The sequence below is a fragment of the Phyllobates terribilis genome, unplaced genomic scaffold (assembly GCF_046119375.1).
Source record: "Phyllobates terribilis strain yellow unplaced genomic scaffold, ASM4611937v1 Scaffold_3__8_contigs__length_932513732, whole genome shotgun sequence".
Lineage (NCBI taxonomy): Eukaryota > Metazoa > Chordata > Amphibia > Anura > Dendrobatidae > Phyllobates > Phyllobates terribilis.
Window position 1 is genome coordinate 91,443,107 of NW_027362763.1, and position 72,089 is coordinate 91,515,195.

General features: G+C 40.4%; 1 protein-coding gene across 2 annotated transcripts; it reads right to left on the bottom strand.

Moving 5' to 3' along the window:
- Window positions 1-11,705: 11,705 nt before the first annotated feature.
- On the bottom strand, window positions 11,706-52,629 carry APOB (apolipoprotein B). Of its 2 annotated transcripts, XM_073674048.1 has the most exons (29): window positions 52,467-52,629; window positions 49,819-49,857; window positions 47,547-47,662; window positions 47,293-47,438; window positions 46,621-46,765; window positions 45,637-45,783; window positions 45,422-45,546; window positions 43,490-43,572; window positions 43,066-43,282; window positions 41,498-41,725; window positions 40,524-40,641; window positions 40,284-40,430; window positions 38,915-39,126; window positions 33,076-33,316; window positions 32,116-32,292; window positions 31,847-32,038; window positions 30,725-30,892; window positions 30,015-30,223; window positions 27,696-27,878; window positions 27,400-27,521; window positions 26,966-27,176; window positions 26,222-26,397; window positions 25,884-26,083; window positions 25,102-25,241; window positions 24,305-24,675; window positions 15,631-23,049; window positions 15,320-15,434; window positions 14,753-14,936; window positions 11,706-13,764 (listed from the first exon to the last, which is right to left on the bottom strand). In XM_073674048.1, the coding sequence occupies exons 1-29, from the start codon at window positions 52,522-52,524 to the stop codon at window positions 11,956-11,958; spliced, it is 13,698 nt and encodes a 4,565-aa protein (XP_073530149.1). In that variant the 5' UTR covers window positions 52,525-52,629; the 3' UTR covers window positions 11,706-11,955. The 2 variants fall into 2 exon arrangements, with proteins under 2 accessions (XP_073530149.1, XP_073530150.1); XM_073674049.1 differs by lacking the exon at window positions 49,819-49,857.
- Between the last annotated feature and the right edge of the window lie 19,460 nt (window positions 52,630-72,089).

Below are 72,089 nucleotides of genomic sequence, written 5' to 3' on the forward strand. Positions count from 1 at the left end.
TCATATATCGTAAAAAGTGACATTGGCTGGGAATTAATCACAAGAAAGACTGAATTGATGTTTTTTTTCTTTTTTTTTTAATTAAGATGATTCATTGGTTTGCAAAAAACAATCTTATTTGATATCAGGAAAAATTGTATCTGTAGATAAAATCTGCTTCGCTTACAAGTTTTAGGTTCTAAATAGCAGTTATTCATGGGGATTAGAAGTAGTGTTGAGCGAATTTGTTCGGCATTTCAAATTCATGTTCGTGTTCGGGGTTCCGGCTTATTCGTGCTAAAATATCGGCTCCGCCCATGAACATCCCTGATTTGCCACGCTGTCACGGAGGTGTTATCTGCGTGACAGTGTGGCAAATAAGGGATGTTCGTGAGAGGAGCCGATTTTTTTGCGCGAACAAGCCGGAATCCCGAACACGAACCTGAATTTGAAATGCCGAACAAATTCGCTCAACACTAATTAGAGGATCTCAAAGTTGACCTTGTGGTGCTGGTTCCTTCTGTCACAGTCTAGGACAGACGAGCATAACATAACCACTGGGCCCTTTTGTTCCCGAATATAGTGGTGCCTAATGAGAGAGGAGTCCGGGTAGGTTGACACATCCGTGGACAAGTAGAGCAACAAACAGAGCCAAAATATAAAGCTTTGAGAAGGGGCAGATAAGCAGTCGCAGCATCTGAGAAAATAGAAAGAGGATTTTATACAACATAAGACTCCTTTCGAACAATATAGCTAAACAGAAGTTATCAATCATAGATGTCTCCTGGTTTTATGGCATATTATTTGGCAGTTTCTGTTGCTCATGACAGACTATAATAGAGAACACTGTGCATGTGCTCCACCAACTTGCTTGACCAACTTGCTTGACCAACTTGCTTGACCAACTTGATTGACCACTTGTGTCTGGTTGTTAAAGAACAGAAAAGAAGATGGAAGCTGTTCTCCCAGGTAATGGTGTGGCACCCTGCTGTGCATTGGTGCCACAGATCCCAGAGGGGTGCATGGATGGACTTCTCCACAAGAGGCCCTCATAGCATTCACACATCTCCACCCTACCACCTCAGACCACCAGAGGGAGCCCGGATAGGGATATATATACTGGAGGGTGGAGTTAGGCAGGCAGTCTGTTGAGAGGAGCTCCTGCAGGAGCTAGCCTGCAGTGGAGCTCAGTTCAGTCCAGACTCAGAGAGCTCGAGTTAGTGAGCCTAGGGCGTGCCGACGCCAAAAGAGCGGTGAAACGCAGCGTGCCTGCTGCAGTGTGAAGCCTAGTGAGGGCCCCGAGCGTGGCCGAAGGCGAGTGGAAAGAGAGTAACATACGGGGCAGAGGAGCTTTACCCGCTCACCCCAAGAACATATACCGGACACCGGGTCCGCATCTGCAGGGATTCCTTACACCCAGCAGAAACAACCAGAACCCCTGGCGAACTATATGTGCCAGGAACACCAAAAGCTGATTACGTACCAGGGTCAGGAGTCACGGAGTGTGAACTCCAACAGAATCCCCTACCACCAGGTCAGCAGGTGCAAGACAGAGACCAAATTAGGTCTAGCTCCAGGCAGGTCAGAAACTTATCAAGGAAAAGCAAGGAACAGGAGGCCCTACACCCGCTCACTGGGGAGAGTCCTGATATGCACCCTTCACCCTAAAGTACCCTAGATCGTGCCTGAAACACCACCAGTAAAGGTACTGAAGTGAACTGTCGTGTGTGTGCCTATTCTTCCTCAGACCCGGCTGGGTCCCCTCTGTCCTGCATCCCCTCACTTACGCTGCCCTGAGGCCCCGCTCCACCTGTGGGGAGCCGCACCAACTAAGCTTCCTAAATACCGGCCTCAGAGGACTGTCGCAGCGCTGGTGATCCTCACCAGACACCACAGGTGGCGTCACGAACATTCCCCTATCCCATATAACTTCCCCTTCTTTTAAGAGTGACCCCAGGGTACGGGCCCGGGAGCCGATCACCGCGACATCCCCCAGAGTCAGGCAACAAGGACCGGGCGCCGAGTCGTCCCAATCCCCTGGGCGCGTCATCTCTTCTTGGCATCACGAACAGGATTCCGTGCCCGCTGCAACGACGGAGTGTTGTGCCCGTTGCCACCGGGTACTGTGCGCCTTTAATCAGAACTGTGTATTTAACTGTGGCGAAGATCGCCGCCATTGTTGCGCCGCCGAGCGGGAAGAAGGGCGTAACCGCGGGAAAACTGAGAGGCGTTCCTGCTGAAGCACGCGAAGCCCCGAACACGCCCCACGCCTCGATGTCAAACCAGGAAGCGCCAGGTCCTGGAAGGAGCCCTGGTGAGCGCTCTGACGTAGGACGCAAGCGACGCAAGGTCCTGAAGGAAGACCGTCACCTGCGGAGCTGCGGCCTACCAAAAGAAAAGAAGGTAGGCCACGGTTCGCTAGGGGGGCGCCAGAATGTCTGAAGAACAGCACAACGCCGGAGTACCGGTTAATGGCCCTGATGATCAACCAGGGCCCGGCGCCGAGCAGGCCGGAGCAGCCGCTCCACCAGCAGGGCTTATAACCCCTGTCATACCCATGGCCCTACCATACATCCCTGGAGCGAAGTGGCTCTCCCAGTACAGCGGCAAACCAGATACCCTGTCTGGATTCAGGTTCAGGAAAATATGCGGTATACTGGACATGTACTCTATGACAGGCAAGCAAAGAGCCGCTGTTGTATTGGGACAATTGACTGGTGCTGCGGAGCGAGAAGTAGAAACCTGGTCGGCCGCAGACCAGGAGTCAGTGTCCGCAATCTTTAAAAAATTACAGACTGTCTTTGAGAATCGTACTGAGACAGACCTCCGGATGAGGTTCTACAACTGCTCTCAGCAACCGGAGGACAGTGTTCGGGACTATGCCTGGCGTTTACAAGGGGCCCTGCGAGCTCTGAAACAGGTTAGTCCAACCAGCATCAATGATGAAAATAGAATGCTGAAGGAACAGTTTATCCGGGGACTGAGGTCTCAAGGGGAGAGCAGGACTGTGCGTTGGTGGTCCCTGGATCATCCAGATGCCACCTTTGACACCCTTAAGGACATGGCTATAAAAGGACTGCAGCCCCTGGAAACAACTGCTATCCAATGTTACCAGGGTGGGGCCACCCCAGTGCCCGCAGCGTCCACCTTTTCCCCGGTGGCTGCTGAAGCCAAGGTGCAAGCAACGTCCCCTAGTGAGCTGGACAGCCTGCGCTCTGAAGTGCGTCAGTTGAGCAAAACCCTGACCACTGTACTGAGTGCCCTGCAGCTGCGGACGGAGCCCGAGGAGGAAGGAAGGATCCTGCTAGCCGACAGCCCTGAGGATGTCCCCTGGATGAGAAGGAGGAGGAGGACAACGCCACCCCCTGGGAGGACCAGCGACCAACGCCGCCCGCCGAAGAACCCTGACTGCCACCGATGCCGCAAGACAGGTCACACCATCCGGAGCTGTCTTTTAAACGAGCAAACCCTGGGGCCGAGGGCCGACACCCAGGAGTAGACCCCCCAGGCCCATCAAACTGGTACCGCAGGTTCGTGGGAGGAAGACCTTTCCTGTCCATCGTGCTGGATGGCATCGCGACACCCGCTCTGCTGGACACAGGATCTCAGGTAACCATCATGCCTGATGTCCTCTACAAAAGGTTCTGGTCCATAGACGAACTTCACCCACCAGATCCATATCTTTCCATGTATGCCTCAAACGGCCTCCCCCTTAACCTAGTCGGGGTTAAGGATGTGGCAGTAAAGGTGGGAAGAGTGGCACTGAAGGACCAGGGACTAATTGTAGTAGAGACTAATCCTGATGATACAGACTTGTATATGGTACTGGGCACAAATATTGTTAGTAACTGTTTGGGAGAAGTGTTGTTCTTGCTCCAACAGATAGCTGACACTGCCAGACCAGGGCAGAGAAGGGCGCTCCAAAAAGAAATCCGAGCCCTTCTGTACCAGCAACAGGTAAAGCTAACAGGTGGTGAAATTGGTAATGTACGGGTGACAGACCCGATACCCATTGTTATCCCCCCGATGAGTGAGATGCTGATTTGGTATAGAGCAGCAATAGTCTCAAAGGACGGAGCTACCAGGCGGTAGTAGAGCCCCTTAGCTCGGAGCATAGACCTACACTCTTGACTGCCAGAGGGGTAGTGGATGTACGCAATGGGAGGGTGCCCGTACGCCTCCTAAACTATGGGGAGGACGAGGTTAGATTACCACGCCACGCCACTGTTGCCAAACTGTACAGAGTAGATAACAACTCCATACACACGGCGGAGTCCTTAACCTCACCAGACGAAGTGAAGGATAATGACCCGGGAACCCAGGTGGAGGATTGGTGTCAACAGCTCCATGTTGGGACAGACACCACTCCTGCCCATCAGAAACAGGGTGTACACCGGGTGGTGCAGGAATACGAGCAGGTATTCAGTAAGCACCCACTTGACTTTGGGAGGATTAAAGGGGTACAACACCATATCCCCAAGGTGACCATCCACCCATCAAAGAACGTTACATGCCTATACCACCAGCACACTACCGGAAGGTGAAGGAGATGTTGCATCACATGAAGAAGGCAGGGGTAGTAAGGGATAGTTGTAGTCCCTGGGCAGCTCCCCTAGTTCTACTCAGGAAAAAGGACGGAAGCATGAGAATGTGTGTAGGTTACAGACAAGTAAATCGCATTACACATAAAGATGCATACCCTTTACCACGTATAGAGGAATCCCTGGCTGCCTTAAAGTCTGCAAATTACTTCTCCACCCTTGACCTCACTAGTGGGTACTGGCAAGTAGCTGTTGCTGAGGAGGATCGGGAGAAGACGGCCTTCACTACCCCGATGGGACTCTGCGAGTTCAACAGTATGCCGTTTGGACTCTGCAACGCCCCCGGGACGTTCCAGAGATTGATGGAGTGCTGCCTGGGACACCGCAACTTCGAGACTGTACTACTATATAAGGAGAAAGGATTACCAGCTTCATGAATAGTTCAAAAATTAGTTTTTTTTATTGTGAAAAAAGCTCTTTAAAAACAGATTCCATAGTCACATAGTGTAGCCAGGGCAACGCGTTTCGAACGCTAAAGATGCGTTCTTTGTCAAGACTGGCTTGCAAATGGCATACCCATGGTATATAAACCATTGTTCACCAATCGCATACAAAATGGAAGTCACATGATAGATAGATTTGCATACAAAAATATAAAACCAATTTGCAGAGTATATGCATAGTAAAAACAATCACATGACAAAGAAGAAATCACATATGCATAGAAAAGTTACTCGCTATAACAGTAGTTCCCTTCGTAAATTCAGTCCATTTGGTTGGCAAGTGTTCAGATGATACATCCAAAATGCTTCTCGATCAAGTAGGCGTCTCCTATTATCCCCGCCCCGAGGATCAAAGGTAAGTTTTTCAATGCCAAAGACCTGAAATGAGGATGTCTCTCTATTATGCTGCTCAATAAAATGTCTGGAGGCGCTAGAAATGTTATGATTAGTGACATTAAGAATATCAGAAAGATGTTCTGCCACTCGCTGTTTTCATTTTCTTATAGTGCATCCCACATATAACAGATCACAACTGGCACATCTTATGATGTAAACCACAGAATTACTGTTGCAATTCAGATAGCTTTTTATATTGTGTGTTTCACTAGAATCAGCATTAGTGATTTTTACATAGCGACAAATGCCGCATCTGGTGTAACCACACTTGTAAAACCCTTTACAATTAAGCCAGGTATGCCGTTTTTGTCGATTATTTGGGCGACTAGATGCCAATAGCCCCCCTATTGTTTGCGCTTTTTTTGCCACCACCAAAACTCCAGAATCAAGAATTTTAGATAATACAGTATCCTCATATAAAATAGGAAGATGTTTCAGTATTATATTTTTAATCAGTTGAAATTGTGAACTATATCTAAAGGAAATAACATTTCAATTTTTTTGTGCTGTAATATCATTGCGATTAATCCTTGCCCTAGATCCAGTCTATTTTTACTGTCCACAATTTTTTCTGCTCTCTTTAAAGACCAATCCGGATAACCCCTAGATTTCAATTTATTTTTACACCTGATGAATTCTTCATCCAATTTATTTGCATTGTTACAATTACGTTTGATTCTTGTCAGTTCCCCCACAGGTATAGCTTTTATAGTATGGCGCGGATGTCCGCTTTTGGCATGTAGAATGGTATTCCCAGATATGGGTTTGGAAAATGTGGAAGTAGTGATGGAACCGTCAAGAATCTCCAATTTTAGATCATTAGGTGTACAATGCAACATATTCCCAATGGGACATTACCATATTTGGCAACGATGGAGAATAGCTAGATCCCATGGATACTCCTCTACATTGGAGATAAAATTCCTGATTGTACCTAAAAAAATTATTAGTGATAAGATATTGTGTACAAGACAAAAGATAATTAATTAAATCCAAGGTATAATTACTATACCTCTTAAGATGGAAATCCAATGCTTGCAGAGCGACATCTTATGGTATACTTGTGTACAAAGACACTACATCACACCCCAACCATGTATATCCCTCCTGCCATGTGATATTTGTTAATTGGTCCAGAACGTCTCTTGAATCTTTAAGAAAACCTGCAGATTTCTGCACGGTTGAAATAATGTATCCATCCAATTACCAAGATGCTCTGTAACAGAATTAATATTAGAAATGATTGGCCTTATTGGGGGGAAATTGATGCCCTTGTGTGTCTTGGGTCGAAGGGGGACCTGCCCACATACCCCCTGTGATGACATCACGTGGGCGGGGCTCCACCCTTCATGTTTTTTTAAAATATCTAACTTCGCTGGTTGGTCGCAGAAGCTTGCAAGTGGCGCCATATTTTCCATTACGAATTTACCTTTCTTTAGAGACTACACATGGCATAGCTGCGGTCTGTTATTTTTTGCCTTTGCATTATAGCTCACCGGAAGGGCGTACATATTCGGAAAATTATGCGTATTGTTCCTTAGCTTACCCTGCCACCAAAATTATGTGTCCCATTATTATTGGAAGTATCGAACTTCCGATATTTCATATTTCATGTTGGTGCCAGCGAGACGATAGATTTATGTTGAGCAAATGGGGATGCCCTGGGGGCGAGAGAAAGTTCTTTTGAAGTTGGTAGCTGCATCCTCCTCACTCAGGTGTATATTTGTCACAGGCCTGTGCTACTAGGGAATACATTTGTATGTTAATTTGAATGGGCAATTGAGTTTGCCACCTCTCCTGTGTGTGCTACGATTTGCATGACGAGCTTCTTTTACTCTGACAGATGGTTTATAAGGGAGAGGGGAAAAGCTGTTTGGGAGAAATTCTTAAGATTTTCTATGACACTGGGGCTAAAATAAAACTTTGGTGGTAAAAACGTAATCATTCTTTCTTCACTGCCCAATGGTATAAAACTCTGTGAGGCACATGTGGTGTTAACATGCTCACAGCATGCCTAGATGATTTCATTGAGAGGTGTAGTTTGTAAAATGGGGTCTTTTATGGGGGTTCTGGTGTTCTGATACCTTAGGGGCTCTGCCAATGTGACATGGCACTGGCAAACCAGTCCAGCAAAATATGAACTCCAATATGGCGCTCCTTCCCTTCTGAGCATTGCACTGTATTTCAAAAGTAGTTTTCGACCACATATGGGGTATCGGTGTACTCAGGAGAAATTGCACAAAAAAAAATTGGGGTCCATTTTCCAACTGCTATGCTTGTGAAAATGAAAAAAAATGGGGGCTAAAACAACATTTTTGTGGGAAAAATATAGATTTTTTTATTTTCACAGATCAACGTTGTAAAATTCTGTGAAGCACCTGTGGGTTCAAGGTGCCCACCACACATCTAGGGGTCTAGTTTCCAAAATAAGGGGCACCTGTGGGGGTTTTCTACTATTTAGGCACATCAGGGGCTCTCCAAATGCGACATGACAGCTGCAGTCCATTTCATCAAAGTCTGCGTTGCAAACCACCACTCCTTCTTTTCTGAGCTTTGCCGTGCGCCCAAACAGTAGTTTACTCCCACATGTGGGGTATCCACGTACTCAGGAGAAATTGCACAACAGATGTTGGGTTCCGTTTTCTCCAGTTACCCTTGTGAAAATAGAAAAGAATTCACTATAGTGAGGCAGCAGAGTTACACTGGACGCTGTATGGTCTCCAATCAGCGTCCTTTTCTTCAGAGGTGCACAAAACTGTGGCCGACAACACTTTTATGCATGCCTAATAAAAAGATAGACAACTTCGGATCATAGGCCAGACGGCATCCACAGTGTCTCCATCTGCCTCATTATATGGAATCTTCCACCGGGAGTTCCATCTGAATCACATATTTCAGAGATTTACACGAAAACCCTGGTGTAAGCGATCAGCGTAGAGCACAGGATAAATCTGAACCAAGCCTTACTGCGATCTTTGGGAGGAAAAATGAACAAATCAGCAGTAGGTGAAGAATTGGTTTTATTTATTTTTTACGCTGTTCCTCGTGCGGTATAAATGATTAAACGACTTTACTCTTTGGGTCTGTGAGATTACAGCGATACCAGATTTATAGCGGGTTTTTATGTTTGGCTGCTGTCACACACTAAAAGATGCTTTTTTTTTTGCAAAAAAAGTTTTTGTATCACCATATTTTAAGAGCTATAATTTTTCCATATTTCTGCCAACAGAGTCATGTGAGCGCTTGTTTTTTGTGGGACAAATTCACTTTTTTATTGGTACCATTTTGGGCACATGACATTTTTTCATCGCGCTCTATTCCGTTTTTTGGGAGACAGAATAAAATAAAAACAACCATTCAGGAACTGTTGTTTTTTTTATTTTTTTTATGCCATACTGCATATGGTAAAATTGTTAAGTCAGCTTTATTCTTTAGGTCAGGAAGGTAACAGCGGTACCCCAATGATTTTTTTTTAATTTTTGGCTTTTTTACTCAATAAAAACTATTTTATAGAAAAAATAATTATTTTTGCATCGCTTTATTCTGAGAGCTATAACTTTTTTATTTTTGGGCTGATGCAGCTGTATGGTGGCTTGTTTTTTGTGGGACAAGATGACGTTTTCAGTGATACTATTTTAATTTACACTCATCTTTTCGATCGCATTTTATTCTACCTTTTGCTTGGCAGTATGATGATAAAGCATAATTTTTTGCCTCGTTTTTTTTTTTTTTAATGTGTACACTAAAGGGGTTTACTAGTGGGATAGTTTTATAACGCGGCAATACGCGGCGATACCAAATATGTGTACTTTTATTGTTTTTATTTTTTTCATAATAATAGCTATTTATGGGCACAATATATTTTTTAATTTTTTTATTCTTTTGTGATTTTTTAAAAATATTTTTACAACTTTTTTTAATTTTTTTTTACTTAGTGGGACTTTCACTTTCTGCAGTCCGATCGCAGTTGTAATTCATAGCAATGCTGGATCACTGCTATACCTTATAACTGTCAGTGCTGCAAACACAAGTTAGTTTGATCATGCACTACGCATGACCTAACTAGCTTGCTAGTGCCTGGTGACTCAGATGTTGTCATGGTAATGATCGGGTCTCCGCAATGATGTTGCAGGGGTGCCAATGCAAGAGCAGAGGGGATTTGCTCCCTCTGCCTGCTCGCTAGATGCAAAGTGATTGCAGCATTTAGGGGGTTAAAGTGCTGGAAGCAGTGTGGGCACCGCTCCTGGTACTGAGTGCCGGGTGTCAGCTGTCAGAATCAGCTGACAGCTGGCGGCGAATCGCCATGATGTATCCATACATCCAAGGTCGTTAAGTACCAGACGACCTGGACATATGGATACGTCAAAGGTCGTGGAGGGGTTAAGGTCTAGTCACACCATTTCTGTTGAGGTCTGGGCTGTGCTTTTTCCATTTCAGTACCTTGAGTCTTTCTTTTTCAGCTATTTTGATGTGGATTTCCTGGTGTGTTTTGGATCACTGTCCTGTTGCATGACCCAGTTTTGGCCAAGCTTTGGCTTTTGGATAAATGTCCTCACAGTTGACTCTAGAATACTTTGGTATATAGAGGAGTTCATCGTCGACCCATTGACTCCAAGGTGCCCAAATCCTGTGGCTGCAAAACAATCCCAAATCATCACCCCTCCACAACTGTGCTTGACATTTGGTACAAGGTGTTTGTGCTGTTTTGCTGTGTTTGATTTTCACCAAGCCTGGCGCAGGACATTATGGCCAAACATCTCCACTATGGTCTCATTAGTCCATGGACATTGTTCCAAAAATGTTGTAGTTTATTCAGATGCAACTTTGCAAACCTTAGGCATGTTGCATCTTCTTTTTAGATTAGAGAGTCTCCTGGCAACACTTCAAAACATGACACTTTTTTTTAAATTGTACTGCCATGAACTTGAACATTTAACATGCTAACTTTAGAATCTTAGCAGTAGCTCTTGGGTTTTTTTTACATTCCACTGATCATTGCATGCTCTCATCTTGGGATGAATTTGCTGGGACGTCTACTCCTGGGAAGATTGCCAATTGCCTTGAATATCTTCTACTTATAAATAATCTATCTCACTGTAGAATGATGGACTCAAAGTTCATCAAAGATCATTGCTGACTCCTTTCCTCCTTGTCATGAAGTTAACACACACTGCATGCTCCAGACCAGAAAACTGCCCAAACTTATGCTTTTATAGATGTGGTCACACTTGCTGATGTACAATTAATCAAGGGCATTTGATTATCAGCTTCTGGCTGCTGCTTGCCCTCTTAATTCCTTTGAAAGCAGTAAGAGTGTATTTAATTTTTCACACACTGCTTCTGCATATGTCCAGATTTTTCATAAAATAAATAATGACACTGTGTTATTTGCTATGTGTTGTTCATTCAAGATTGTTTTTATATAATTTTAAGATCTCCTAAAGACTTCTAAAGGCCAGATATTTTATTTTGTCTTAATATATAGAACCATAGAATTCAAAGAGGGTGTATTTAGTTGTTCTTATGACTGTGTCCATATATTTGTTCTTCTTATGCTGACCCAGGCTTTTTCGACATGGGTATTTCACCCTTAGTCCAATTGGTAGCTCATGTATTGTTAATCTGGCCTCAATATGTTTGTGTTTTTCGCAGAGAATACAGGAGTGTAACCTACCCATCACCAGCTCCATGTTGACCCTTGGGAAACAGAGTCACAGAGTACAACCCAGATCATCATGACCCTTACAAGCCAAGTTGGCCTTGGCACCTTCCTAGGTTTGTGCCTGCCACCTTGATGGTTAATATTACATGTGATTGTAACTTGTGAATGAACCATGTGATAGTCATTGCATTTTACAAGTAGTTAGGCTCAGAGTTGTAAAGGTGAGGCCCCAGTTAAAAATGGTTGACAACCCCTCAAGTAATATTAAATTGGCGCCAATGTGTGTGTTTGTTCCTGGCAGAAAATTCAGGTGCATAATTTACATAGTTCCATGTAGATATTGCCCCTTGGGCAACAGAGTCACAAAGGGCCGCCTAGATCATGATGACCCTTCCAAGCCAATTTAGCCTTGGCACCTTCCAGGTTTGTGCCTGCCACCTTGATGGTTAGACTTTATCTGGGACTATATTTTGTGAATGAAACACATAACTGTCATTACATTTCACCACTAGTTATGCCCAGGGTTCGAAAAGGTAAAGTCCCCAGGATAGAAAAGTTTGACAACTCCAGTTTTACCCTACTGTCTTTTTTATACTTATTTAAAGAACAGTCATTGAAGACAAATATGATGATTCAATTTAATTTTGTATTTTGCAAAAAAGGAGAAAATTACGTAAGATAATACCAGCTTATAAGAAACAATATTTATTAGTTAACGTTTAAGAAATATGGACAATTTTTTACGTTTTTTTGGTTTCACTTTTTTCCTTTACAAGATACAACAATAGCTTTAAAACACAATAAACACTGATTGTTGTTATTTTTCAACTGAGAAAAATCCTAATTTTTGGGTGCTACAGTACATAATGTCCGTTCAGTTAGTATTTTTCCAGTTTTTGATGTTTTCAATGATCTGCTGTGCGGTTAGTTTTCCATCCTCAACTTGTTTCTCAATGAATTGTTGCAGTTCTTCCCATTGTTTAGAGCCTCTTTCGATACCTTCAAGCACCATGGACCGTGCGATTTCCATCCTCTTAGCTATGATATCCTTTCTTACTTGGGGAACTTCATCAAAAGATTTCCAATCAAAGGGATGTGGGATGTCTACTTGAAGCTCACCTTTTCTTGTTGACACATATGTTTTTATCTCTTCGCTCGCAGAATTCTGCAAATTTTGCAGCATTTGAGTGATGAATTGTAAAAAGGCATTATATTTTTGAATGACCAGATCGATGAGATGGTTTGCTTCATCAAGGAACTTCTGATAAGAGCTTATCAGTTGCCTATGAGCCTCGTTGAGTTTCATATTTACAATCTGAGAATATTCTGCGGCAGCTTGTTTGGCATTTCTTGACCAATCGCTGACTTTTTCTTCTAATTTCATGGAAAGTTCTCTCACTTGCTTTCTTCCTTTGTCTTCGGCATTGGTCAACAGAACCCTGGTTTGATCAAAATACTCTCTCAACAATTCTTTCATTTGGTCACTAATTTCAGAGACACTGATGCCATATTTTGAAGGCAGTTCCTTCAATGAATCAATGAGAAGTTTGAAAAGTTGAATGACTTTCTCTTCAATTTCATAATATTTCACAGACCATCCCACAATATTTGGATCCAGGTATTCTTCTCTCAAGGCCTTAGCATAAACAAGTAACTGCTTTAATTTATCTAAAAGTTCTTCATACATATTCTGGTAAACTTTCAGCAGCTGGTTGGTGCTCTTTCTGATTCCGTTGGCAAGGTCACTAAGGTATTGTACGTACTGTGAATTAATGGCATCATTGTACATTTGTTGAGCCTGAAGTTGCATGTCTCTATAATTTCTGGATTTCAAGGCTTCAATCAGTTTTTCTGATTTTTGTGAAATCTCCTGAACTAATCCTTTAAGTTGCTGTAAGTTTTTCTCAAGGTTTATGGACTGGAGATCACTGAATATCTTTCTAGTCATCTGTTGTAGTTCCTTCAAAAAGTCTTTAACCGCAAGGATGACTTGTCGGCTCTCAATCTTGAAGTTTGTACCAGGGATAGTGAAACTGACATCATTAATGGACTGGATGATGTTGTCAAAGAGCTTTTGGATCTTCTGAATAAATTGCTCTAGAGTATTTAATGCCCATTTCACAGCCATGTTGAATTGTTCTTCACCAGTATATTTCTGGTTCTGGCCTGGTAGTTGAAATCTTGTGTTTTTCAAAAATGTAATGGCTGCATCAATCACCTCTTTCATTGTACTTTGATATCTTCTGATTGCAATTACAGTTTTTTCATATAACGGTTCCACATCATTGAGAAGGAAGGACATATCTGCTGGGTCTTGGTACCATTGTTGAGCTTTTGAGACAGCTTCTGCGTATTTTCCACTGGCACCCCTAGCTGCTGATCTAAGCCTATATTCCAGGTTGTCAATATGATTAGATGCACTATTGTAAGCTGAAGACACTTTGGTCTGTAGACCTTCTTTCATCTTTAGGCCAGCTTCTTTTATGTCCATTCCTAGGTGTTCCACGTGATATTTGTTGACACAATTGTAGATGGCATCAGACATTTTGGGCATTCTTTCCTTTAGACCATTCATTACATCCTGGGCGGCATCTTCACGCCAGTTGAGTTTGTTTTGAATCTTGTCTGGATTTATCAGTGATATCTCATTTTTCAGGATAAGTAATTCCTCTTCAGGTGATGCCTATGTAAAGAGATACAAATATAAAATTCAGTACATAATGTAACATCTGACACTCTAAGTATCTTCTACATCCAACTTCATTGCTCTTCCTTCAGTGTCCGTTTACACTGTATGATGTGCAGTGATAAAAGATTGCCGGTCGGCGGTCATTTAATATTCTGTTTACACAAGCCAACCTAGCTTTAGATGCACACTGAGCGATCTGTAATAGATCCTTCAGTGTGCATAGGCTATCATTGTTCTCGGCAGCGTGAGTCCTGTTTACATAGGATGATGTGCTGCTGAGAACGGTGATCTCTTGTGCAGCACAAAAGATCATTTCACCCGATGAACGAGTGTTTTGCTCATTTGTCTGGTCATCAGCAGCCTGTTTAGATTTCATGATTATCGGGAAACATCCATTCCTAGGAATGCTGCTCGTTCACAATAATAGTGCAATGTAAGTAGGCCATAACTGGCCATCTTTGTCTAAGAGTAAGCTCCACAATCTCAAGATCAGGAACCACTTAAGTCAATATTTTTTGCGTTATCACTTAGAAAGTAAGCAGTCAATTTAGGTACCAGTCAACAGCATCAGGAGAATTAACTTTTGCACTAGTAATTATGATAAATTACATGAAGAAATGTAAATAAGGTGATGTAAGCCAACCACAGCACCAGAAGATACTTTGGTGGGTTTAGGCTCAACCAGAATATTGGGCACTAGAGATCGTGAAGAAGACAATCCCACCAGCAGCTAACTTTAAAGCTATTCTTTTCACCAGGCTATTTCCCATAGAATGATTCCAAAAAACACTACTAGAACTTATTGATGAAAATGGTGGACATTTGGATGTGCAGATGTTGTGTATAGATGGAAGTTGGTCCCTCAGAATAATTTATTTTAGTGTGGCCAAAGGATTTGAATCAGGCTCAAAGTGTAAAAACTTCTACTAAAAAGCTTGCTCGTAAATTTTATTTCAATATGATCAATTAATAACATACTCACTGCAGAACGACTGTACACTTTAACGCTGATTGTCTTGTAATCTTTCTCGAGGAGAAGACCCAGAGTACCAGTGGACGGTGATGAGACAAATGAGGAAATTCTATTTTCATCATGCTGGCAACGTATTTGGGCATTTGAGAATGTAGGGCTGGTAATATCCACTTGCAAGTTGTGTCGAGGCAGGCTGGAAATGAAATGTTTCATGGTTGAGGCGTACAGATATGGAAAAAGTATAATTTAAAATACTACCTACCTATCTGGAATCCAAAAATAGAAAGCATTCCAGAAAATATTTCCAAAAATTGTAGACTTGATTAGCCCACATGTGGCAAAGTTTTGTCTCAAAAAACAATGAGTTTTTTTTCAAGCAAGAAGAAAGGTCTGAGATAGGTTCATTAGTTTTTGAGCTGAAACGTTGCTTGATGTGGGCTAAAAGAGTGGAAATATTTCCTGGAGTGATGTCTATTTTTGGAATCTATGTATTGGAGCCAGTGGTTCAGTAATACAGGCATTACTTTAATTTCTGGTCTATCTATTTATCTTTTATATTAAAGATGTATTTTTTACCTTAGGCCATTAAATGAAATCTCCTCCCTCCAAATTGCACTTAAATCCACATGTGCCAGACTTCCTTGTTCAATAAGATTCAGAGTTCTTCCATTTATTGAACCTGCTAATGAAGCTGTATAGAGGAAAAAAACAACATTCGTAAAAAGTTTTTAATTACTTTGACCTAAGTCTGAAATATTACCAATGTTCCCCCAAAACGCTAAAGATAATATCATTCAAAAAGCAAAAAAATACAAAAATCAAAAAAGTGTTGAAAATGTTGAGAAAATGTTTAAATTACTTAAATATATCATTTAAAAAAAACTCACCATCAAGATCAAATTCGAGAAACCGTACAGTTGAACTGCTGGTGGCATCAATAGAGCCTACTAAAGAGTCTGGTTTGTTTTCCAACTTGTTTGTCCATGTGAGATTGTACACCGGGGAAGCAAACTGAACGGAGCCAGATATTGAACCAAAGGCTGGAATATAAATTCCTGCTGGCATTCTCAGCTTAATTGGTGGGATCACAACCTTCTGTTCTGGAATCTCGATTGTTGGCAGGTCAATGTCGGCTATCTTGTTGAAGATGGCATTGAAATCCACGCTGTAGTACTGTTTGGGGAAAGTGTATTTCGAGAGTGTCACTTGATATTGTGGTGCAGACACTTCAACAAGGGGAATATTAGAGCCTTCTGCTGTCGTGTACAACAACTTGATGTCAGCTGCTGGGAATTTTATCTCTGGCAAAAATGGATAGTCGTTTTTGGCTAGTGTCAGTCCTGGGAAACTTATGGTAGAACCATCTCCGATTCTTTCAGATGGAATAGGGTAAAAGAAGCCATTGTTACTCTTTGTGTAAATCAGACTTGTTGATGCATTAAGGTATTGTTTTTTGTCAATTTTAGTTGTGACATCGAGTTTCAAGACATCCCACAGACTTTTGTCATACACTGGTAGTACGATTGACTTCAGGAAACCCATGTCACCTTGCAATGAGCCTCCGGCTTCAAGTCTTGCATCTGCCTGATCATTGGATAGCTTAATGTTGTGAGCCACAATGAGAGATTCCAGAATACCTTGGCCATTCATGCTTAATTCTTGCTTGTCAGTGTTAACTGTCAGTGTAATGCCTTGATTTAGAGATGCTGCCTCAATAAATGAATTGGGTTGGCTGATTGTCATCTGAAGGTCTGCTAGTAGACTCCAAAGGGCCAGTTCTAAGGTGGCTTTACCACTCTGCTTACCGGTTGATGTAAACAGTGGAGTGATTCTGAAATAATTTTCTCCCTTATGTTCCCAGACCGCATAGACTCTACTGGGGGAGGCTTCAACAGCAAGGTTTTCTGTTACGTCCAAGACTCCTACACCATTCGCCCTAGAACTGGCTACAAGCCGCATGTTAGATCTAAGACCATTTGCATTCATGTAGGTGTTTGCATCATTGGTTAATTGTCCATAAAAATCTTGATGAGTTAGAAGGGTTCCAGTTATATCTCCAGCTATCTTTGACTCCATTGAAAAGTAGGACGTCAGTCCTTCAAGGCTTAGTGCATGGTCAAGTTTTCCTTTTGCTGCGTTTCCAAAGAACTTATCATTAAAATCATAAGTAAGTGTGATCTTGGAGGATACGGAAGACTTTGTCTTTGTGTTACCTGTCAGTTCTTGTTTTAATGTGCTCTTTAACAACCAGGTATCTAAATTAGCATCAGTTATCACAGATGCTTCAATGTTTCTTTTTCCAAATGATACAGAGCTTTCATGTTTTCCTTCAGCAAATACAGATCTCAGTGCCAGTGCAGTGGCCAGTTTTAGGCCTCTCTTCCTAGTAAGACCTGTTGTTGCATCTATGTTGAACTGGAGAGCATCGATAACTGATGTGGAGGCTACACTTACTCTTGCAGAGACATCAGACTGATTGTATATTCCAGCACTAGTGGTGAGGGAAATCACATTTGACTTGAAGAAAAACTCAAAAGTGAGGTTTCCTAGTGCCGGGATTAATATACCATTCTGTCCACTTGGCAACTTGAGTTTAGGGAGAGAAAGTGTACGTAAGGACTTAGGTACTTGCAGAACAGGCATTTCAAGTGAAGGCATCACTAACTTGTAAGATGGAATAGAGAACCCAATCATAGGCACTACAAAGCTTGATGTTGTTATTTCTTTGGGAACGAGATAACCAAAAGCTGGAAGTTCCGCAGAGAAAGAAGAAACTTCAATGTTCACTAGTGGTATAGTGTAACCAGGAATTCTGAAGGTTCTTTGTTTACTACTAACTTGATTGTCAACTTTATACTTGTCAAACTTGACTTTCGCTTTATTGTAGGAGTCTACTAGGAGGTTCAATGCTGTATCTCTTCCATTTTCAAAATTTTTGTTAATGGTCTTCATATTTGCATTAATGGCATCAAAAATTGCATCTAGTGGCAAAGGTATCAAATGGTTTTCTTTATTTTTCTGGTACTGAAGTTTTATGTTCAGATCAAAATTCTGACGAGTTGTTGTCAGCAAATTCTTCAGGCCAGTTTTCTCCCATACAGAAAATTCTCGAACTTGTGGAGTTTTCATTGATGTGTATGGGATCTGAATTTCAGGGATAGAAACTGGTATTGTCAAGAAATCAAGGTTAGCTTCTCCATTCATGGCCAATGCAGCCTCAATCTTCTCTTCATTATTACCCAGTGAAACTGTATGAGACACCTTGTATTGATTGAATCTTCCGTTGGCTTGCCATGACACTTGTTGAACAGTAGGGCTGAGGGTAAAGTCATAATTGTTTAGGAACTCGATCTTGCCTGTTAGTTTTAGAGGGAAACTCACTTTAAAATTTCCATTGTTTGCCGTGGACAGTTTGATTTCGAAGGTTCTAGTCAAAAAGGCAAACCTGTTGCTCATTGTTCCTGTAGCCTGACCTGAAAGTTCTGCATTGTGAGCTGCTTCAAGTTCTACCCTCATCTCACTAAGCTGAGCATTTCCTTTTAGTGTGGTGATGCTGTTTCCAACATTAGGGGCATCAGCCTTTGACATTAATTCAATATTAGCGAAGTTCAGGAACACGGACTCTATCTTGAGGCTTTGATCCAGTTTCAGATATTTATCATTTATTTTGTTACTGCCCACAAGGTCAATGTTGCCGCCTTTCAGATTGAACCTGACATCAGCCTGGTGTGTGCCTTCATCTGTGAAGAGAGGACAGGCCCATCTCCAGTTTCCTTTACCGGTAGATGTTAAGAAAATGCGTCCCATTTCCACTGTCGTGTCCACATCGTTTTGCAGGTCAAGCTGACTTGAGAAGTCAAGCTGTGGAACATTCAATCTATGAGAGTATTTTGTAGACACATCTGCTGTAATTCTTTTCTGCACTTTGACAATAATGGTGTTTTGAAGCTCAGCTGAATTCTTCTCGGTCATTAAATTAGCCTTAGTTTGGATTTGTGATTGGATTTCACTTGCTGCAAAGGTAATTTGACTGAAATGATTCAGTTTTACATGTCGATTTGACAGTGACACAGTTTCTTTAAGAACTAACTGTTCCATCAAAGGAGCAGAAATCCGTGCATCAGCTCCAAAGGTGAAAGCCAAAGCTTCAATCATTGAGGTTGACTCTGTAGTAAGAGAAGCAACAATTTCTGGTGTTTTCTCAGAGACTGTGGCATTTTTGACCTCGGCTAAAGTAGACATTGTAAGAAAAGGAGATACTACCTTGAATGAACTGGAAAACTTGCCGAATGTAGGAATAGAAACAGAGTGAGGAATCTTTGGAAGCTGGAATTCAGGAATCCTTATGTCAGGGAATTGGAAATTTTCCATATTTAGTTTTGGGATTTTATAGTCTGGAAGCTGCATGTTGGGTATATAAATTTCAGGAATAGAAAATTCAGGAAGTCCCATGTCATTCATTGTAATATCTCTGAATAGTATATCTGGAGATGGAAATGTATAGTCACTGGAAATAATTTGATCAATTAATCTCACTACCTTGAGTTTTATTTCATTCAGATCAATTACGTAGGATGGTACTTTATAGCTGTTTAAAACTGTAAACTCGGGTGTAACAAACCTCGTTGGAATTTCAATGCTTCTTAGATTTCTAAAATTGATTTCCACAGACTGGATCTTCAAATCTGTGAATGGTACAATGAAATATGGTGTCCTGAATGTTGCTTCTCTCAATGCCCGCATGCTAACCTCAAAGGCAGGGAACCTGATGTATCCTAAGTTTATTTCTGGCACAACAAATCCTTCTTCTACAAAGACTTTCAATCTATCAGCCCATTCTTGGATATCGTTCTCTAGAGCAAAGTCGTTAATCTTAGCAGCAACGGTCTTCCACTGCTCTGTTATGAAAGTCACTAGTCGTCGGTAAGCTTGATCCACCTGTTGCAGATACCTCTGGCATTCTTCTTTTATGTTCATAGCATATATTCTGTCTCTGACATCCTCAAGGTGTTCAATTGCCCTGGTTTTCCATTCAATTAAAACTGTTGAAGTCATGATATCTTCATACCACTGAACAACCGCAGCAAACCTAGTGTCTCTAACTTCTTGAAGATACTGTATAACCACTGCCCTCACGTTGTTCAAATATTGTCTTAAAGCTTCAGCCTTTTGTGGAAGCTCCAGAGCCATCATTTTATTATTTACTGTCTCTGTCAGCTCTTTGATTTTATTGTTGCACTCATCCACAAATTTATCGTAATTAAAAGACCTCATCTTCTGAACTAAGAAATCCAAGTAATAGTTGATGTCATCAATTAGCTTCCTAAAGTCATAGTCTCTTACTTGTTTCACTGCTGTATCAACAAAAGTATTTATTTTCCTAAAATGTTGGCTGACATCAATATTGCTTAGCATATCTGTCACCTTTTGGATGGTTTCTTTTACTTTCTGTTGGTTTAGAAACTCGATAAACTTTTCTATGAGCATTTCCAGCTTTTTGTCAATGTCATACTTGGCCACAATGTCTTGAAATTTGTCAACAAGTGAATTGATTTTTTCACTTACTTGAAATTCCTCTAATTGTGTGGCGATAAGGTTTTGTATTTGTTGTAGAAAAAATCGGACATTCTCGATAGGCACAAGGCTTTTGAGCCGCGTGACAAACTCAGTTACTTCATTAGACCTTATGAATTTCTTTGCAGCTTGAGCCATTTGATCAACATTGATTCTCTGTATGTAATCGTGGATTTGGTATAAGAATCTCTGGATGTTAGCTTTAATTTGGTATTGTTCATCAATATTTTGAATCCAGGCAGCCAAGCTTTGTCCTAAATCATTAACATTTATTTTTTCTATTGAAACTCGTAAGTTTTGGATCATTTCCATGATCTTTTCCCGTACTCTGTATTCATTGTCGAAGGCTTTCAGTTTGTCCATACATCTCTGAACCCACAACTCAATGTCTTTTCTAAGGTACTCAATGTCATACTTTTGTCTGATATATTTGTACAGTTCAGTCAATAATTTTTGCAGATTTCTGAAATAATCCTGAACTGCGGATTGAAGTTCATCAGCTGTGATCTTAAATCCTTTGACCAACGATAGAATTTTTTCTCTTGCTAAACTAGCTTTACTTTCTAGATCCAAACTGTTAACATAGTCGCTCATTTTTTGACCAGCTGAATCCAGTGCCCGTCTGTATTTCTGGACAAACTGATCAACGTCAAGGTCTTTCAGTGAATTCTGAAGAGCTTGTAGAGTAGTCAGTAATGCAGTTCTCATTTTCTCAAAATATAAAGACATGTTCTCGATGAAAGGCAAATTGATGATATGCATGTCTTTATTCTTGTCATACTTTATATGGCCAGAAATGCTGAACTCTTGAGGTGTATTGACACTGTCTCTTAAGTTTAGAGAGTCAATTGGATTAAACTTGCCAAAAGGCAGACGGACTTCCCTATCCAGTATCGAGAGGTCTGCTAGAGTTTGCCCGCTTAGTTGAACTCCAATACTGTCAGCGTTGTTGAATGCACTGATATCCTGGGTGTATGTATTCTGGTTCAGTTGGGTCTTAAGTTTCCATGAGCTCAACTGTTCAGAAGGAGTAAAGAACAGATTGATGTTGTAATCTAGAACAGTTTCATGAGTGTTGCCTGCTCCAAGCAAATGTTTTGTTGATCCCTTGTAATCATGAACTAAACTAAAGGAAAGTGGCTCCGCCTTTAATATGAATTTGCTGTAAAGGTTTCCTGACTGTTGCCCAAAGATCATCAGTCTTCCATCTCCATTGGTTTGTGAGTCAATGGTAATGGTGAATGGCTGCACAACTGAGCGAATTCTGTTTGTAAACCTCATAACTTTAGAATCACAATTTGTGCTACTGCTAAGTGAAACGGACAGGCCGGCGACATCCAGTGTGAATCTATGACTATGGGCAGCTCCTTGAATATTTGCGATAGTGTCTGTGTTAACATTGGCAGCCATGTTACCAGCTGAGAAAACGTAGGAATGCTTTATCTCATCTTTGTTGTAAGCACCTCTTATATTGCCATTCACATTCACCTTGAAGGTTTCGAGCTGCATTTGGCCTTTGTTGGTAAACTCTAGGGCGCCATATTGCATTTCATTGTTCATTATGACAGTCATGGTATACGGCTGCATCTGGAAGTCAAACTTGTGCTTGTGGAATCTGTCCGAGCTCAAAGAGTTCTCAAATTTGGAGGTAAACTGCAGAACGTATCCAGCTATACTTAGGTCATTGCTGCTTTCTAGTTTTATTTGATCATAGGAGCCCATTAAAGTGTTAGTAAACTTCAGACCCTCTTTGCTAACCCTAAAGTTCAATAGATGTTTGCTGTCCAAACCAAGTAGAGTAGCTTGATACACACTACCCAGAGACAGTTCACTCAAGGCCCCCTTTCCGTCAACAGAAATCCTTGCGCTGTGCTCTCGATATCTTCCACTTGCCATCATTTTCATCACTGCACCTGCTGATCCAATTCCAGCATTCAACTCGCTCTCCAACAGCAATGGACTATAGTTGACACTGGTGGTAGCACTAGTGGAAAGACCATCTCGGTTGAGTTTCAAAGTGGCTTTGTGAGCAGATCGACTTCCTTGGTTATTAAAACTGATGTCAGTATTTAATTCAAGGCCAAGGGAATTAATAGAGCCAGTCATAAGGGTGTAGAATCGGTTGCGCTTGTAGTCAGCCTGATACTCTGAACGGATCGCAGCCATCTGCTTCGACAATGTAAGTTCGAATTTGTTCAGTCCAATGAGGTTGTAGTAGTTTCCATTTGTATCTGACTTCAGCATCAATTGTTTGTTTCTGTAGTCTACAGTTATAGTGTTGACAAGAGCTCCGTCTTGCAAATCAGTGGTTGTGGTCAATGTTGCAACTTCTGTCAAGAACATTCCTGATAATTTGTTGGTTGCCGTCAAATAAGATGAATCAAACTTATAGTTGGAGTCTACTTTTGTCTGTAAGGTATCCTTGTTGATGGTGACCACTAATTTTAGATCAGTGTTTGCATAACGGGAGGCAATATATAGTCTATTTTTGACATCGGATTCTGTCACTACCATCGGCTTATTGACTGATGTCGTGACTGAGGAAACTCCTGAGGCTTGAAGTCCGAGTACGCTGCTTGCTTGGTAAGAATAGGATGCTTTAAATACTTGGTCACTCTGCAAGTTGTACAATTCACTAAGGTTTATGCTGGCATCAAGAAGAGTGTGGCGTACAGATCCATCATAAGATCTGGATATTGTGCCTATTGGGTCATAGGATCCTTTGGCAGAACCTGAAATAGTAAAAATAGACTCATTAATAAAGAAAACAAAGACAATGCTTGTATATCTGCAAAGAATAGAAAAGTTAGAAAATAAATAGCGAGCATGGACAATTTAAGTGTTATGTCCACATTTAAAGAGAACCTTTCACCAAGTCAAAAGTGTCTGGTTTCTTCTCCTATTTTTTTTTTTCACTGCCCCTTTGGGCATTCCAGTTTTTGTTTTTTTTAAATCCGCCATATGGTTCCAGAGATAAGGGGCTTTTTATTTAGTGCTATTTGTTATGGCGCTGCTCACAGGATTCTCTGGAGGCGTGTCTATAGGCTGCTCTGTATTATTACCCTTGAGCCACACCCCTTTTGTATAGACAATGAAAATTACCACTAAATAAAAAGGACCCATATTTCTGGAACAATATGTCGGATTTTAAAAAAACAAAAACCAGAATACTCAGGGGGGTACCAGAAGTAAAACAAGAACAAAAACTGGCCACTTTTGATGTGGTGATAGGTCTCTTTAAGAGATGGAAACCTCTCTATTCGCTATTTATCAGCAACCATTGATGCAGAATAAAGAATAATTCTGAGATTACAGATATATGTAGTGGATCAGGTTTATTCAAATCGATTGATTTGAGCAGCAACTTTTTTAGATATATCTAATTTGATTGCACATATTTGTAATGATTGATGGCATCTCTTCTGGATCCCGAAACCATTAACAATCTTAAGAAAAAAGGGCCATGGGACTGCAATGCCAGATACAATGATTTGGTCAAAGTAGTCATCACTTGTCCTCATGCCCCATTAGAGCATATGGACATCAAAAAAGTTGACCCTTGATTGGGAGAACGCTCTTTTTGGGTGACTTGGTTTCAAAGACTCAAGATGAACTCATATGGATGTCTACCATGTGTTATTGGATTTTTCCCACCTGGCAAGCTGTGGAATCACTTTTTGCCAGGGGTAGAGTGAGCAGGACTTCATTTTGAAAGGGGTCTGACCAGACAACACCTTCAAGAGAATTAGAAGTCATCTCAAAATTTTTGTGACTTAAGGGCTTATGTGTTTATTTGTCCAAGAAAAACTTGCTTTCTATGTCTCCTTAGATTTGTACAGAATGGCAAGGGACTCCAACAGTGATATAAGATTCCCACATGAACTCCGGAAGAAAATTATGAAAAAGTTTCCATTTCCAGTCATTTCAGTGGAAGTCGCAGGCTATAAAATATTATGGGATGCAGATGACAATGAAAAAATGACTTACCATAAATGTTGTATGAAAGAATATCCACGATGCAGTCTGCTCTCATTTGGTATCTCAAAGCGTAACTCTGGATATCACTTGTAGTGTTTCCGCCCATGTACGATGCAGACCAGTTATAGTAGTTGCTGTTGATGTTAGACGACAGATCCAAAACTCCAAGCAAAGGTACTTTTAGTTGGTAATACTCAGGAATTGTGAAGGCTGGGACTTTGAACTCCCGTGCTGGGATATTTAATCCCACTGACTGCAGTTCTAATGATGGAGACCTCAAAGTTTTGGCCACCAGTTGGTGAGATGACTTTCCCGCAAACGGTAGTGGGATATTGATGGTGGTACTTTCTTTGTTAAATGTATATCTGATCTTTCCATCACTGTAAAAATAATGAACAGAGTGATTATAAATGGGTTTCTGTAAATTCTTGGAAGGTGAGAAACAATACAACCATTAGTAGGTGTAGCAAAGCTGAAATTTTCAAGATAAAGGAGTCATTCGGATAGGTCATCAATATCAGATCAGTCGGGGTCCGACACCTGGCAAACCCACCAAGCCCCTGTTTGCTGCACCGTTGCTGCTGTATGTATACCGTGTATAGAGGAGCCAGGCTCCATTCAATCTAGTGGCCATTTTTGGTACTGCAGCTCAGCTCCCATTTACTTAAATAGGAACTGAGCTATTCTGACTCTCTACCCTGCGTGCATCTGCACAACAGAAGTCATATGAAAAATTACAGATATCACTATTTGTAGGGTACAATCACAACCTTAGCTCCGCCATGAGTGTATAAAGCATCAATTACCTATTTAAGAAAAGGTTACCAGGGAAATCCGGAATTCCAAGTTCCTGCAAGTTCAGATCTCTCAATGCTTGCAGCTTGTTGCTGAGAGTTTGTGCGTATGGACTATCCTTTGAAGCCGCCTGCAACCAATTATTGGAAGCCTAAAAGAAACATATGATTTAATTAGATATAACACAACCCTACATTCATGTAAAGCTCCTCTCCCCAATATATTTGCAGTATGCAGACCTGATCCAATGTAAATATATTTGCAAATATTTATCAAATCAACCTTTTACATTATTATCATCCAGAGCAGGATTCATAATTCTGCTACCCTTCTTTTATATCTGACCTTACACTTGCCACTATATACAAAATTCTGGAAGAAAAATCTGTTGCATACAGTATCTGTCCAGTGTGTGAGCAGTGAAAATACCCTAAGACTTCCCCATCCCTTAGGCAGCATATACACTAGCCAATTATCAAGAACAAATGTTCCTAATCTTCAGTTCCCGATAACCAGGCAGCCTAAACAGGCTGTTAATCACCCAATGAAGGAGCAAAATGCTAGTTTGTTGGGTCTTCTGTCATTAAGACTTCTACAGTACTAAAACATCAGTGGTGATCCCCACCAAAGTGGTGATCCCCACCTTGCTTTGGTGGGGATCCCCATTGATGTGTTAGTAGAAGTCTTAATGACATGACAGAAGGGGTGGAGAATGCTTATGCTTGATGCCCAATACATTCCCATGGCTTCCAGAGATCACAGTCTTGTAGGCACGATGTCAATGAAAACTTACCACTATGAACTGAGAAGCAATATGGCGGATAGTCATGTCTGTCTGAGCCACTTTATGATCCATGACTTTGTTGGCGTAGCTCTTTAGAGATTCGGGATAACTGGCGAGGTCGGAGAATCTGACGTCTGGCAATGTTGAGATAATCTTTTCTACGTTGCTGTTGGAGGCCGTGTTCCAGTCTAACTCAACCTTTTCATTGTCTTAATGCACAAAGAACAGGTAAAAATTTATTCCAATGGGGTCAATATCGATAAATACATGAAGACTATGGTGTGTCTGTAGACCGTGAGTCTACGGGGACACTAATATCTCCAACGAAACTGATGAACTGAACTTACCATAGGTGAACACGAGGTTTTGTGATCCGGACAAGGCACAGACTGTGGCAGAAGACTTGAGCTGAAGGGAGAAGTCATTCAGTACTTTCCTAAGGATGGCATCGGCTTTGGCTTCCACTTGTAGCCTTGGTATCAGAAGCTCGCCACTAAGGGCACCTTCGGTGCGGCCATCATACCTGTACAGAGAAAACAAAGAGGGCAGCCATTAACATGAAGAAGGTTAGTATTGGTCAGTGCTGTAGACGATGTTCTTGACCGTATGAAGTTACTATGAAGAGATAAAGGGGAAAAAAATTATAATGTAGTAAAGCTTTTGCTTCTAGGAAAAGGAAAATGCTCTAGAAATCTTTTTTGTATAAATTTAAAGGGGGATTCCAGCCTAAAAAAGTCACCTCTCCATTGGATAAATACTAAGCGTTACATAGGGGTAAGTCTGACTGATGGAATCCCTACTCATGTCCATGGTGGAGGACTTGTGTTACCGGTTCTCTGCTGGGCAGGATTTGGCGCAAATAGCGTAAAAAGGGGTTTTCCAGTTAAAAACAAACAAACTGTTCTTTACTCCCCCACCTCCACGGGTCCAGCGCTGAGTATCCAACTCTAATCCCGGTGTCTGTTATTGCTCATATTGACAGCGCTGCAGCCAATCACCAAAATTAGCAACCGTCTGCAGTCAATCGGAGCAGAGCTGCTGAGCTTAATTTTCTAGCTCAAAGGCAAGACTTAAATTTCACAGCAAGTTACCTAAGTCTCCCTGTGAAGGTGACTTCTGAGACCCGCTGGTTGTTGAGTTCGGCGATGAGAGCGAATGATCTCTGGAAATCGCTGGATTCATCATTGACTCTTATGCTGCCACCAAAATTGATGTTGGCTTCTGGGATTTCCATGTTACTCGTCAAAATAATCCTGTTGCGGTTATATGTGATGGTCAGCCGCGCCTCTGACGCCTTCACTCCTGTAAAGCAGAATTTATTGAGGTCTTATATTCTCCAAAAACTCAGATTTACTTTTCTCAGAGACACTCTTGTCAATGGGTTGTGTCTGGCAAGTGCAGTTCAGCTTCATTGACTTAAAAGTTGATGAGCTGCAATACCAGACACAGCCCAAGGGTGGCGCTCTTCTCAGAAAAATAAAAATACTCTTCCTAGTCCATACAAAACCTCTAGAAATGTTATTACCTTCTGCTTGAGCGGAGATTTGAATAGTGTCCACCAGGTCCTGTTCTTGCCTGTTCAGCCTGTAACCTGCAGTCAGGGAATATGCTTGCACCTCTCCTGTTGGTTGGATCTCAAATTCATACCTTACAAAATGCAAGAAAAACAATACTTATTTTTTCGCTCACCCTATAGAAATATATACAGCTCTTATTGTGCCCAAAGCAAGCGCAAATTACTCATCTCCTACTAGAATTTGGTAAAGAAAAAGCAGAGAATATCATGTGCAACTGTGAGCAAGGACGAAAAATATGTGTTACCTGGTCTCTCCGGTGAGTGGGAAGTAAGGAGCGCTGTCCATAGAGCTGGCGTTAGAGTAAGCAACGCTGGTGCAGGCGTTCAGCCCCGGGAGAAGAGGCCGGCAAGTCGTCTGCTCCTCTCTGTTCTCAACAATGGAAGGCAGCACCTCCGTCTTCGAAGGAAAGATCAAAGTGACCTTGTTGCTGAATTAGGGAACAGAACAAGTTGTTATTTACAGTTTCACAAAAAAACAAATATCTATTATATCTATCTATATATCCCATATCTATCTATCTATCTATCTATCTATATATCTATCTATCTATCTATCTATATATCCCATATCTATCTATCTATCTATCTATCTATCTATCTATATATCCCATATCTATCTATCTATCTATCTATCTATCTATCTATCTATATATCTATCTATCTATATATCCCATATCTATCTATCTATCTATCTATCTATATATCTATCTATCTATCTATCTATATATCCCATATCTATCTATCTATCTATCTATCTATCTATCTATATATCCCATATCTATCTATCTATCTATCCATCTATATATCTATCTATCTATATATCCCATATCTATCTATCTATCTATCTATATATCTATCTATCTATCTATCTATATATCCCATATCTATCTATCTATCTATCTATATATCCCATATCTATCTATCTATCTATATATCTATCTATCTATATATCCCATATCTATCTATCTATCTATCTATCATCTATCTATCTATATATCTATCTATCTATCTATCTATCTATATATCCCATATCTATCTATCTATCTATCTATCTATCTATATATCCCATATCTATCTATCTATCTATCTATCTATATATCTATCTATCTATATATCCCATATCTATCTATCTATCTATCTATCTATATATCTATCTATCTATATATCCCATATCTATCTATCTATCTATCTATCTATCTATATATCCCATATCTATCTATCTATCTATCTATCTATATATCTATCTATCTATATATCCCATATCTATCTATCTATCTATATATCTATCTATCTATCTATCTATATATCCCATATCTATCTATCTATCTATCTATCTATCTATCTATATATCCCATATCTATCTATCTATCTATCTATCATCTATCTATCTATCTATATATCCCATATCTATCTATCTATCTATCTATATATCCCATATCTATCTATCTATCTATCTATCTATCTATATATCCCATATCTATCTATCTATCTATATATCTATCTATCTATATATCCCATATCTATCTATCTATCTATCTATCTATCATCTATCTATCTATCTATATATCCCATATCTATCTATCTATCTATCTATCTATCTATCTATCTATCTATATATCCCATATCTATCTATCTATCTATCTATCTATATATCCCATATCTATCTATCTATCTATCATCTATCTATCTATCTATCTATCTATCTATTATATCTATCTATCTATCCCATATCTATCTATCTATCTATCTATTATATCTATCTATCTATCCCATATCTATCTATCTATCTATCTATTATATCTATCTATCTATATATCCCATATCTATCTATCTATCTATCTGTCTATCTATCTATTATATCTATCTATCTATCTATCTATCCCATATGTATCTATCTATGTATCCCATATCTATCTATCTATTATATATATCTATTATATCTATCTATTATCTATCTATATATCCCATATCTATCTATCTATCTATTATATCTATCTATCTATCTATCCCATATGTATCTATCATCTATCTATTATATCTATCTATCTATTATATCTATCTATCTATTATCTATCTCTTATCTATCTATATATCCCATATCTATCTATCTATCCCATATCTATCTATCTATCTATTATATCTATCTATCTATCTATCTATCTATCCCATATCTATCTATCTATCTATATATCTATCTATCTATCTATTATATCTATCTATCTATCTCTTATCTATCTATATCCCATATCTATCTATCTATCTATCATATCTATCTATCTACCAATCCCATATCTATCTATCTATCCCATATCTATCTATCTATCTATTATCTACCTATTATCTATCTATCTATCTATTATCTACCTATTATCTATCTATCTATCCCATATCTATCTATCTATCATCTACCTATTATCTATCTATCCATATCTATCTATCTATCTATCTATCTATCTATCCATTATCTATCTATCTATCATCTATCTATCTATCATCTACCTATTATCTATCTATCTATATATTATCTATTTATCTATCTATCTATCCATCCCTCCTTCTCTTACTTGATGCTGATGAGTTTTGTTGGTGTAGTAGGTGCAGGAATGGAGACCTTGAACTGTCCATCTCTCATGGAGATTCGCGCCTGGACCCCGGATTCATGGTAGATGTTGGTGTTCATTTGGACGGCGTGTCTGGAAAACTCTGGAATCTGGATTCCTATCTGTGTAACAAACTCCACTGCAACTGCCGGATTCAGGGAAAATGACTTTACCTGCGGAGAACATGAATAATCCTATAAATCCATACAACTGGTCCTCAATATCTAGTAGTCTGCAGAGTGAGGATGAGGACGAGAAGCCGCCCTCATTCATCAGCTCTGGGTCTTGTAAAGTAATGGCTGTTGTATCGGCAGAAAAATATTTCTTTTTATAAAATATTTTATATTTTTTTTAGCAGTATGAAGCGGCTGGACGCTTTAATTAAAGAGAGTCTCCAAGTCATCACTGACTCTTATTTAGAGTTGCAAGAAAGATTGTCTCTCGCTCTGGAGGACACAACATGTTCATAGATTACATAAACATGGACTTTAATGAGAATTGTGTAATGCCTCATTTCGCCTGCGGGGGAGCTGCAGGACAAGAGAACATGTGCTGCCTGACATCACACCGCTGATTGCTGGAGCAGGATTACCTGTAATCAACTTATTTTCATGGGAGCTTTTTTGGAAGAAAGGGATTAATCGTAGGAGACAACCGAAAAAAACATAACTTACATCCATGTTTTTAGTTTTTATTCCGGCCTTTGTACCCGGAGCAATTATTCCGGATAGAGATACTTGGAGCTGAAGACCAGATCCGGTTGGGAGGGAGAACTGATTGTCCATGAAGATGTAGTGGATGAAGAGGTCACTGTCGAGACCTCCGGAGAAAATCTGTGCAATCTAGAACATTACATAGAAAAACATTCAATTATCAGATCATCGGTATAATACATAAATCTCCCAATGGTGATAGATGAAAATGCTTTTGTTTTATTAAAATTACAATACTTATTTCACCCAATGGCTTTGATATAAATTGCAGCCTGTCAAAAGTTTACAGTATGTCATCATCAACCAAAAATCACCATGCTCATCCTGCCCTTGTATAGTCTACAATTTAGTGTTGGATAACAATAAGGTCTCACATCTGCCATCTGCTGTTCAAAATACGGTACTGCAGACAATTTTTTCAAATAGATGGACCTGGTGGCCCACATTTATCAATATATTTGCACTATTTTACTTTTTTTACATTCTACCTCAAAATAAAATCTAATCTCCTGTGTGACACCTTGTTAACCATTAGTCATGAAATTTAGAGCCATCTTCCAAAAATTACCCTAACATTGACTTTGATTCTAAAATAATTGCTGAGCTGGAAGTAACTTCTGCGCCTAGAACTTATACTAATCCCGAGTTACAGCCTGTAATATCGTGTGCAGCTGCTTCGGAGCTGAAATCTCTCGGCTTGATTGACCGTTTAAATATCTAATCTGCATTTTGATGTAGGGAAAATAAAATGACAATATAGCCCCTTCCTATATTTGTTGGAGAAGGAGTCTCCTACGGCAGAGGCTATGCTCCTTCCCTGACAAGCAGGCAGAAAGCTATTCCTATCTGACTGTGAGGAGGGAGAACCGAGCATGTGTGACCACCAGCACTCAGCTCATTAGGTGGACATGCACAGTGCTATACATTTTGAACACCAGGAGGCGCCATAGTGTGTAAGAAAAGGTCATAACTAGTCACTGGATCATTTATTAATCTTGCAGATTTTTATGATCTATACAATGAATATATTTCCTGGTGGGACCATGCCTTTAAAATATCAAATCTTCACTATCATATAGCTACCTTTCCAGGGAAGTCCTGTGCAGATTGGAAGCTCTTCAGCATCATACTTCCCAGCATCTTGAAGTCGCTCAACTTAATGTAACCCAGTTCTTTACCGAGGATCTCCAGGTATGCTTTGGCCTCTGGGGCATTGCTAGAGCCGACTTCCCGTACCAGCTTCTCCACGTTGTAGAGTACAGCCTTCTTCAGGTCCTGCAGTGTAAGATAGCATATATCATATACTTTCTGTACTTTCCTATAGTCAGTCATTGCATTGTATCATATCTTACCTGGTTCTGCTTGTCCTGTCTGGAGATTCCAAACCACTTGTACAAAATTTCAGTGACTTTGTCGGGAACTTTTCCATCCACCCAGTACAAGGCCTTTGTGGTGGTGTCAGGGAAGAAGCCTTCCTTACCAAACAGAGCGTCGAGGGTTGGTTCAAAGCCTTTACCTTCAAGGCCAATCTTTGGAAAATAACCAATCACTGATCAGTATGACGGTCTATGTGGTCACACATCAGAACTACCGCTCCATTCACGGAGGAGAACCAGGGACTCTCGTTCTCCTAAATGGTGGGTGTCCGAACAGTCGCACCCCCAACAATTAAACATTTATTACCTATTGTGTGATAAGTTTTGATAGAAAAAGCCATTTAAAGAGGTCCTTTCACTGGATTTCTTTTATTTAAACTGACTCTCCTACAATTGGTACTGCTCCACTGATTCTGGAACAGTTTTTCTTTTTCTTCTATGTCTCTCCGTTCCTAAGTTATGCCCCCTGGTAATCATGATGTAAGTGTTCCCTTCAACCAATCGAGAATACACCACTGTGGGTGTTTGTTTTTTCTTTTTTGATGCTGGCCAATCAAAACATGGCCACACCCACAAAGAAGTTCTGTAGTACACGCCCAGTTATTTGTAGTGAATAATTTGCACCTTTATTACCTGGGGCATAACTTTGGAACGGAGGGGTACAGAAGAGAAAGAGAAACTGTTCCAGAATCAGTGGAAAAGTAGCAATTGGAGGAGCTAGTCAGTTTAGATGAAAAAAATCCAGTAAAATGTCCCCTTTAAAAAATAGACAAATTATAGTGGTGCAACATGAGTAAAATCTGTGCTGCCTCCCCCCCCTTTCCTCCATATATTATATAACTATATATTTTTTTAACTGGGTACTACTCTAGTCTCAGCCTCCCCTATGTCATTTATGGCATCCGTGGCTCCGCTCATTACATGCCGTCTCCTTACCTCAAACATATCCACAGACTTTCCGAACACATTCAGCGTTGTCTCCAGCAGGACTTCTCTGGGCATATAGCCAGTAGAATCATAAATGATGTTTCCTTCCACTTTGGCCTCTAAATTCTCCGCCAACACTAGAACATCCACAGTCTTGGAGATTTGATAATTTTTTGAAAATTTTGTGAAATCGCTGACGATAGCGGGAACGCCATTTGACTTTAGGGCCTCTTCTAGTTTGCTTTTCAGCCTGAGAAGAAAGATGGTAGGCAAATCAGGACCACAGGAGACTAAAGGATGAGAGCAATGAATTAAAGTGACCAAATCAAATCCAAAATTATATATTGGCTCAAGTCACAATATCTGATGGAAATCAGTCTGGCTGACACAGAGTTCCAAACCTTCTGCTCAACTTATCACAGTCAGTTAAAGGACTATTCCATTATTTGGATAGGTGATATTGGTGGGGTGTGACTGCTGAGTCAACACTGAATAGTGTCTTGTGTCCCCCATCTGAGTAGAACTGTGGTCGCATTTGCGCCACAGGTCCCAAAGAAACTAATGAAGTAGCAGCACGCATCCGAGACCATCGCTCCATTTAAACAGTTATCACTCCATTTCTTGCAGTTATCTCCATCCTGTGAAAAGGTTATAACAGTGAAATATCCCTTTAAATCATAAAATTCTGCATTCTTGCAAACATCACTAGGGGGAGCTCCATCCATAGGGATTTATACAGTTATTACTGAACTCAATAGAAGCTGTATACGCTTGTGTTCTCTAAGCTCCCCCTAGTGGTGACTGTATACAGCCAGGATTTTATAATTCTTTGACCATGTGAAAGGAAGCAGAGAATTTGGAGCTCAGTGTTAAAAAAGATCAGAGTTCCATTGCCTATATTATAGAAGGGTTGTCTTGACCTAAACCAGGGGAGGAGTCCTGAGGAGATAATTTGCATATTCCCACTGCATTTTGGGGTAAGTGAAGAGTCTCCGCGAGCTCAAAGAACACTGGATTTTGGCTGTTGGAGCTGAAAAGAGGACATCGGTAAACCAGGGGAGGAGTCCTGAGGAGATAATTTGCATATTCCCACTGCATTTTGGGGTAAGTGAAGAAAGAGTCTCCGCGAGCTCAAAGAACACTGGATTTTGGCTGTTGGAGCTGAAAAGAGGACATCGGTAAACCGCGCGCCCACTGGCGCACGCATTTTTAAGCTTTTTTTTTAAGCTTTTTTCACTGTTTTCAGAACACTAACAATAAGAACATGGAAGAGTCCAGGAGCCATTTGGTGAGCTGCATATCCTGCTACATGTTCACAGACTTGCCAGTGGAAAAGCCAAACTTCACATGCCAGAAATGCAAGCTTGTGTCCCTGTTGGAGGAAAAGTTGCGAAATCTAGAAGAGAGGTTAACTACCTTGAAAATCATTAAGGAAGGTGAAGAGTTCTTAGACAGAGCAGAATTATCTCTTCATGATTCAGAAAGAGAACAAATTCGAACTGCACCTGAGGAAACAGAGGAATGGAAGCATGTGACCCACAGAAGCAGGAGGATCGAGAGGCAGTCAGCACCCATACTGCTCAGGAACCAGTACCAGGCTCTCACGCAGGAGAACCATGAAGAAATACAGCAAAATAAGACTTTGCCAGCAATGAATAACCTTGTAAGCCCTCAGAATCCTCCTGGATGGAGAAAGAAGAATGTTGTGAAGAAAAAACGGAGAGTGGTGGTCATGGGGGATTCCCTGTTAAGAGGAACAGAGGCCGCTATCTGCAGACCAGACATAACCTCAAGAGAAATGTGCTGTCTTCCATGAGCAAAAATTAAAGATGTGTCTGACAGGATATCAAGACTCTTCAGACCTACAGATCACTACCCATTCCTGCTAATACATGTGGGGAGAAATGACACCGCAAGAAAGGACCTAGAAACCATCTGCAGTGACTTTGAAGACTTAGGCAAGAAAGTGAAAGAATTGGGAGCGCAGGTGGTCTTCTCATCCATCCTCCCAGTGGATGGCCATGGAACAATGAGGTGGAATAAGATTCTACAGGTGAACAACTGGCTACGTCGATGGTGCCGTCAACAAGGATTTGGATTTCTGGATCACGGAATGAATTACCTATACGATGGACTACTTGCTAGAGATGGGGTGCACCTTACGAAGACTGGAAAACATGTATTTGGAAGTCGCCTTGCTACACTCATCAGAAGAGCTTTAAACTAGAACAATGTGGGAAGGGAAGCAAAAGGCCAGAAAAAGCCATACAGCTGACAAATACTATTGAGATCTCTGCTACTGGAAGTGGAAAGGAAGAACAAAGACAAAACAATTTAAATAATAAAAATATGGGAGGAAGAGAAACCAATCACAAACTAAAATGTTTTTATACAAATGCACAAAGCATGGGCAACAAACAAGGAGAATTGGAACTACTAATGCAGGAAAAGGAATATGATGTCATTGGAATCACTGAAACTTGGTGGGACGATACACATGATTGGAATAAAAGGCTAAAAGGATACAACTTATTTGCAAGAAACAGACTTGATAAACGAGGAGGAGGTGTCGCATTGTATGTTAGAAAAGCGTATATCTGCACAGAGATTGAAGCTTCAGAGACTGGGAGTTCTGTGGAAACTGTTTGGGTAAGAATACAAGGAGAGAACAACGGAAAGGACACCATTGTAGGCATTTACTACAGGCCACCTGGGCAAGCTGAAGATATGGATGAACTCTTTATGTATCAAATGACCAAGTTCTCCAAAAAATATGACGTAGTGGTCATGGGAGATTTCAACTATCCAGACATTTGTTGGGAATCTCTCTCAAGTAAAACTAACAGGTCAAGCAAATTCTTATCTTCTCTTGCTGACAACTTTATCTTCCAAAAGGTAGGGGAGAAAACAAGGGGATCTGCTACTTTGGATCTAATCCTTATAAACAGGGAGGAAATGGTTGAGGAGGTAAAGGTGGCTGGGACCCTAGGAGGCAGCGATCATGCTATTATAGAATTTTGGAGAACTAGAGGAGGAAGACATGTGAAGACTCAAACTTCAAGGTTAGATTTTAGAAAGGCAGATTTTAAGAGACTCAGAAAGAGAATAGGAGGGATCCAATGGCTGGATGTCCTTAAGGACAAAAATGTCCAGGAAGGATGGGAAATTTTTAAAAATGAAATTCTCAAAGCACAATCGTTAACAATCCCGAAAAGTAGGAAGAATGGGAAGCATTTAAGGAAACCAGGATGGATGAACACAGAACTTAAACACATGCTAAAAAGAAAGAAAGAAATGTTTATTAAATGGAAAGAGGGAGGCATATCTAAAGAAGATTATAATGCAGTCTGCAGATCCTGCAGGGCACGTATCAGGTTAGCTAAAGCTGACAATGAATTAAGGCTTGCAAGAGATGTCAAAAGCAATAAAAAAGGATTTTGGGGGTATGTCAAAAGTAAAAGAAAAGTCAAAGATGCTATAGGATTTTTACAGGATGAAAATGGAGAAATGGTAAGAGAGGATGTTGAGAAGGCCGAACTTTTTAATTCCTATTTTGCATCTGTTTTCTCTCAGAAAGAAAATGTAACATCAACTGATCTTCACTGTCCTTTTAAAGGAATAGAGGAATCCAAGTTATCTGTAAACAGAAAGATTGTGAGGGAATATTTAGCTAACATAAATGAGTTCAAGTCTCCAGGTCCAGATGAATTACACCCCAGAGTACTGAAGGAGATCGTAGAAGAAATTTTAGAACCACTCTCCATAATCTTTGAAAATTCTTGGAGAACAGGAGAAGTCCCAGAAGACTGGAGAAGAGCAAATGTTGTTCCTATCTTCAAAAAGGGGAAGAAGGTGGACCCAGGGAACTATAGGCCGGTGAGTCTGACTTCTATACCAGGAAAGATCTTTGAACAAATTATTAAACAACATGTATGTAAGTACATGGATAAGAATGAAGTGATTAACCAGAGTCAGCATGGGTTTGTAACTAACAAGTCATGTCAGACTAACTTAATTTCCTTCTATGACAGAATCACTGACTGGGTGGATCAGGGAAATGCTGTAGATATAGTATATCTTGACTTCAGCAAAGCATTTGACAAAGTATCTCACACCATCCTTATTGAAAAAATGACCAAGTATGCAATGGACCAGGCAACTGTTAGGTGGATTCATAACTGGCTTAGTGATCGGACTCAAAGGGTGGTTGTAAATGGCTTCACATCCAGCTGGATGAATGTCTCAAGTGGGGTACCACAGGGCTCCGTCCTGGGACCTGTATTGTTCAACATCTTTATCAATGATTTAGATGAAGGAATTGAGGGTAAACTGATTAAATTTGCTGATGACACAAAGATAGGAGGGATAGCTAACACTAGAGAAGAGAGAGAGAGGATTCAAAAAGACCTAAATAAACTGGAGCAGTGGGCAGCAACCAACAGAATGGTTTTTAACAGGGAAAAATGCAAAGTACTACATCTGGGCAATAAAAATGAAAAAAGCATATACAGAATGGGAGGAATAGAGCTAAGCAACAGTACATGTGAAAAAGACTTAGGTATACTAATAGATCATAGACTGAACATGAGTCAACAGTGTGATGCAGCAGCAAAAAAGGCAAATACAATTCTGGGATGTATTAACAGAAGCATACAGTCTAGATCACGTGAAGTCATTATCGGTCTTTACTCCTCTTTGGTCAGACCTCATCTGGAATACTGTGTACAGTTTTGGGCACCACATTTTAAAAAAGACATAGACAAACTGGAGCAAGTTCAGAGAAGAGTGACCAGAATGGTGACTGGTCTGCAAACCATGTCCTATGAGGAACGGTTGCAGGATTTGGGAATGTTTAGCTTGCAAAAAAGAAGACTGAGAGGAGACTTAATAGCTGTCTACAAATATGTCAAGGGCTGTCATATTGTAGAAGGATCATCTTTATTCTCATTTGCACAAGGAAAGACTAGAAGCAATGGGATGAAACTAAATGGGAGGAGACACAGATTAGATATTAGAAAAAACTTTTTGACAGTTAGGGTGATTAATGAGTGGAACAGGCTGCCACGAGAGGTGGTGAGTTCCCCTTCAATGGACGTCTTCAAACAGAGGCTGGACAGACATCTGTCTGAGATGATCTAGTGAATCCTGCTTTGAGCAGGGGGTTGGACCAGATGACCCAGGAGGTCCCTTCCAACTCTACCATTCTATGATTCTATGATTCTATGATTCTTTTTTCATTTAAATGCATGTATTTGGGGCTGAAAATAAATTTTTAAATTGGGTTTCATTGAAAAAAAATTGCACCATTGAGTCACAGGCTCTTTGTTACACTGCACAGTCAGCATAAAAGACTTACAAACTCCCTGTCAATCCATCATAATGTTCTCACTGACAGACTCTCAGTTTACTCATTCTGAAGCCAACAATACAGTGCAACATGAAGGCTGAGAAGGCAAATGGTGCAAACTTCTTATTGAAACTCAAATACAAAACAATATTTTCAGCATTAAATACATTCATTTAAGTAAAATAAAAAATGTCCCCAAAGATGAACAATCCCTTTAATCAGCACGTAGTTATAGACCTAGACAGAATCAGACTGAAGAACATTGGGCCCACCAGAGGATTTGATTCTGAGGGCCCACCTTTCTCCCCTGCTCAAGAGCCCCATAGCAGCAGCAAGGTTTGCGCTATGAACTGTCCTGAAGGAGAAGCCAAGGCCCACCGGAGGATTCTCCGGTTTTCTGGTGGGCGAGTCCAACCCTGGACCTAGAAATGAAGTCCAATGATGGACATTCAGTTTTAATAATGTAAATTATGCTACAATTACAGATTGGTCTGGACTTACTCCTGCATTTCTGGTGCGTCGGAGTTCTGAATGTTAACAATGTGGGAGGCAACAAAGTTCTTCACTTGCTCATTGTCGTCCTTATAGAGGGTTCGAACAACCTTTCGAAGGTCTGATGGTGAAGGGTTTCTCATCAGGATGAGGTAGGCTGCCAGCCTCTTCTGGACCGGCGAGTTTCCATCTTGGAAGACCTGGACAAGTGCACTTCGAGCCTGTGATAAAAATGATAACATGCATTACTCAGCAGGGGGCGATAATGAGCCTCGGAGAAAGCTCCTCCCAAAATAAAGAAAATAGGACATTTGTGCTGCACCCTAAGGCATGATTGGAGGGACAGTCAGAGTACAAAAAATCCATTTTGTTAATGGCCTAACATTATATATCACATTGATCATGAAAAATGAATATTAATTGCAAGTTACATGGTGCTAAAAAAACTTCCTGGTGACAAGTCCTGGACACATAGTAAAGCGCCACCTGGTGTTTAAAGTGTTTAAGCACGAGAAGGTCCATAGACTGGTCCCCTTAAAGGGGATTTGTCACCATTCAAATGCGCCAAACGGTTCCAGAGATACAGGCCTTTTTATTCAGAGGTAATTTTAATGGCCTTTACAAAGGGGTGTGGCCCACAGGATAATTAGACACACCCCTTAGAGAGTCAACCACGCCCCCTCAAAAAGATCATAAAAATTATGACTGAATAATAAGGCCCATACCTCTGCAACCGTATGGCGGATTTAAAAAAAACAAAAAGCGCAATACTCAGGGGGAGAAGCGGGAATAAAATAAGAGCAACAATTGGACACTTCTATCATAGGTCATTTTTTGATCACACGTTTCATTTAAGTGCAGAAACCATTGCTATATACAATGCTTGGGGTATATAATCGTTTTCACAATCATACTATATCTTAGACAGATATTAGAGGATTATTTGAGACCACCAGGGCCATTGAATAAAGAGGTCAGAGGTAGCAGGGCCTGAACGGGATCAAGGGTCCATCGGCCTTGAGCAAATGATAGGATTATGAATTGTACGTAGTAGATGGCAGCCCTGTTGAAAAGGACACTGGATGCTACGAACATCACAGAATTTTTGTGAACGGTCACTCTGGGTAGACAGTAAATCCTGGTGATCATCTTGGATTATATCTATGGATATATCCAGTGTCAGACTGAAGAACATTGGGCCCACCAGAGGATTTGATTCTGAGGGCCCACCTTTCTCCCCCGCTCAAGAGACCCATAGCAGCTGCAAGGTTTCCACTATGAACTCTCCTGAAGGAGAAGCCAGGGCCCACCGGAGGATTCTCCGGCTATCTGGTGGGCCAGTCCAACCCTGGATATATCTCTCATGGAAGTAACTTACATCATCAACGATGGACATTTTGCGTAGAGCCTGGACGGCCGCCTTCTGCACCTCCAGTGATGGCGCTTGGCTCCTGACACATTTCAGAAGGGAGGACTTGACCTGCGGATTGGCTGCTTCCAATACATTCCCCATAATTCCAATGGCCTGAGGTGCAAATCAAAGAAAAATAAAAACGATAATCTGTGATCTGCAAACTAGAACAGATCTCACAATTTATTTTTTTTTTACATTCAATACCTTAAGAGTCTGGAAGGTTTTGTCTTGGTCTCCAGTGCATTCATTGTCAATGAGTGAGGACATGAAATCGGCCACGTCCCTTAGCTCGGGAGTGATGGTCCCCCTCTCTGCATAGAAGCTGGCGACATAAGAAGTTTGGAAGGATTAATCAACGATTCCTGCACAGATTGGCTTATATTTAGTATTGTTCATTATATAAAGCAGAGTTTAGTTCATAATCAAAGTTATAGATATTCACAACTGACTTTTAGGATCGCTACTTCCAATAGGTGGCGCTAGAGTTCAGTCAAGTCCTCTTCCTCTCTGAAGAGGCAATTTGCATAGATATTCACAAGACATACGCAGGACCTGCCACAAAGTTTTGATACTGCAAGCAACATCTGGCAATGCACTGAAGTTTACAGAAGTTATGGAATCAGCAGATATTTATGTGTATTAACAGTAACATGAAATGTTTATTGAGATACATCTATCCCTGTTTCCCCCCCCCTTTTTTTTTTATAGTCTTATGTAGTACCGATAGTCACCACCAGATGTCACTGTTGCACTTCATTTCTCTAAAACTTTGGAAGTTGCAAAACTTTCCAATAAAGTTTTCCTTTTCTGGACTCCATTCTGCCTGCGCTGATACATTGTGGGACAGGTGGTGTTCTCAGCTATCTGCATGAGTGCTGTAGAATGGAGCTGAAATCAGGGGACATGCGACCCCATATACTAGTTCTTAGCAACCTCTGCGGACAGCCATTCATAATATTAATAATTGATAAAAAATCCCCCAAAGTGGTTGCCTCAGCTTTTAGAGGGCGGTTTGTCATATACCCTAATAGTATATAAGGCCAGGAGATATTTACCCCTTTAAGAGTTTACATATGCCGAGTATTATTTAGCAGTGGTAAAATATGCATTACTAATGATTTATGTTTCATTTTTTAGAAAATGTGTCTATTTTCTGCATTACTCCATAGAAATCTCACCTGCTGACAGCGTGGCTCAAGGCATAAAATGAAGCTCTGCTTTGCTTATATTGAGCCATGTTCAGAAGCTCTCGTACACGCTTAGTGCAAGGTGACGGCAAAAGTCCAAGTGCGTATGTGACGGTATCGGTCAGTACAGGTGACACATCCCCGGTGCGCAGCACCTGAAGAACAGCTCCGAAACATTCTGGAGTTCCGCACTGGGTCAGAGCTTGTAGCGTGATTGGACTGGAAATAAAACAAATGGAAAGAAAAAAGAGATTACAATATAAGTATCAATATAAGCTGTGTTCCTACAATGTACAAATTGTACAGTAATGATAAAAATGGGAGAAAGTTTAGAAGTTGTTCACAAAGTCGCAGTGTAGTACCATGCTGACATCTAGTGGTCAGGTATGGAACTGCAGTACAAAGATGTAATATCTGGGATCAGGAATTATTTTTGCTACAGATGTGGAAAACTTTTATTTCTTGTATTCAGCACTAGTCCTTCCATTGATTTCTCCACCAATAACTGGGCAAGTAGTGGGAATTAATTATCAGTGAGTGTAAGTAAGATTTTGCGTGGTGTATGGAAAAAGATGTCCATGTAAGTAGCTATAGCCCTAAACTTTATGTATCTACTGCCTTTTTTTGTTAAAGGGTCTCCTAACATTGAGCTGATCACAGGATGTCAGGGTTTGTGTCAGCACCCAGAATCCAGGGAAGTAGCGGAGCCTGATGAGGCTGTTGTGCTCACTTTCCAACGTCTCCAACATCCGGTACGGTGTATGTGTGCACTGCAGGAAAGGAGCGGGCTCAGCTCTTGAGTTTCAACAGAGCAGGTGCCAGCTGTGTCTTACAGCCATCATTCAAGACTAACTAACGAAGTCCAGATAGTTTAACCCCTTAGAGGCCTCTGTCAATTGTGTCAGCGGCATTTAAGGGGTTGATCTTTTCAAAGCCCACAAAAAAAAAGAAAACAATGACAATAATTTAAAAAAATTATATAAAATCTCTTATCACCCTCCTTTTCCCAAAAGTGAAATAAAAAATATGAACATTTTTGGTATGGCCGCCAGCGTAAACTGTCCTAATGAATAATATTTATCCCATATGGTGAAAAGGAAATGGAAGAAAAAATCTAAATAGCTGAATCATTGCAGTTTTATAATCACTTTGCCTCCTCCCCCCTCTAAAAAAGATAAAGAATAAAAAGAGATCAAAAAGTCAAAAAAAGTTATAGTTGTTGGAAGGTGACAAGAAAAATCAGAAGTAAAGAGGGGCTCAATGGGACCAAATAGAATCTAAAGCCATCCTGTATAGGGACCTCTAGAAATCAGTATTATTCCTTATGCAAAAGTAGCAACAAGTGCTTCATTTCCCCACAGCGCCTCCACAGGTGAATCGAAGCATTACACAGTTCTCCTTGAGATCTATAGGCTGTATGGAAGTGCAGGGATTTCTAGTAAGAGGATTATACGCTCTGCTCTGTCTAATCGCTGCAAGATGAATGAATAAATGAATGAATGAATGAATGTTACTCAAATAAATAAAAGGGTTTTTTATCTCCAAATCTCTGTAAATACCTCGATAGCTGCATCAGTCTTGGCACAAGGGGCCCCAGGGTCTCGTTGTTTAGGGCCCGCAGGGAGGTGACCAGTTTGTAGAACCTGTTTGCTCTCTGCTGGTTCTGTTCTGTAGATGATAATCTCTGCAGCTCCATAAGGTTTTCCAAAACGGCCTCTTCGCTGGGAGAAGGCGACTCTGCGGCCTCCAGGGCCAGGCCTCTTACCAGCTGTGAGTCTATGGAGAATACAGGGACATGGATCACATATACACAGCGCTCTGATGTGATCTGTCATATATATATATATATATACACACACACACACCTTGTACATATATTCATATACCTTGTACTTGTTTATTTACCGCCAGGCGCGATTATGTGCAGCTCCATCTGCTGGATGATTTAGGAATTACAGTGTTATAAGTTATACAGATTCTCACCTGCAAACTCTCTGTTGTTCGTCTTTGAGGAATCTTCCAGCTTCAAGCTCTGGGTGACTTTTGCCATCATGCCATACTGATTTCTGAAATAAATGGAAAAGGATATCTACATCTTAGTACTTACGCCGCTGTACTCTGAGCAGACAGTGCAGGTCCTGGTTGGAGGGTTTTCCAGGAATAGTTGCCCCTGATGTGTTTCCATGTATCATGCTATTTATATCTGTATGTATTTAAGTTTTTATGTCATTTTTTTTCTTGCTTTTAGTTATTTAAGTGATTAGTCAACTTCTGAGAACATTAGTTTTATTTCTGAATTTGATTATTTCCAGATATAGACGGGCAATCACTCCTTATTCCTTTGCCGGTAGTGTACATTCAGACGATGGAGACCCCCACAGTAAAGATTAAAATGAAGCCCCCCTTCTAGCACAGATTTGCATGATCACACTCGCTAATCACCTGGGACAGGAGGATTTAAAAGGGTTGTGCAGTCTACTCTGCCTGATCTGACATTCATTTTGGAGCAAAACAAATGCATGGTGAGAAGGACGGTCAGACGCCCCGAGTGTACTGTGCACCGATGGATTAACTCTGTTCATTCTCTATGCAGAGTACAGTGCAAGACTATCTCTGGCAGTCCCATGGATGATTAATACAGTGGAAGCCCTATGCTTTATCTCTGCTCTATTCAGATGGGCCCCTTTCTCACACCCCAATAATCAGGAAGTTATTACCTATACTAAGAAAAAAAACCTTCGGTGCTTAGTTGTTACCCAACTTGTTTACATGGTCCCAGGGTTATTCGCCAACACCTTAATTTGTGGGGCCTGTGGAAAGGGGATTCCTGCAGCATAGGCACTCGTTATCCTTTTCAATGCTTGGTTATCACCTAACTTGTCTTCATGATCCCACTGTTATTCATCAACATCCTAACTTGTCGATCCCATGGAAAGAGGACTCCTGCAGCATAGGAACTCATCATCCCCTTTAATGCTTGGTTATCACCCAGTTTGTTTATATGATCCCTGGGTTATTCATCAACACCCTAACTTGTCAGTCCCGTGGAAAGGGGATTCCTGCAGCACAGGCATTCATTAACCCCTTCAAAGCTTGGTTATCACCCAACTTGTCTTCATGATCCCTCTGTTATTCATCAGCACCCTAACATGTGGCTCCCATGGAAAGAGGATTCCTGCATCATAGGCACTCATTATCCCATTCAATGTGTGGGTCCTGTGGAAAGAGGATTCCTGCAGCACAGGCACTCATTATCCCATTCAATGTGTGGGTCCTGTGGAAAGGGGATTCCTGCAGCATAGGCACTCATTATCCCATTCAATGTGTGGGTCCTGTGGAAAGGGGATTCCTGCAGCATAGGCACTCATTATCCCATTCAATGTGTGGGTCCTGTGGAAAGGGGATTCCTGCAGCATAGGCACTCATTATCCCATTCAATGTGTGGGTCCTGTGGAAAGGGGATTCCTGCAGCATAGGCACTCATTATCCCATTCAATGTGTGGGTCCTGTGGAAAGGGGATTCCTGCAGCATAGGCATTCATTATCTCATTTAATGCTTGGTCATCACCCAACTTGTCTTCATGATCCCTCAGTTATTCACCAACAACCTAATTTGTGGGTCCTGTGGAAAGGGGATTCCTGCAGCATAGGCACTTATTAACCCCTTCAATGCTTGGTTATCACCGAACTTGTCTTCATGATCCTTCAGTCATTCATCAACACCCTAACTTGTCAGTCCCCTGGAAAGAGGATTCCTGCAGCACAGGCACTCATTATCCATAACAGATTTACCATAAAGGAACTGGCAATCCTCTTTCCAGGGGCAATTTATATATCTCTGGCTGGATTGTTTTATTAAAATATGATTTTTTGGCTAATTATTGCAAAACTTTAGGCAGACATTATTGCACTTACTTGTGGGAGAAGGGAAGGAAGAGATGAGTCTCCACGCAGGATGCCTCGGTCACATGTCTTCTTTTTGTCTCCAGGGTGTACTGACAAGTCTGGCTGCTGCTGATCAGTGTGGACAATGGAGTATTCTGGGAAAAAACAAAAAACATATTAAATTATATAAACATTGAACCAATAAACCAAAAAAAGAACCTATCATACTAGTGAGCTGTACGTACCAGGCCTTTAAAGAGGGCGATGGGGCTGACGTAGTCTCTGGATGGTGAGAACTGGTCGCATGTCTTCAGGTTTGTACTGACAGTGATATCGGCACTCCCTTTCTTTCCTACACTGATTTCACTTTTGCATTTTCCATATACAGTGTCCTGTAAATTAGAGCAAAAAAGAAGAAGAATTTTAAAAAAAACAAACACAAATATAATATAAAAATATTATTCACATGATTCCGGATGTGACGGACCATGGACAAGGGTAACGCTTCTAGAAAAAGTTTCAGATCTAGTTTTCTAAGCTCAGACAACCCCATTCAATGTAAAAGGGTTATTGTGCTCTACATAAATTATCACCTATCCATTGAATAGAGAGAAAAATGAGGGTAGTTTCTGGCTCAACCGACTGGATAAAAAAAAAAAATATACCATAACTTTATTGAATCATGTTAAAAGTCCATTAAAAGTGAAAAACCTCAACACCAGTTGGTTGTGCTGGAAACTACCCACGTTTTTCTCTCTGTCAGCTACAATCACCAGCAGCTACGGCGCCCACTGGTTTCTAATCGCAGCAACGAATTCATCCATGTTACCAGCGTGAACAGCTCTAACCCTACCCCTCTGCCCAATTCCTTATCCAGTACCTCACCTCTGGGACCCCGACTAAGGAACAGGGGACCTTCACTCGCCAATGTCTTCAAGACTTGGGAGAATGGGTGACATAAGTTCAGTGTACTGGCGGTCGTGGGGGTCCTAGTGTTGGAGGACCCTTAAAATGATCACGTATCCATAAAGTAGGTGATCCTTTATTTAGAATGGAATAACCCTTTAAGAATACGGTCACAATGGAGGTAGATAAATCCATGGCAAATAGGTATCAAATCTGAAGTTCTCCACTTGCTCTTCAGCAGTCACGACATGCTGGGAGTTGCAGTTTCACAACCGTTGGAGACCCGCAGGTTACTATTCTGAGGCCATAGTAGGTATTCTTACCATGTTACTGGTTGCCTGCGTCTCATCTGGAACAAGAAGAGCTGAAATGATGCCTCTCTTAATATTTAGTATATTCCCAGGCTCGTCTTCTTTAGGATATAAATTGACCGTTTTCCCATCCTGAACACTGAAGTTGACTTCATACCTAGAGGTGGACATTACCAAATATCATAAATGTACAGTAAAAAGCAGTGTTCAGAAATTACAAGCCTGACTCTTAGGGAAAAAAATGATGATATAAGACCATAGCCCATACAGATCTGATGATTTCCTCTACCATACATGTACTAACTTTCTTTAAAGCATTTCATATAATAATAACCTTCTTCTTGTAGCACTCTTCTTGCTAATTAAAATGTCTACCACTGTCCACTATTTCTGAATAATGCCTCTTTTCTATCATAAAATGTTGATTTATTTCAATCACTTGCAGTACCACTTTTAACCACTGCTGGCAAGTCATGTTTTCCATAGAAATCAGTGCAACAGCGCCCCCCACCTCGATTCCTATAATTCAATCAAAATATTGACCTTTGATTCACCATAACTTTAAATAGGAGATTCTTCTAGAAATGGCAGCCGCTTCATTTTAAAGAGACCGGACAGTACTATTATACTCTTAATTTATAGAAAAGGTAATGGCGGTCCCTTAAAACAGTCCTTCTTGCTTACTTAGACAAAGCATTGGAGAAGTCGTCAGAGTTCTTCGCCTTCTTGTAGATGGGTTTGCCTTCGGAGTCCACTCCGTACACCTCTCGCAGGGTGCACTGTTTTATCCTCAGGATGAAGTTGCATGGTTGTGGCACTTCTAGCTCTACCTGTTATTACACAAGAAGCCGAAATATTTAGAAAGGGGAGAAGAAAAAAACAATCTATAAGAATGTGACATTCCCTAATCTACTCGCAGTCTTCTCTTATACACTTACCTTGCAGTTAAACTTGGACCCACTTTGTGAATCGGCTGTACCGGCCACCTTGCTGGATGTAGCAGCGTCGTAATTATATATATATTTCCTAAGATGTCTGAACTTAATTGTATCTTCTAAAAGAAATGTAGGAGCAGGTGTAAGTGAATAAAATTAAATATAATTATAATTATTTATTGAATTCAAGAAGCTTTTTAATGTAAAAAAATATATATTTTTATACACCTTAATAGGGAATTCTGAGTTAAAATAAAGGTCATCAGTTCAGGATCCTTATGTCTTGGCGAGAATATAGAGCGGTTACTAAGAACGTCTCTCATTCTGGCGGACCTGGGCTGTTCTGTATTACACAGAAAACCCATTAATGTGAACAGACTCTGAATACTCGCTCATAATTGGGTGTCTCAGCAAGAGGAAAGTTTGTGATCAGCTCAATGCCAAGGAACCCTACAAACAAGTATTGACTGTCCAGGGATGACGTACTCGCTATGTACACCTTCGCACTGAATTTCTCATTTGCTTCCTAAATACAAAGTCTTCATTAAAAATATTCTACCATTTTACTGCTGCAGAAAGTCTATAAGTCCTTTATCTAGCTGAGCGCTGTGTAAAAATGTTACAAATGCATCAGAGGTCCGGCTCTTGGTTCTGACAGCTCTCTCGGCTCACTTCTCTCAGTGTTAGAGATAGCAAAAGGTAGGGTGATCTCTACAATGTGAAGAGGAAGGAGAACATGTCTCAAGGAGGGCAGAGAAAACAGGTTATAGAGAGGTAGGAAAGCACATGAAGTAAGTGCAGGATAGAAGCTGTGCTGATTTATCAGCCAATGAGTACAACAGCATCATGACATCACATCCAGCCTATATTACAGGGAGAGACACTCCCACAAGAGAAAAATCTGAAATTTGAATCAGTCTGCAAACTGTATATCAGGGGGAATAAAAATTAAGGAATGAAAATTGCAGGTTGAAACTTAGGCAAAAAAAAGGCAAACACTAACAAATGTAAAAAATTATATTGTCCATAGGCTTAAGCCCCTTAGTCTAGCCTTATCACAGATCATAATGTATTGTTACATTTTACACTAAAATCCCTTAGTGGGATTTAAAAAAAAATCTCTCTCTCTGTATATATATAAAGATGTCTACCATACTTTGGAAAAAAAAATCCAACAATAAAAAAATGTAATTAAAATGTTAAAAAAAGTTATAAAAAAGCTTGATTTTTTAGTGTAAAATACATTTTCTCACACATATATTACATAAAAACATTGTTTGGTAATCACAGGACTGTAATAACATCGCATAATTTAATAATAATTTATTTGGTGTTACCATGAACAATATAAAAAAAAACCAAGGTAAAATAAAATATTGCAAAAATAATGATTTTCTCATATTGGTGACATAAAAAAAAGTAAATGACACATTTTTGTGCATAAGCCAAGCCTAATAAAGCCTGTTTTTAATTTATTGACAATAAACTGATCCTTCAGTGATCCGCTATAATCCATGGTGAATCTGGCAGCAAGTACAGCGCCACCACAGGTGAAATCAAAAACTTACACATTTCTCATAAAAAAAAAAAAAATCTTTGGATTCTCTGCTAATGCTGACACATGAGTATCAACTTAGTAACTCAGTATTCTCTAAAACTATGAAATGCTTCACAAATTTGCAAAGTTTTCATAAAAAAAGTTTTTTTTTATGTCATGAACAAAAAAAAATGTTCTAGAGGTCAAATGTATTTAGAGAATTAGAAAATTCAATTTACAAAAATCGATCACCATCAGACGGTGATCAAAAAAATGAACCATGATTTCAGAAATGACGTGTGCGGATCTCGCCTTTGATTGCAATCTACCTGGTGGACACAAGAGGGCGCTATCCCCTCACGTTACACTGATGTAACCGGGGTCATTTCCCAATTTATCTCACACTTTGTCCTATATAGAACAACTTGTATCTCTTCCAGGGAGCAGGAATGGCCTCCAGCCTCCAATACAAAGGTTAAGCACACAGTGCACATTTCGTGATCTCCGGGAAGATTATCTGCAATAAATAATTATCCACACTGATAGGGCAGGTATGAAGTCACCTCACCGCCTGCTGTTTACCGGGACGAGGGCTCAGGTACCAGAGTCCACTCCAAAAGCAGACGGAAATGCTGGCGCAAGACTGGAAATCTCCTTGTCTGAATTTACCCCTATGCAAACCTCGTTTTTTTGCACTAATTGATTGTATCCGATGCAATTAATAAAGTGTAATCTTACTTGAGCAGCTGGGATTTTGGCTTTCCGTCCCATCTTCTTCTGCAAATGCAATAGAAAAATTCTCATTTTATATATATATATATATATATATATATATATATATATATATATATATATATATATATATATATATATATATATAGTGATAATAATAATATAGAATGCTACATAGTCTAACTACAATAATACAACGTTTCTTAACACAAACTGCCCAGGTCATTACTCTTGTCTCGATTCATCCATAATAATGGAAGACGATCGGTCACCAAATTTCGCAACATAAACTACAAACTTTCTAGATAGAATGAGGATTTTGTTTTTTAAGTCAACATGTTTACGTTATCGTTCCTAGGATTAATTGGGCAGTGTAAATGCACTCTTAGACCTGATGAGACTGATGCATTTACTTTGATAATCATAGTTAGAACGGCTGTATAATGTTCAAATTAAGATGAACATTTTTTTTTTTTTAAATACAACTAAAGCTATAAAATGTTCATTTTAATATGAGGCAGGCAAACTTATAACAGGGAATATACGGCCATTCTGACACACATTTTCAAAGTAAAAATATCAGCCTCATCTGGTGTAAGCATTATCTATCTATCTATCTATCTATCTATCTATCTATCTATCTATCTATCTATCTATCTATTTAACTAGGAATCGGATCTATCTATTCAATTCAAAGAAGCTTTAATTATCAGGACTAAATACATATTAATTTTGCCAAAGCAAGTGTACAATACGGATATGGACTGTAGAAACGATGGATGGGAAGTCCATGGCATATCATAGTTATCTATGTATCTATCTATCTATCTATCTATCTATTATCTATCTATCCTAAAAAACTAGTAAACAAAAAACTTTACAAGTGAATGGGTGAAACTTGCAAGGCAAAAAAAATCAGCAGAGCCTCAAATGGATAAAGTGATGAAGAAAATAAAGATTCCATCTCATCTTTACTATATCTGCCTGCCTGGATTTCTGATTTTCTACTGACTTTATATAGTTGATACAATGTATGTATGTATGTATATATATATATATATATATATATATATATATATATATATATATATATACCTCTCTCTCTCTCACTCTATATATTTACATACAATGTATATATACAGTACACACATATATATATATATATATATATATATATATATATATATATATATATAGACACAGACACTGCCTCACACATTTAATTAGTTTACAATACATAAGATATTTTCTGCTATTAATGTGTCTGAACTAGTGTGGAATAAACCTATGTGTAAGAGTATACAGCAATAATTACCTCTATTAGTACGAATATTAGTGACACTAGCAAAAAATATATATATATTTGCAATTGTTTTGCATATACAAATATATATATATGTATATATAGAGAGAGATTTGTAAAGCGCTTTTCTCACATTGGACTAAATACTTGATGTTATAATTATATTATATATATATCATACGCAGTCTAAACACATTAATTGCAGGAAACGTTTTATTTCTAGTGAGTTTATTAAATGCGATAAAAACAACTGAAGAAATATCTCTGCTTTATTTTTAACGTACAAAAATAAAATAAAACTGAAATAAAACATATCTCTAACCACCTTATCCAGACCAAAATTCCAGTCCCACCATGTACTATACAAAGTGCCATTCTTTGAGAAGACCACCCCTCTAGAAGCTCTAGAAGACCACCCCTCTAGAAGCTCTAGAGGACCACCCCTCTAGAAGCTCTAGAGGACCACCCCTCTAGAAGACCACCCCCTCTAGAAGCTCTAGAAGACCACCCCTCTAGAAGACCACCCCTCTAGAAGACCACCCCTCTAGAAGCTCTAGAAGACCACCCCTCTAGAAGCTCTAGAGGACCACCCCTCTAGAAGCTCTAGAGGACCACCCCTCTAGAAGACCACCCCCTCTAGAAGCTCTAGAGGACCACCCCTCTAGAAGACCACCCCCTCTAGAAGCTCTAGAAGACCACCCCTCTAGAAGACCACCCCTCTAGAAGACCACCCCTCTAGAAGCTCTAGAAGACTACTCTAGAAGGCCACTTGTCAAAGCAAATTTTTTATGAATGTTTTTATGCTTTAAATCAATTGAATGTTTTAACATTGTAAAGATATGAATACTGGTTATTGTTGCCCTTAGCTTTTATTACTTTACTACATAATATTTGCAGGATTTGTTGTAGATATAGGGCATATAATTATTAAGGATGCTTTTGTGTTCCTTTAACTATGGTCAAGGATCATATATTTTATGACATATTTCCTAGTATAACGCTTCATTAAAATGTATTTATTTAATACAATATATCAAAATAAATATTTAACAGTAATAATAAATACAACATAAATGTAACACATGTAAAATAGTCTAAATAAATAATGTCATGAATTATTAAATTAAACGATGACCATTTGATTTCATTAAAGGAATACACGGGATTGTACAATAATATAAAATACTGTTTTTTCCCCCCAATATTTTTTAATAATACTTTATACGTTTTGGTATTTTAGAAGTCAGCAACTATCCATCCTTATTTTAGCCATTAAATGTCAGATCCCATAAATTTATATATAAAGAATTGCCCCTGAATAATAATTTCCAGAAGTGGATCCATTACTTACGAGCTAAGATGCAACTGCTGGCGAACAGCACAAGGAGCAAGAGCGTCCGAGTGCCCATGATGAGCTATGCCAGCTCTCAGGAGCTCCTTATCTCCCTTCTATGCCAATCCTGGCGTTTCTTCTTGCGTCCCAGGAAGAGAATGAGTTTTTGCCTTGGACATGAATTTATATAGGCAGGAAAAACCAGCTGAGTTATTATGTTTGGGAGTTCAGAGCAAATTGCAAAAGGTCCAAAGGGTAAAGTTTTTCCTGGGAGATTAGTGTGATGACCTGGGCCTAGAGCTGGGAAAACAGCAGTGATCATGACAGCAGCACCAGGGTCTATAGTTATATGCATTATATATACACAGGGCCGGATTTAGTATTGTATTTCCATTTTTTTTCCTCTAATTTTTGACATTTTTCCACCTGCTTTTTATTTGCATCTTATTCTTCTATTAATTTTTGTTTTCTTCTAATTATTATCTTTTTAATTCTTATTTACATGTCTTCTTTTATGTTCATCATTGTGGACAGGGTTTGGGGTTTCCAGTTGTTTTCGCCTCGATTCGTCAATTACGAGTTTTTAAAAAAAAATCTGAAAATTTGTTGCAAACATACTCCGCTCCCCTCCTCTGAGGGACTTTATGTACTCTTGGAATTTTTGCAACAATTTTAGAGGACAATGCAACCTGAAAGGTTTCAAAACCATGGAAGACATAAATAAAGTTTCTGGGGCAGTACAGTGGCTCAGTGGTTAGCACTGTAACATGCCTCAGTGGTTAGCACTGCAGTCTTGCAGCGCTGGGGTCCTGGGTTCAAATCCAACCAAGGACGACATCTGCAAGGAGGTTGTATGTTCTCCCCGTGTTCTCGTGGGTTTCCTCTGGGTTCTCTGGTTTCCTCCCAAACTCCAAAGACAAACTGATAGGGAATGTAGATTGTGAGCCCCAATGGGGACAGTGATGATGATGTAAAGTGCTGTGGAATTAATGGCGCTATATAAAGTAAAATAAATAAAGAGCATTTTTTATCTTGCGTGTGTCAGTTTGAAGAATTTGGCATAAAAACGTCAATGAATACATGACAAAAAAAAAGAAAAGGGACTTAAAAAACTGAGAAATGATTAATTGGATCCATAAGGCTTTATATCAAGCTGGATCAAGCTCAGTGGAGAAAGAAATTGGAAGGGAACCCAAGTAACATATAATCTGCAACTTTCAAGGGATTAATTAAAAACCCATTACCTGGTCAAATGTGCCCAGTTTTCCTTTTATTTTATCCAAGCTGCTCCCTTGATTATTCCATTCTTTGAAAATTCACCAAATGGTTCCAGGGATACAGGCCTTTTTATTTAGTGATAATTTTTGTGGTCTTTTCCAAAAGGACCTAGTTCACAGGGTAATTATACAGTGCAGCCTAAAGACACTCCCCCGCGGAACCCTGTAAGCCACTCCCCCCACGGAACCCTGTAAGCCACTCCCTCCATGGAACCCTGTAAGCCACTCCCCCCACGGAACCCTGTAATCCACTCCCCCCATGGAACCCTGTAAGCCACTCCCCCTTGTAAATAAAAATTTGCACTAACTAAAAAGGCTCATATTTCTGGAACCGTATGGTGAATTTAAAACAAACAAACAAACCTTGAATAATCAGGAGAGCAACTGGAATAAAATAAGGGCAAAACCTGGACACTTTTCACCTGGAGATAGATATTTTTTAAAAAGCCCATTTTGAGGGACAGTATTAAAAAAGTCTGATTACTGTTTCCAAACATTACCTATTTTCCATTGATAATTTCTGCCCAAGTATCTAATCTCTTCTCTATTTGTGTAGAGCAGAAGAAAGTGGTGATGCCTACACCAGAGAACATGAGTTACTCATATAGAGAGGAGCAGATCGATCTGTGGAGAATCAAGTTCGAATCGAATTTCTTGAAAATAACAGGACCCTGCGAATTCAGACAGTTTGCGATCCAATTCCTGAGGATAGGCAAAAAAAAAAAAAATGCAGTGCACACACTGCTGAAGACTCCGAGAGCGTGATTATATGATAATAGAGTCAGGCGCAGCAGTACAAGCTTCCCCATAAAGCCCTGCGGATATCAAATTACATGGTCTAGCGGAGCAATCTGAGGGGACTATCACAGCCAGTATAAATGATGGGGCCGGCCGTGCTTGCACAGTGTAGGGATAGGAGGTAAGAAAGCACAGCTTATTCCACATAGGGATAGAAAAGGCCTAATGTGATTGTGATGTACTACTACAGCACTGAAATACCTGGAAAATGGGAATGGTAGTCTCAGTCTGTGAATAATAATCAAAAGATTCTTGTGATAGGGAGGTGCTGGAGCTGCAGAGTCAGTGTAACTGTGAATTCATTGATCTATGATATCCTGCAGGAATGGCACCTGAACAACAGCATTTTTTTTTTAATCTTCACAGCAGAGCAGTTTCATACCCTAGGTCCTAATTGTATACACTTATTTTCATGCCATATAGAGGCTTTGCAATATTGAGATTCACTGTAAATTTATTTGCCACACATCAAATTTTGGGGAGGAATTTTGGCAAAGCTGGCAAATTCAAATTTCAGGAGATTCAATCAACTAAATATTCATGTCTGATCATGAAATATGAATCCCAGGACCCCTGATAATCAAGAACAGTGGCTACCAGATTTGTTTTTGTGAATGATAAGCTGCAATACCTTACACAACCAGAAGACAGGAGTGGCACTATAAGTAAACAAAAACATAAAAAGAGTAATCGTCAGTAGAAACACATGAGGCCAAGATGAGATCTGTAAGACACTCAGGGCAGGAAGCAGATAAAAATCAAGGTCTCCGTACAGGCTGGGTTGGCAACCAAAAATAACACTGAAGATTTGCTCTACCCAGCAATGAGGGAGGCTCCTACAAGTATCCATGGTCAGCTGGGAAGATGAACTAGAGTGCTCGCTAGGGGCAGTAGCAGAGGTACCAGCCAGAGATGGATGTGAATTTGCGACTTTTGAAGTTTTTCTGCCATTTTCTGACAAAGTGCCTTTAATTGGGGTGTGACGTGGCGCGGTGACCCCCACTTGTCAAATTCATGCTGGGTGTTAGCATTCCTTACACTACAGATCTTACTCCAGTCCCTGACAGGAGTAAGATTTCTGGCAGGGTGCACATGAAAGAGCATGCAACTTTGTGCCTCACCTGATTCATTAAGAGGCACACCACCCAGTCTGCTCATCAACATCGGCTTGAAAAACTACGGTCTTGATGAATTGGGGCTACAGACTTCAAGAGTAAGGCCACGTTCACACGTTCAGTATTTGGTCAGTATTTTACATCAGTATGTGTAAGCCAAAACCAGCAGTGGGTGATAAATGCAGAAGTGGTGACGTGTTTCTATTATACCTTTTCTCTGATTGATCCTCCAGCGGTTTTGGCTCCCACTCCTGAGAAAAAATACTGACCGAATACTGACTGAATACTGATAGTGGAGCCGTGGCCTTAGGGTAAAAATCATATTTGCAATTTGGTTTCATTAAAATTTTTGCCTTCTATAGACTCTTTGTTGCATTGTTTATTGGTGGCTGCAGAATGAGCTCTCTTACAATCTGTCAGTGAGTTCTTTTTCTTATTGGTCTTCCTGTGGATTATTCTCAGCTAATTTATGATTACGTGAAAGTTGAAGTCATCAATCATCTAAGAGGAGCTCAGAAAAAAAGCACATAAAAGCCTTACGAGCTCCCTGAAACCCCCGCAAACACAAGGAGAACATACAAACTCCTTGCAGGTCCTTGGGGTCCACGCCAGCACTACAAAGCACAAGTGCTAACCACTGAGCCAAGGTGCTGCCTTGATAAATACTCAGTTAACTCATTCCGCAGCCAGCAATGTGCAAGAAAACAAAAGAGCCTGTGATGACCCAATGGTGCCAATTTTTAATGAAAATTGATTTTTGCCACAAAATCACACATTTAGGTAAGAAAAAAATTCCCCGAAAAGCGTCCATGTTCTTTAAGGCCAATTAAAAAACACACAGATGTACAGATTTCCTTATTTTGTTTTGCAAAGCCACATTAGTAAAAAGTCCAAAAATTATAAAATACACATTGCTGTCATCTGTGCTTAATAATTACTACTCAATAGTTTATAAAGATGGGAAGTGACAATGTTTTTAAAAGTCGGATTATTTTGCAAGTGCTGTAAACATTGGCCGAGATCCCCGGGCAGAACTCCACCACCATGAGGGGTACCTTGCCAATGAGGTCATTTCAGGACGGGATGTGAAAGTCGTGTGATCCGATCACATTTAATGCTAAAGCAAGGATGACGACATCCCTCCAGAGTCTTAGGGTATGTTCACACTGTCAGGAGCGGCTGCGGGTTTGAAACTGCGTGCTTATACAACGTCAAACCCGCAGCGGCCAACTGTTACTGCATAGTGGATGGGATTTGTAGAAATCCAATGTCCGCTATGCGTCTCTATGCACCTGCGGATCATCCGCGGACACAGACATGCGGCGCGTCTTTCCAGACCGCACCATGTCAATTTCTCTTGCGGAGTCGCTAGTCTCCACAAGAGAAATTAGATCAGTGCAATGAATTGCTTGCGGTGAATCCGCATGGTTCAATGAACACATGCGGATTCACCTGCGTTCCTATAACGCTGCGCTGTGGAAGCAGCATAAAGTATACAGCGTCCAAAGTGCGGCCTGTCCGGCCCGTGTGTACATACCCTTATAGTCCCATAAGCTGAATATCTCAAATGTCTTTACCATTTATTTTATGAGGGGAACTTTTTAAATTCCATACAGTCATGGCCGAAAATGTTGACACCCTTGAAATTGTTCCAGAAAATGAATTATTTCTCCCAGAAAATTATTGCAATTACACATGTTTTGTTATACACGTTTATGTCCTTTGTGTGTATTGGAACAACACAAAGAAACAGAGAAAAAAAGGCAAATTGGACATAATTTCACACAAAACCCCAAAAATAGGATGGACAAAATTGTTGGCACCCTTAACTTAATATTTGTTTGCACACCCTTTGGGATAAATAACTGCAATCAATCGCTTACTATAACCATCACCAAGATTATTACACCTCTCACCTGGAATCTTGGACTCTTCTTTTGCAAACTGCTCCAGGTCTCTCATACACTGCTCAAAAAAATAAAGGGAACACTTAAACAACAGAATATAACTCCAAGTAAATCAAACTTCTGTGAAATCAAACTGTCCACTTAGAAAGCAACACTGATTGACAATCAATTTCACATACTGTTGTGCAAATGGAATAGACAATAGATACATGTGACAGACGTGACAGAGTCTGGAAACGCCGTGGAGAGCGATCTGCTGCCTGCAACATCCTTCAGCATGACCGGTTTGGCAGTGGGTCAGTAATGGTGTGGGGTGGCATTTCTTTGGAGGGCCGCACAGCCCTCCATGTGCTCGCCAGAGGTAGCCTGACTGCCATTAGGTACCGAGATGAGATCCTCAGACCTCTTGTGAGACCATATGCTGGTGCGGTTGGCCCTGTGTTCCTCCTAATGCAGGACAATGCCAGACCTCATGTGGCTCGAGTGTGTCAGCAGTTCCTGCAAGATGAAGGCATTGAAGCTATGGACTGGCCTGCCCGTTCCCCAGACCTGAATCCGATTGAGCACATCTGGGACATCATGTCTTGCTCCATCCACCAACGTCACATTGCACCACAGACTGTCCAGGAGTTGGCGGATGCTTTAGTCCAGGTCTGGGAGGAGATCCCACAGGAGACCATCCGCAACCTCATCAGGAGCATGCCCAGGTGTTGTAGGGAGGTCATACAGGCATGTGGAGGCCACACACAATACTGAGCCTCATTTTGACTTGTTTTAAGGACATTACATCAAAGTTGGATCAGCCTGTAGTGTGTTTTTCCACTTTAATTTTGGGGGTGACTCTAAATCCAGGCCTCCATTGGTTAATAAATGTGATTTCCATTGATGATTTTTGTGTGATTTTGTTGTCAGCACATTCAACTTTGTATAGAACAAAGTATTCAATGAGAATATTTCATTCATTCAGATCTAGGATGTGTTATTTGAGTGTTCGCTTTATTTTTTTGAGCAGTGTATGTGAAGGCGTCTTCTCCCAACAGCAGTTTTAGGACCTCTCCACAGGTGATCAATGGGATTTAGATCTAGAATCATGCTGGCCACTTCAGCACTTTGTTTCCATCCATTTCTGTCTGCTTCTTGAAGTATGTTTGGGGTCATTCTCGTGCTGGAGACCCATGACCTAGGACACAAACCCAGCTTTCTAACACTGGGCACTACATTGCGAGCCATAATTCTTTGGTAATCTTCATATTTCATGATGCCTTGCACTCAGTCAAGGCACCCAGAGGCAGCAAAACAACCCAAAAGCATCTTTGAAACTCCACCATATTTGACTGTAGGTACTGTGTTCTTTTCTTTGTAGGTCACAGTCTGTTTTCTGTAAACAGTAGAATGATGCGCTTTACCAAAAAGCTCTATCTTGGTCTCATCTGTCCACAAGATGCTTTCCCAGAAGGATTTTGGCTTACTAACGTACATTTTGGCAAATTGCAATCTAGCTTTTTTAGGTCTCTGTGTCAGCAGTGTGGTCCTCCTGGGTCTCTTGCCATAGCTTTTCATTTCATTCAAATGTCGATGTATAGTTTGTGCTGACACTGATGCACCGTGAGCCTGAAGGATAGCTTGAATTTCTTTGGAACTTGATCGGGGCTGCTTATCCACCATCCGGACTATCCTGCGTTGCAACCTTTCATCAATTTTTCTCTGCTGTCCACATCCAGGGAGATTAGCTACAGTGCCATGGGTTGTAAACTTATTGATTATGTTGCGCTCCATAAGCAAAGGAACATCAAGATCTCTGGAGATCGACTTGTAACCTTGAGATTGTTGATATTTTTCAACAATTTTGGTTCTCAAGTCCTCAGACAGTTCTCTTCTCTTCTTTCTGTTCTCCATGCTTTGTATGGCACAAATAGACACACAATGCAAAGATTGAGTCAACTTCTCCCCTTTTTTTTCTGGCTTCAGTGTGATTTTCGTATTGCCCACACCTGTTACTTGCCACATGCGAGTTTGAACGACCATCGCATGCTTGAAACAAAGTTGTTTATCCACAATTTTGGAAAGGTGGCAACAATTTTGTTGGGCCCTTTTTGGGGGTTTTGTGTGAAATTATGTCCAATTTGCCCTTTTTTCTCATTTTTTTGTGTTGCTCCAATACAAACAAATTAAATAAACATGTGTATAACAAAACATAATTTTCTGGGACAATTTCAAAGGTGCCAACACTTTCGGCTATGACAGTATAGGTTACCAATAAGGGGGATTTCCCACTTAATACATTTATAGACTATCCACTTTTACAACCCCTGGCAAAAATTATGGAATCACCGGGCTCGGAGGATGTTCATTCAGTTGTTTAATGTTGTTGAAAAAAAGCAGATCACAACATTGTTTGATGATTTACCTTCTTTTAAGAGTTTGATAATCCTCTCCTTTGTTTAATTGACATGATTCATGTCAGTCCACTTGGAGCAACAGCTCTCCAAGGTGTGATCACTCCTTTTAAGATGCAGACTAACGAGCAGATCTAATTTGATGCAGGTGTTAGTTTTGGAAATTAAAATTTACAGGATGATTCCATAATTTTTTCCTCAGAATTGAGTGATTCCATAATTTTTTCCCTCTGCTTGGTCTGAAAAAAATTACCCTTACTGAGTACCACATTTTTTATCTTGATTTCTATTAGGGCTATAAAGCCCTAAAGTTTCCATTTGAAATTACTTTAGTTTTGTGCCATGTCTGTGATCTGCTTTTTTTCAACAACATTAAACAACTGAATGAACATCCTCTGAGCCCGGTGATTCCATAATTTTTGCCAGGGGTTGTATAAATTACCCGCTGATCCGAGTCCCAGGTGTGAATGAAGTCGTAGTATGAATAGAGGAGTGATCATGAATGCACACTACCGCTCCAATCACACAGAGGACATTGGGACTCCCATTTTTTAGTTTAGTGGAGGTCCCAGTGAAACCTCCAGCAATTATATATGGATTACATACCATGTTGATAGGAGAAAAATGATTTTTGTGCAAAACCCATAAAGGGAACCTGCAACCTCGAAAAATGATTTACCTACAGATAAGGGATTGAAAAAGCGGCGTCTGGGAGAAAATTAACTTTATTCTTCCCGCCAGCTCTCAATCATGGAGGTGATTACAGTCATCACTCACAGCCTCTCTCGCTATACTCTGAGGGCAGCTGTATTCGTGCCCCGGCACTTTGATTGACAGCTAACTTTGCACAGATGCGCTGAACAGCCGGCTGTCAATCAAAGTGCTGGAGCTTGCTTACAGCTGCTGCTCACTATTTAGTGAGTGGTGACTGTAGCTGCTCCTTGCAGGCCCCCATGACTTTTGTTGGTAGCTGATGTCTGGGCAGCATTGCAATGTAATTTAGCTGCAGATTAACCCCATATGTGCAGGTAGATAGTGTTTTGCAAGGTGATAGGTTCCCTTTAAAGTTTTAAATGTATTGTAATGGGAGTAATGACTAAAGAGACAGCGAATGCATGTACTGCTTTTGTTTATAGTGAGCCAGTCATTTCAGGTGACTTTTCAAAGCAACTATCCTGTGTGTCTACATGAAGAATAACACTATTTCTGGCCATTATATGACCGGTATCCTGCATTTTAACCAGTTTTCCCTCGGCAGGTTCTATCTTTAGTTTTCAATTGTCTCGGAGCTAGCGGATGGAGATTAGCTGATAACGTCTCCTGTACACAGTTTACACTGACATGAGGGATTCTTGCTCTATATTCTCTTTGTTTAACATATTCAGAAAAAGCAGCAGCATGGAGGATATTATACAGCACTACTAGGCAGAGTAGCTGTGCATCCAGCACTGGGTGAGATTAAACACTTCCTGGAAAGCAGCGGCATGGGTCTGTGAGTGTCTGTGCCTTTCTCTTTCACCTGCTTCCCACTTTGCTCCTCTCTTCTCCTCCACCATCCCATTCAAGTAAAAACACAAGCTACTATTCTTGGACATGGTAATAATAATTGGGCTAAATATCTCAACAAAATATAAGACCCTCTAACTATACGCCTTCCTATATTTCTAACTCATAGCTGAGAGACAGATATATTTTATTCAATCTGGACAATCCTTTATGAAATAAACAACTGGATACAATCTGAATATATGCAAGTAGATGACATGTTAGTAGCCAGGTCAGCAGGCTAAAGGGGTATTCCATCCCAAGCAAGTTATCACATATGTGCTGGATAACAGAAAATGGTTACATGGGTGTGGGTTCCACTGCTGGGATCCCTACAAATGTCCAGAACTGGGGGACTTGTTTCCCTAATTCTTCTCTGGCTAGGAGATCAGTGGAGTGGCAAGTTGGCCATAAGACCTGCTGCTTCATCCATCTTTCTGACACTGAAGAAGAGAGACAAGCATCATAAATCCAGGGCAGAAAGGAAGACACAAGTACCCTCTTTTGGGATTCATGAAAATGTATCATCTCTCCTTAGCCTTGTACAGACCTTTAACAAATCTATTGTGTTATCTAACTTGCCATGACCTATGAATTTGACAACTTTCTTTATTTTTTTTATCCATAGGGATGATTTAAGGATTCAGTTTTGTACCCCAACCCCACCCCATATAGTTTCATAGTTTTAAGGCTGAAGGTAGACTTATTGATTACCCAGCTATTTTACTAAGCTGTCAGTCCCAGATAATTGCCAGTCGTAGCTTTCAGCTAAGTGTGGGGTTTTCTCTGTGCTTTGTGCTCTGAATTCAGACATTCTGATCTTCTGTAGCCGGACCCTGAATTTGCCCATTGACTACCCATTTGTATTACCCCTTTTGCCTTGACGCACTCTGACCTTGAAATTCTGACTCTGGACTGTGACCTGACTATGCCTTTGCCTCTTCCCTCTGTTCATGACCTAACCTTCTGATTCTTGACCCTGGACTCCTTGACTACCCTGACTCAAGGCATGTCTGTGAGAAGTGAGTTAGCGTCACATTATGACTGGCCCATACATTTTTCTTTTTTGCCATTATGGATCCTGTTCACATGCTCTGTGAATAGGTGTCGAATTTGAGGCAGATGATGCAAGATCTGACTAAGGAATGCCAGAGTCTTGAATAGTCGCAATTTCAGTTGCAGGGTAAGATAAATAGTTTTAAAACTTACTATAGCTCTCCATTGTTGGCAGTGACTGTGACGTCTGTACCTTCTGAAGTACAGTTGGTCTCTCCTGAACTTGTAATGGCCTTCCCTGATAAATTACTCGGGAAATAAAAAACAGTTTAGGGTGTTCAGGGAGAGATGTAGGCTATTTTTTACCCTGTGACCCCGGTCGTCAGGAGATGAGTTCCAGCGAGTGGGGATAATCATGTTCCTACAGCAAGGGGGTCCTCAGACCTGGGCATTTTCTTTGTCCCCAAAGCCACAGAACTGTCTTCTGTTGACGCCTTAGGTTTAATCTATAATGAACCATGCAGGATCCAGGTCGCTGAGACGAAGATCATGAACCTGGCACAGGGGAAGCCGCACTGCTGAGGACTACTGCAATGGTCCACTGAAGTACTGTGGAATGATGCAGCTCCCTGGTGTCACGTCTGCAAAGGTCTTTCCAAGACTCTTAAGGACGTGCTGGTTCTTCATGACTCCCCTTGTTCTATGGCGAAGGCCATGACCCAGGCCATATGGATCCATGAGAAATGTGGTGAACAGCGGGCTGCCCGTTATACTTCCCCAGAGCAGGTCCATTTATGGGAGGTGGAGCCATTGGAGGTTAGCGTTGCCAGTTTTCATGTTGTGGAGAAAAAACGTAGACAAATTCTTGTATTATGTCTATACTATGGTTTCACTGGACATTTTCTCAAGAATTGCCCAACTCGTCCTCAGGCAAGCAAAGCGTCGGGAGAGCGTCTGAGTCTGGCTGATTGCCATGGAGGTCACCCAGACTCCCAGGTACCTTTTTCTTCCTCTGATAAAGTACCGATGAATACTTTGTTATCCTTCAAGAAACAGGTGTTATCAGCATTGACGTTCATAGACTGAGAGTCTGCTGCTAACTTTATTGATTTGGGACTGGTTCTAAAGTTAGGATTAGGTACCATTAGTTTGGAAAGACCCACTAAAATGTTCGCCATTGACAAGACACTGTTAGCCCGGAATTTGGTCTAGAGGGTAACAGTGGATTTCCAACTTCAAGTGGGAGTACTTCACATTGAATCCTCCTGTTTTGTTTTGGATAATTTACCTGCTGGGATGGTACTGGGGCTTCCATGGCTGCTTCTTCACAATCTTGTTATTGATTGGTGTCAGAAGGAAATTGTTAAATGGAGCCCAAATTGTTCCAAATAAATATCTAATGTCGGTAAAAATATGCTCCGCTAGTCTGAAGGGTCAGTCAGGGTATCTGAAAGACTTTGGAGATGTGGTCTCGGAACAAGAGGCGGAGATAATACCTCCCCATCATCCTTATGATTGTGCTATTAATCTTGTCCCTAATGCCAAATTACCTAAAGCTTGCCTTTACAATTTGTCTGGGCCTGAATGGATCACCATGAAAGAATATGTTAACCAAAGTTTACGAAAGGGTCATATCTGTCCTTCTACCTCTCCTGTAGCTGTGTGTGAAGTTTTCTCTGTGCTTTGTGCTCTGAATTCAGACATTCTGATCTTCTGTTGCAGGACCCTAAATTTGCCTATTGACTACCCGTTTGTATTACCCTTTTTGCCTTGATGCACTGTGACCTTGGAATTCTGACTACTTTGACCAGACTACACTTTTGTCTCTTCTCTGTTTATGACATACAGTCCTGGCTCTTGACCTCAGACTCCTTGACTACCCTGACTCACAGCTTGTCCATGAGAAGTAACTTAGCGTCACAGAAACTTTCTTTCCTCTAGATGTAGAGGATGCCCCCTTGTCCTTGTTGCAGTTTTAAGTGTAAAAAGATCAGAATGATTATTTTGTATATTGTGCACTTTGGATTGCTATATTGATATTTCCAATCAGTGGCATTCCCACACCTTAGTTCTGTTCTATTACACTTTATCATCACATGCCAATGACCTTTACAGGGTGTGTTGCGTTTGTATGGTGTTTCTCTTTCCCGGTGATTTGTCCTTATCTATCGTCTAATCAACTTTTTAATCTTGTAATTTTCTAAAGATTGTGATATTTTGTAAAACGGATTGTTCAGGCTTGGGGCTCAAGTGTCCAGCCAGTCTATATCACTGTAAATTTGGAATCCTCACAGCGTGCACACTGCGTGCTGTCAGAATTCTCTGGAGCCGAAAGTGCAATTATGTGATTTGCATACATGCAGTCCCGTGACGACTAGACGTGAATTGAGCGAGGCCAGACACCTCTAATCAGAATGTGTCAGGAAGCATGCAATTCGCATACTTGTAGACACATGATTACCCTCTCCTGGTTCCGGCACCAGAGAATCCTCACAGCGAGCACTGTACATACTGTGAGGATTTACAAGTCTGATCCTTTAAGTCACTTTCATACTGGCTGAATCCTTGAGATTCTTACGTTAACGACCCATCGTTCACAAAGTTGTGCAATATGAATGGCTTGAGCGACTCAACGATGTGTCCAAAAAAGCTCGTTCATTGGGCATGAGATCATTTATACAAGTGAAAAAATTCTTGTTCATCTTTTGAAAATTGTGTAATGTAAATGGAGATTGTTCGCTCATTCAACAATTAGACGAAACTTAGGCAAAAAGCAGTAGAAGAAATTCAAATTCAAAATAGATATGGCTTTCAGTGATCTTAGCAAAGGTCATCAATATCAGATCGGCCCCACACACAGCATCCAATGGATCAGCTGTTTGAAGTTCCCACGGTGGCAGGAAATAAACAGAGAATGGAGCCGGAACAGCACAGATCTCTATAATTAGGGATCATTTTTGGGTACTACGCAGTTCATGTTCACATCAGTAGGAGAATGAGAATGGCCACTACTCAGTGGTGTCTCGGCTCGGCACTGTTCATTTCTGACTGTTGCAGAACCCAATAACAGCTGTTTGATGAGTTTGCCATATGTAGGGACTATTCATAGTTGTTCAATACCTACTGTATGTTCTGGACAATCCCTTTAAAGGGTCATTGTTATCTTCATAAATAGACATTGTTAGATAGTGCTTGTAAAAATAAGCACTTTTGCAGCCATTCTTGAGATATGAACAATTTTCTTCTCTTTACAGCTTTTTGCCTAGACCTACCAACGCTGCTTGTAAACACTGCACTGCAAAACCATGCTTACAAGCTCAACAGAAATGAGCTTGTAAGCACAATGCATGTTCTCCTGTCTAGCAGCGGTGGTCGGTCTCCCAGACAATGAGCTTTAAAGAAAAGAAAAGTGTTAATATCTGAACAATGGTTGAACATTTTAACAAGCAAAAAATTGCAAAAATTGCTCGTATTTACAAAAACTGTTCAAGAATATCCATCTATGAAGATGAGAATAACCTTTTATAGGGGTTGTCCACTACTTGAACAACTCATTCTCAATCCTCATGTTTCCCACTTGTAAAATAACAACACTTATACTCACCTCCGGTGCCGATGCCGTTCCAGCGGGGTGAGCACTGGCTCTCTTGGTGATCTTGTGCCAATCAGTGGCTGCTTCTGTTCTTCCACTATGTGATACGTCTGAAGGTCGGAAAAGTGAAGCCAGTGCTGATTGGCCACACGATCCCTGCTGACAAACAGCACTGGCTTCACTCTCCCCGCCTTCGGTCACATACATCCGGAAGAAGTGAGAGAGCAGCAGCACTCACTCCCTCCAGATGTAACTGATGTGTCTAAGGCTGTGTGCCCACTATGCGTTTTTCAAGCGTTTTTGCCACAGAATTTCTGCAGCGAAAACACTTAAAAATGCTTGGTAATACGTGCCCCATGGTCCCCAATGATAATCTGCATGTGCTCTGCTGCGGATTATCATTGCGGAAAAATACGCAGCATGTCCATTAATTTTGCGGACACGCAGAGTACAGTAATTGCCGCCATTGACTTGCATTGAATCACTTAATATCCGCATGACTACATGTGCACATGCGGATATTAAGCGATTCAATGTGCGCATGGTACCCGGGTCTGGAGAAGAGGAGACTCTCCTCCAGACCCGGGTACCATAGTACCTGTTAAAAAAAGAATTTAAAATAAAAAATAAACATATACTCACCTTCCGATGTCCCCCGGTCTTTTCTCCGCTGTGTCCGGTCTCTTGTATGGCTCGCGGTGGTGTGATATGACCTTCCATGACATCATTTAGTCATGTGACAGGTCACGCGACCACTGATGTCGGCGGTCGCGTGACCTGTCACATGACTAAATGAAAGGTCCTTTCATACTACCGCGAGCCGTACAAGAGACCGGACGCAGCGGAGAAAAGACCGGGGGCCATCAGAAGGTGAGCATAATGGGTTTGTTTTATATTTTTTACAATTTTTATTCTTTTATTCAACTATTAACTTGGTCACACTTTATAAATCCATGCCGGTTGCATGGATTTATATAGTGTGACCAAGTTGTCAAGCACTTTTCCAAGTGATGCTAAAATCGCTTGTAAAAGCGCTTGATAACCCGCATGCAGAAATGCATGCAAAAACGCTTGACAAACGCTTCTACCTGGCAGGAAAAACGCATGTACAATCTGCAAGCGTTTTTCCTGCCAGGGAGATGCGAAAAAAATATGCAGCATTTCTGCATCGTGGGCACTTAGCCTAAAGGCGGGGAGATTGAAGCATCTGCTGCTTGCCCGCAGGGATCGCATGACATAATAACGTCACTCAATCACTGGGAGAGTCAATGCCGACACTGCTAGAATAGTGCTGCCACCAGATGTGACTATACAGCTCTGGCAAAAATTAAGAGACAACTGAACAGCTTTCTATTGGAAAGCAGACTGGTGGAAAGCATGTCAAGATGCATGAAAGTTGTGATTAAAAATCATGGTTAGTCCACCAAATATTGATTTCTGAACTTTTCCTGAGTTAAAGCATGAGTAATTTGAGGTCTGAAAGCACTGTTTCTTTTTTTAGTATTTTGATGCTTTATCATATGCTGCAAATAAATACAAAATTTTTAGCTTTGAATTTTGGAGACATGTTGTCAGTAGTTTATAGACTAAAACAACAATGTACATTTTACTCAAAAATATACCTATAAAGAGAAAAATCAGAGAAAATGAACATTTTGCAGTGGTCTCTTAATTTTTACCAGAGCTGTAAGTGTTATTACTTTACAAGGGGGGAAACATAGGGATTCAGAAGGGATTGTACGAGTAGTGGACAATCCCTTTAAGCTAATAAACATCTCCAAGGAAAGAAAACATAAACATTCATCATTGTGAAATCACTAAATGCAGTAAATACATGAAATGAATAAGGTTAATACCATGTAAAAGTATGATTCAGCAATCCCAAGTAAATAAGAAACAGTGATAAACCTAAGAATGTGATGATGAGAACAAGGATGATAATCTCCTATCAGAGCGTCATTAAGCCGACTATCTACTATACTCGCTGTATTTGCACAATGTCTGTGATTGCTCCCTGTTATATTAAAGATGTTTTGTATTGAAGAAAAAAAGTCAATAGAAACCTTGACTCCTGTGTTGAGGAATGACTCACAGTATGATAATTAATAAAACAATAGGTGTCATGGTAGGCAGGGAAACATTTATTGCAACAGTTTCAAGCTATTACATAGTTTGGCTTGGGACCCAAATATTTCCATAACTATGACCCCGTTCTCCACTCCACTGATGTCCTAAAGCGGGGGAACATAATGACACCTTTTTCTTCTGATGGGAGGCGGCTTTCAGACTACCATAGGAATCCATCAGACAATGCATCTGTGCTGTAGTCACTGATCCGAGCCAGCAGCGAGGTCAGCAAACAGTAGCTTAGCATAGAAATTATTCTTGTAGAGTTTTTCAACATATATCATTGATTCCACTTTAATCATTGAAGCCACAATATAATTGTCAAGGGGAAACTGCAACAGAGAGGGGCCAGAAGATCGCAGCATCTAGTTACACGAACTCCTGCACTTATTAGAACTGCTTCACCTTTCTATTAAACAGTGCAGGTTTACTTGTGGTCATGGCAAAGGTTAATTATTTTAGTTAATCTCCTGGATCTCTCCATCCTGAATTGTCTCAGCTGTTCAGTGTTGGCCACTCCTCTCTGCTATATATTCTTTCCACTGGCACTTGGGAGTTGCCAGTGATAGTTGAACTTCCTGGTTTGGTGCTGTAGGAGAAAGTTCATTGTTTGGAGTTGGCAGTTGAAGAGTTTTTCTGGAGATTGCTGTGTGGAGTTAGTTTGCGTGTTTTTCCTTATCCTATCACATTTTGTTTCCCCTTCCTATACCTCATCTGTTTCCCACTCTGTTGTTTTCTGAGTGCATTTATATGATTGTAGTTTATTTTTATCCCCGTCTGTCAATCCTGTCTGTCTAGTTACTGTTTTCCTATACACTTCAGCCCCTCACCACCCTGGGTAGGGGAGGAATCAGATAAGGGTTAAGTTAAGAGCATGAATAGGTATGAGAACCCAGCATCTCCACCTTCAGGAGTAATCCGGGGGACAGAGATAGATTAGGGCGCCCCTAGTTCCAGGGATTGGGTAGGTGCCTACAGTCCCTTCACACTACGTGACAATAATACTACATTATGTAACTTTTTTAGGTAAATTAATATCTATTCTGTTCTCGGGTTGTGGGAATTGGGGTGCCAGACCAGGCTTTGCTTCTTTCTGCAACCTTCAGAAAGTTTTTCATGGAATGAAATATTATGGTTTTCAAGGTTTGTAGAGTAAGGCCTCATTCAAACATCCATTTTGTAAGAGGAAAATGGAACCATTTTTTATTTTCATCCATTTTTGGTCCATATTTACCATCCATTTTTCTTGTATGCGAAAAAAAAAAAAATTCCAAGCTTCCCCTAGCCATCAAACACAAAAGTACGAACAGCACTCGATTGACACACAAATGTCGTTGGAGTGCTCTCTGTTTTGTTCACAGCCCACCTTGATTTGAATAGGACAGGTTAATCGGTGACTCCGATCAAGAATGAACATGACACCTGACTCGATTCAGTCCGCAAAGAAAAAAAAACACAGATATATGAACAGCCCCATAAACTATAATGGATACGGTTTCTATCAGTCAAAAACATGGAACCTGAATGAGGTCTTAGTCTTGTCCTCTTGAATTTGTTAAAACAGTTCTTTGAGGAAGAGTTGATATCAACTTACAGTAAGTCTCTGGGACCGACAATTCAAAACTATTAGGTCCACACGCAGCAAGTTTACAGGTGCAAATCTGTTAAAGGGAATCTGTCACCAGATCTTTTTCTATGTAATCTGAGAACAGCACAATGTAGGGGCTAGGACTCTGATTCCAGTGATGTATCACTTACTAGACCAGTGATGGCGAACCTTTTAGAGACTGAGTGCCCAAACTGCAACCCAAAACCCACTTATTAATTGCAAAGTGCCAACATGGCAATTTAACCTGAATACTGAGGTTTTAGTTTAGAAAAACAACTTAGACATTAGCGGCCTATAGAGTCATAGAATCATAGAATGGTAGAGTTGGACATTCTATGTCCAATGTCTATTCTATGTCTATGTCCAGACATTCTATGTCTATGTCTATGTAGAGTCTATAGCAAAGAGCTTGTAAGTGCTGCGCTCCAAGCCTAAGATACTAGTGACCGATTGCAGTGGAGGTCTGTTCTTGAGAATGGAGAGGATTTTTAATCAAAAGTAAAATTGCAAAGTTGTTTTTTTTTTTACAAACTCTTTGCAATTGTAACCCTTTATTATCATGAGAAAAAACCTTTAAGCCAGGGATGTCAAACTCAAGTACACACAGGGTCAAAATTAAAAGCTTGGATTACCTTGATATTTGTTAAAAATGTCTACTATTGAGAAAGTTTTTCCATATCAAATAAAACGATTAACTTTTGGAATTATATTAATATAATATATAATATTATATAATATGTTATGTAAAAGCAGTAAAAAGCTTATGGCTCAATGGCCTAATTTAAATATGTAATAATAAAGGATAAAAAACTTTGAATAAAACAGAGGGTATTCATTTTATAGGTGGGGAAGATAGTGCAGATAGTGACCTGGGCATAAATAAAGAAATTGGGGGTGGGGTTAGAACAGTCAATAAAGTAAGAAGGAATAGAGGTACAGAGAGATACATAAAATGCATGTACACTAATGCCAGAAGCCTCACCAACAAAATGGAGGAATTAGAATTAATTTTGTTGGAAAATAATTATGACATGGTGGGGATATCTGAGACGTGGCTGGACGAGACCCATGACTGGGCAGTTAATTTACAGGGTTATAGTCTGTTCAGAAATGACCGTACAAACAAGCGAGGGGGGGTGTGTTTATATGTAAAATCATCCTTAAAACCTGTCACGCGGAGGATATATGTGAATCTAATGAAAATGTAGAGTCCCTGCGGGTGGAGATAAGGGGAGGGGGAAAAAATAATAAATTACTGATAGGGGTTTGTTATAAGTCTCCAAAAATAATGGAAGTAGCGGAGAATATCCTCGTAAAGCAAATAGATGAAGCAGCGACTCAAGGAGAAGTCATTATTATGGGGGACTTCAACTACCCTGAAATACATTGGGGGACAGAAACCTGTAGTTCAAGCAAGGGTAATAGGTTTTTGACAACTATGGGAGACAATTACCTTTCACAACTGGTTCAGGACCCAACAAGAAGGGGGACACTGCTAGACCTAATCTTAACCAACAGGCCAGACCGCATATCAAAAATATGATAGGGGGTCACTTGGGTAATAGTGATCACAAAATAATCAGTTTTCATGTAACCTTTAATAAGATGTGTAGTAGAGGGGTTACAAGGACACTAAACTTCAGGAAGGCAAATTTCCAAAGGTTGAGAGATGATCTTAGTGCAGTAAACTGGAACGATATCCTGAGACATAAAACTACACAAAGCAAATGGAAGACATTTATTAGCATCCTGAATAGGACCTGTGTACAATATATACCCTATGGGAATAAACATGCTAGAAATAGGAGGAAACCACTATGGCTAAATAGAGCTGTAAGGGGCGCAATAAGTAACAAAAAGAAAGCATTTAGAGAACTAAAGCAAGTAGGTAGTGATGAGGCATTACATAAATATAGAAAATTAAATAAATTATGTAAAAACCAAATCAAGGCAGCAAAGATTGAGACATAGAGAATCATTGCCAGAGAAAGTAAAATAATCCCAAAATATTCTTTAATTACATAAATAGTAAAAAACTAAAAAATGATAGTGTTGGCCCCCTTAAAAATAGTCTGGGTGAAATGGTGGATGGGGATGAGAAGAAAGCCAATATTCTAAATGATTTTTTTTCAACAGGATTTACACACGAAAATTGCATGACAGAAAACATGATTAGTGATAACAAAAATTCTCCATTAAATGTCACTTGCTTAACCCAGCAGGAAGTACGGCGGCATCTAAAAATCACTAAAGTTGACAAATCCCCGGGCCCGGATGTG

Excerpts from the sequence above, each read along its gene's own strand:
- APOB (XM_073674048.1), bottom strand. The coding sequence starts at position 52,524 with ATGGGCACTCGGACGCTCTTGCTCCTTGTGCTGTTCGCCAGCAGTTGC. Across the intron at positions 46,766-47,292 it reads TTCTCCAATGCTTTGTCTAA|GTATGAAGTCAACTTCAGTG; the intron begins GTAAGCAAGAAG and ends GTCCACCTCTAG. Across the intron at positions 45,547-45,636 it reads TCGCCCTCTTTAAAGGCCTG|AATACTCCATTGTCCACACT; the intron begins GTACGTACAGCT and ends GTTTTTTCCCAG.